At 42.1% G+C, this 72089-nt stretch overlaps 1 annotated feature.

Annotated features, from left to right (window-relative positions):
* Positions 40891 to 42090: an enhancer, noted in NCBI's record as "MED14-independent group 3 enhancer chr5:4019241-4020440 (GRCh37/hg19 assembly coordinates)". NCBI's record gives its function as "activates an origin of replication core promoter dependent on BRD2, BRD4, P300/CBP and CDK7 cofactors, and independent of MED14, by STARR-seq in HCT116 cells {active_cell/tissue: HCT116}" and the evidence as "EXISTENCE:reporter gene assay evidence [ECO:0000049][PMID:35650434]".

Here is a 72089-nt window from a genome sequence, read left to right on the forward strand (position 1 = left end):
CAATGCATGTATACGTTGCAGAATAATCAAATCAAGCTAATTAACGTACTCATCAACTTAAATATTTATCATTTTGTTTTGTTGAAAACATTTAAAATCCTCTCTTTTAGCTATTTGGAAGTATTTGGAACATTATTATTAACTATAGTCTCCATTCCATGTGATAGATCACCAGAATGTATTCTTCCTGTGTACCTGAATCTTTGTACCCTTTGACCAAAGTCTCTCTTTTCCATGTCTACCTCACCTCCCTGCTGCCCACCACCCCATTACCAGACCTCCTGCCTTTGGTAGCCATCATCCTACCCTGTACTTCTAGTTTTCCTTTATTTTAGGTTTCATATAAGTGAGCTCATACGGTATCTGTCTTTCTGTAATGCCTGGCTTATTTTCAATAGAATAATGTCCTCTAGGTTCATCCATGTTGTCTTAAAAGACAAAATGTCCTACTTTTCAAGGGCTAAATAGTATCCTAATTTGTATATATTCCACATTTAAAAAATCTATTCCTTCACTGATTGGCACTTCAGCTGTTTTTATATATTTGCTTATTGTCAATACTGCTGCAATGAACAGGAGAGTGCAGACACCTCTTCAACATACCAATTTCAATTTCTTTGGATATCTACCCAGAAGTGGGATTGCTGGATTGCATGGTAATTCTATTTCTGTTTTTTTTGAGGAAACTTCATAGTGTTTTCCAAAATGGCTGTACTAATTTATAATACCACCAACAATGTATAATTGTTCCCTTTTTTTCCACATTCTCACCAACACTTACCTTTCATCTTTTTAATAATAACCAATCTAACACAATGGGATGGTATCACATTGTGGTTTAGATTTGCATTTCTCTGATGGCTAGATAAGTTGAGGATTTTTTCAAATATAGGTTGGCAATTTGTATGTCTTCTTTTAAAAAATGTCTATTCAGTTCATTTGCCCATATTTTAAGTAAGGTTATTTGTTTTCTTATTGAGTAGTTTGACTTCCTTGTATGTTTTGAATATTAGCCCCTTATCTAATAAAAGACATGCAAATATTTTCTCCCAATATATGGATTGTTTCTTCATTTTGTTCATTGTTTCCTTTGCTGGGCAGAAGCTTTTGTTTGATGCAATCCCATTTGACTATTTTTGCTTTTGTTGCCTGGGCTTCTGGGGTCATATTCAAGAAATCACTGCCCAGATCAACATCATGGAGTCTTTTTCTTATGTTTTCCTCTGGTAGTTTTAGAATTTTATGTCTTATGTTAAAGTCTTTAATCCACATTAAGTTGATTCTTGTATAAGAGATGAATTAAGGGTTCATTTTTATTCTTCTGCATGCAAATATCCAGTTTCTCCAGTACCATGTATTTAAAAAGCTGTCCTTTCTCTATTGTGTGTTCTTGGCACCTATGTCAAAAACCAATTAGGTATAGAAGAAATATTCCTCAACACAATAAAGACCATATATGACTATCCCACAGCAAACATCATACTCTACAGTACAAATTGAAACCTTTTTTTCTAAGATCAGAAAAAGAACAACTATTCCCACTCTCACCACTTCTGTTCAACATATACTGGAAGCCCTAGTCAGAACAATTACCGACTCTACATTTTTATTTTCATTATATTATGTCAAACTGAGTTGTTTCCATCAGTGTATTATTTTTTATATTGTTATATTCTTATCAAGCATTTCTTTGGTTTCTATGAATTATAATTTTGAATAGGAGACTCTTCTGTTGGAGAATTTGGAATCTAAACCTGTGTCTCTAAAACTGCAATTCTTAAAAAAAGTGATTAAATTTATAATATAAATGCTGTCAATCATGCCGTTAAACATCTAGGGAACTGGATCAATTTCTTAAATTTTATTACATTATCTTTGAATGTGATAAAGTGATTCAAATTGTATGTACATTTTATGTTACTTTTTAAGAAGAAAAAAGTCAGAAGTCAGCTATTTCCAAAAGAATAATGTTATTCAGAAATTCAGGCCAAACACCTGTTACACAGCAAAATGAAGGCAAGGAACAGGAAACTCGTGTACATGGGCTTAACTCATTCTTCTGATGTGCACTCAACTCAGACACTTTGCAAACCTACCGCTGTCACACTGCTGCAGCTAGAACGAACACCTACACTGCTGAAAGAAGCCTCCGACCTCAAGACGGTGGGTCTAACCACATGTTAAATAGTACACACTGTAGGAAAAGAGAGTGGGAATTTCAAAAACAAAAACAAATACCAAAAGAAAAACCCCAGAAATGTAACGCTATTTAAAAACAACTGTTGAAAATGAGCATCTCCTCTTCTTACTTAGGTTAATGGCTTCACCGAATCCTGATGCCTTTGCATGTCGTTATAACTGGATGCTCTAGTGTGCTAAGATCAGCACCTGTATACTCATAGTATTGAAATGTGCAGATGCATCCTAATTTGTGAAATAAATCTAAGGTAGTAGGCTGTTTTATGTTGAATACATAACACACACACACTGTTTAAAAAACTAAGTTGCGATTGATGGCTTTCTAAAATGTGACTAATGTGCACTACACATTTCTACCTTACTCATTCCTATCTGATTACTTACACATTGCTACCTTATTTTCCGTGATTTTTGGCTTGCAGATGGTGGTTGGTTTCCTACAACATTTTTCCTTGTTTCTTGGGTAGAGAAGCAATCTAATTGCATCATGATCTTTTGTCCTCCTCCTCTGTTGGGATAGAGGGGAGGAAAAGAGGTGGGTTCAGACTTTTCAGAAAAAAAAATACATGTAAATTTTATGTTTGCCAACAGAGCTAACATACTAAAAGTATTCATGTCTATGAATAAAGTAAATTACTAAGTCTATATCATTAATAAAGACACATGAAACCTTTCACATTATGTCAAATTATTAGAATTAAGAAGCTTGAGAGAGGGAGAGCAAGCCAATAAAGCCTGAATACGCTAAGTGATCATTAGAGCTGGGTGTGATAATTGAAATTTGCTTTGCAGTAATTTCATTAAAAATTCATAACTAGTCTAGCCTTTCTCTTTCTCTGTCTGAGCTGGTGAGGAATTAAATGATGTTGGTGTAGAGGCTTAGGATGTGTACACGTTGTTGACAACAGCTGAAAACAGGAGGTGAATGACAGACATGAGGGAAAGGCAAAATATAGATCAGCAAAAAGGCTTTCTTGGGGTCCTGAGCTTTGGTCTTTTCTCTAAATATGTGTCTGTTTCTAAATTAAGTTTTCACATTCTAGAGATTTTTTAAAAATTTCTAATCTCATGATGCCTTGTACGGTGTTTTGGCCAATATTGAATTCTTGGCAATTTTCCTGGACAGACAATGCTACAAACTATTTCATCTATTAGGATGACATTTTCCATCATCCATGAAATTATTTTTCTAAAAAATTACAGGTGGGATGAAAATCACTGGCATTAACGTTTTCTCCTCCAAAAATCTCTCTGAGAAATGTATTACGTATAAACACTCATTGTAGACCACCTGATACGAAAGGTTCTGGGACACATTCTTCCAGAAAGGAGCCTGATTTTATCTCATGATCTTCACCAATTCATGAATTTGTTTTATGAAGTCTTGGATGTTGAGTCTAAGAAACCAGTTACAGTTTGAATGCTTCAAAGTCTCATGCACATTCCAGTGTGAAGAGGGGTCTGTCAAATTTTAAATGCATTTTGCTAAATGTATTATCCTTTACAAAATAAGTCCTTTGTGTTTCAAGGACAATTTGACCATGTGTTTTTAATCCATTTTAAGTTAGCTTGCTAAAATGTTTATTTGTAAGAGGTCTTAGAAGCCCAAAAATCCTTAAAACATTGATTTGCCGGGCATTTGAAGCTTTTATCTCAAGAAAAGACATCTTCATTTGCTAAGACAAAACAACTAGAGTCTCCCATGTCTAGTTTTCCATAAATCTTAAATTTCAAAATGTTTTGATACATTCTAAAAAGTTAAATATTTATGGTTATTTTCATCTTAAAGCTTTAAAAGCTGGATTTCAGATTTTATAATCATTGAAGTATATAGATACAAATCTATTTCAATCATTTAAGGTATGTGTCCTAATGACACTGAGGTATTAAAGAAATAACCTCATAATTATGTATAATGGAAGAGAGAGTTGTACCCATTTACAAATTCCTTAAATGAGATTTGAAATATTAAAGTCTTGCCTTTGACAGGTTTTTGGTATAAAATAGCAACTCATACCCAAGATAACTCTATTTAGCAAAGACAAAACAATAACTTGTTTGGCTTGGATTTTTATCAATTTGCTTTTGTTTTGATAATATATAGTGGCAGAATGAGTTTGTAGAGCAGTTGATATCTAAGGGACAAATGAAATTTAAAAATAAAGAATTATTAAATTTTGTCACAGATTTTGCATCTTAAATAAATATCAATATATCATTATACCATCTTAGAAATTTTAAATAAGTTGGAGCCAAAAAAATCCAGTAATCATAAGCAAGACTTTCACAGGAATTCCTTACGTTATTTTTGGGGGCTTTTTTTTTGCCTCTAAAAATTTGGGGGAAAGTGCAGAATCCTGTTGGAAAATCACCATTCTAAAGGACACCTTCAGGAGCATCATGTAATGAGCTGTAATTAAATCTAATTACTCTCTATAGACCATAGATAATGTAATTTACAGGTCAAAACATGTTTTTAAAGGAGTCTGAAATGCACAGTCTGGACCTGGTCAACTCCCACGCAGTTGCCCTCTTGTTGTTTGAAAGGCCCCACCTTTGCTGAAGACGTAGGTACTTGAATTGCACTTTTTCCATCTATTATCCCTACTCAGCTTCACTGACCTCCATGTTTGAGAAAGCATTATTTTTCCTCCTCTCTAATCACCCATCATAGAATGGGCCTTCTGGCCATGAGTGTCATCTATGCTCAATATACACCACACTCTGAATTTAATTTTGTCCATGCAGTTTGTCTAGCAAAGCTGGAGGCAGTTCCTCAGCCAAAAAGGAGGCTCTATCCACACGTGGCAGTGGCCAGCTGGGGCCACTTGGAGCTTATCAGCTTTTTTTTTTTTTTTTTTCAGACGAAGTCTTACTCTGTCTCCAGGCTGCAGTGGCATGATCTCGGCTCACTGCAACCTCCGCCTCCCTGGTTCAAGCAATTCTCCTGGCTCAGCCTCCCAAGTAGCTGGTATTACAGGCACACGCCATTACACCCAGCTAATTTTTGTAGTTTTAGTAGAGACGGGGTTTCACCATGTTGTCCAGGATGGTCTTGATCTCCTGACCTCGTGATCCGCCCGCCTCAGACTCCCTAAGTGCTGGAATTAGAGGCGTGAGCCACCACGCCCGGCCTGAACTGATCAGCTTTTATAGCGTCCTTACACATTCTGTGTCTATGTCTCCTTCTGTCTCACTGGTGATATTTTCAAACATTCACATACTGTTCTCTAAGTAACACAACTGAGGCCACCTGGCAAGAGAGAGCTGCCTGTTCCTGGTCCCTTCCCACCACTAATCTGCATCCACACATGCTCTTCCTCCTAGTCCATAGCTTCCTTCCACAGCTTTTCTGCTCGGATAATTCTTCTGTTAGAAAGCCTCCCATCTTCACACCCCACTTTTGACCTGGGTAACCTCTATGTATCTGTCACTCAAGCCCCTTTCAGGAAGAGCTGTTCATGACCCTTGACTTGCGGGCTGCAGTGATGTGCTCCATTGAGTGCTTCGAAACAAAGCACTCATGCTTTCTGCTAACATTATCGGTACACAGAGCTTTCTCTTTGCAAAGGGCATACCACTCCACTCACTAAAAGAGATCACAAACCCTTAGACAATGAGGATTACTTCTTTCTCATCTGTGTGATCCTTCAGTGCCAAGCAAAGATGGTCCCGATGTTAATTTAATTATGCATCCTGAGGACAGAAGCTTATGTTTCCGGAATGAGTGAAGCATGGCGTGGTCCTCTTGAGGTGGAGGAAAATTGGAACTTTTGTAGTGCTTCGTTCTTGATTCCCCTTCTTCCTCAAGCTTAAGCTCTTTGTCTAATTTTTCTTCACCATTCAGAGCAAAGACCACATTCTCCAAAGAGTGTCTGATAGTCTCAACAAACACACACACACACACACACACACACACACACACACAATCTCTCTCTCTGTCTTTTACAAGAGCATCTAACTTGTCTTTCAGATTTATCTCACAATCAACTAAGGTGACTTCCTATATCGCTTTGCTCGGACATGAAACTTCCAGTGCTAAATTAGTCAAGTTTAAGGAAAACCAGGAGGACTGTGCACTCTCTAATTAACTAATTATTTTGTCTATAAAATTCTAAAATATTTAACAGATTTTCTTTTCACTGAAGTTGCCACTGTTGGATACTGAATTAATGTCATAAATTTGAGTGATTATTTTAATCTAATGCTTATATCTTCTAAATAAAACTGTGCCATTTGTGGCATTTAATGTTATTTTAATGTTTTATAATAGCCTCACAAATAGTTTTCAAAATATTTAATATGCACTGAGAAGACTGTATTTGGTTTTCCATGCCTTGATTCCATTTTGCTTGTATTTAGTGACTCCATGGCCACTTCAATATGGTGTTGCTTCTCCTGGTGAAGACAGCATGAGAATCTATTTGTTCTTACATAATCTATAGTTTATCAAGATGTGCTCAAAATGTGTTGGAGGTTAAATAAATAATTTCTGTAGAAGTAGTTTAATTTTGTGGAAAAGTTTCATTGTAAGATCAGCCCAAATTTACCTTTCCTCAAGAAGGGAGGGAGAAAAAACTGCACAGGACAAGCTGTGGCCCCAGGCAGTGAAGGACAAGGGGCACAGGAGGCTGGGGATTTGTTCTGGAGACCTTGGGATCTGAGTTCCTTAATGTCTCTAAGTCTGTTTCCTCATGCAAAAATGTGAATAATAAGGTTTTTCCTATGAACGGGAACTGTGCACATTCAGGTTAATGATCATGCAGGTTAATGATCTATCGGAACTCCTGCCCTATGAGAGAGGTGAGTGAATGGTGCTCCTTATTAAGTGTTCTCACCATCTGTCCTCTGATTTACTAGGACCTGGTGGGTGTAAAGGGCCTAGAAAAGGTTATTTTAATATCACAATTTAAAAAGTATACATTTGAATTGCTTTTGAGTTTTGGACACACTTAACTTGTAGCTCAAATCTTTAATTTTATATGCATTGAGAATACTATGACTATATTTTGCCAAGTTTATAAGAGTTATGAAGTCATTTTCAAATTGTTTATCTCTCTTTTAGTTTTTTATTCATGCTATCCATGCACATGAATTTTACAAAAAAAAAAAACTGGTTTGGGTAATACTTAGTTAACATCTTAAAACTCCAATAATTCTTCCTAAAGTAGTAAATACACAGTGTGCTTTATAAACAAGTTGAAAATTATTATGGTTCACTTTAGAAATAGGAATTTACAGACTGGCTGGGTTCAAATATTGACATAATGTGATCCTTTGCCCTTATTACCTGATTGAATTGAAGCAGATCCCAGGAGCTTCATGTAAGAAGAAGCCACAAGCCTCAAAAGAAGGATTGAGGCATTTGCTTTTGGGTTCTTGGTCACAACATCTTTGCCTAAGCCAATGTCTAGAAGGGTTTTTCTGATGTTACCTTCTAGGATTTTTATGGTTTCAGGTCTTTGATTTAAGTCTTTGATCCATCTTGAGTTGGTTTTTCATAAGCTGAGAAATGAGGATCCAGTTTCATTCTCCTACACGTGGCTTGCCAATTATCCCAGCACCATTTGTTGAATAGGGTGTCCTTTTCCCACTTTATTTATTTATTTTTTCCTGTGTTGAAGTTCAGTTGGCTGTTAGTATTCAGTTTTATTTTTGGGTTCTCTATTCTGCTCCATTGGTCTATGTACCTATTTGTATGCCAATTCCATACTGTTTTATTGACTATAGACTTGTAAAATTGTTAGAAGTCTAGTAATGTGATGCCTCCAGATTTGTTCTTGTCTTACTCCATGACTATTTTGCATGTGTGATTTAATTTTTACATACATCTTTATAATTTAATTAAATTTATTTAGGTGATGAGATGAATATCTAGTTTATTTTAAAAATATATATTTTCCATATATCACTCAAGTGAAAGGGCCATCATTGCTCGTTGAAAGTTAGAACTACTTCTATGTTAAGATTCATGCTCTGGTTAGCTAATACTAAATTGGGTTTTAGAAGTTTGTTATTCGTTGTTTACCTCAGTCATCATTTAAAAACCAACATGTTAGTTTGTTTCCTTAGGATTTATGAAGGTTAATACTGAGTGTCAACTTGATTGGATTGAAGGGTGCAAAGTATTGTTCCTGGGTGTGTCTGTGAGGGTGTTGCTAAGAAAATCAACATTTGAGTCAGTGGACTGGGGAGTCAGACCCACCCTCAATCTGGGTGGGTATCATTTGATCAGCTGCCAGGGTGGCTAGAATAAAGCAGGCAGAAGAAGGTGGAATGATCAGACTTGCTGAGTCTCCTGGCCTCCATCTTTCTCCCGTGCTAAGTATTTCCTGCCCTCGAACATCAGACTCCAATTTCTTCTGCTTTTGGACTCTTGGACTTACACCAGGGGTTTGCCAGGGGCTCTCAGGCCTTCAGCCACAGACTGAACGCTGCACTATCAGCTTGTCTACTTTTGAGGTTTTGGGTCTTGGAATGGCTTCTTTCTTCCTCACCTTGCAGACGGCCTATGTGGCACTTCACCTTGTGATCGTGTGAGTTAATTCTCCTTAATAAACTCCCTTCCACATATATCCTATTAGTTCTGTCACTCTAGAGAACCATGACTAACACAGGATTCCAATGTATTTATCATCAAATCACTCCTCAATTAAAATCCGTGAGTTATGACTTGGATCCAGAACACTGCTCCCACTGATCCTCCTAAGCCTGTTCCCTGTCATCCAGAAACATGCAGTAACATGTGGTCACTCAACAAAATGGACCTTCTCAGCATAGCAGTCCCATCAATAAGGTAATGGCATGAATCAATGGGAAAGACTTGGAAGAACTCTTAATTAAAGAAGCAACTGTTGATAAAAATTTCATTTCCAATGTATTGCCAGAACACCAGACATGCTGGTGGAGAGGGTGAGCAGTTCCCCAAATCCCAACCCCTTCATCAGGAACTGTGTTTCTCCAACTGCCTCCTGTTTCTTCTCAAACAGATACGGAGTCTTTCAGTGATCAGGTGAGCTCAAAACGCCTTACTGCAACTGCAGCACCTTCCATAAACTTAGAATCATTTTCCCCATTTCTTACCTATTAAAGTGTTAGTCAAAGACTAAAATTCTCCCTTCTTTTTTACACTATAATGTTCTTCTGACCTTTCTAATCTATCAAAATAACCAGATAATAAATTAGATCTACAATAAAATTCAAAAACAGTAACATTATTTTTCTTGTCATTATATGATAATGTTTTTACTTCATGAGCCAAACAAATATTGCATTAAGAAGACACTTTATCAACCTTTGCTCTTCATACAAGAGCCTGCTTCAAGCTGCATCCACAAATATCAAGGGAGAGTAATTCACCTATCTTACAGAAAAGAATATTTATAATTTGTCAGGATAAAAAATCTTGAGAAGGGATGAGTGGTTTGACAGAAGGTGAGGGGGAGGGACTGGACACATGGAAGGGCAGATGGAAGAAGGGAAGAGGTGATGGATCCCGAAAGCCCTCTCTCTTCCTTGGCAGGACTTCTCAAGCATCAGGAGTCAATAGCCGGATTCCCCCAGTGGCTGACTCTCAGACACAGTTTAAAGAGACATCAATCTGTGATGTCCGCAGTGTTCAGCAGAGAGGTAATGGACTTTCAAAGATCAATATTCAAATGTGCTTGCTGTCATGTGTGAACCCCTTATCCTCTCCAGCAACTTGTCCTGGCCAGGAGGAGCCTCTAATGTTAACTAGCCCATTTCTAACCACCACTCAGAGATGCTCAGATGCTAAGGTGCTAGGAGTATTTCTCTTTTCCTTGGTTCTTTTATTGCGGAGAAAGATGCTCTGTCCTAGGACACTCAAGGGGACTCCACAGTGCAGTTCGGCCGGTCACCCTGACATCTGTCTTATTTCCATGTCAGGTTTTAATGAAGTCACAAACATCCCCATCCCAGTGCCCCTGTCACCTGAAGCTGCACAGGCATGGGGGCCAGGTGACCAGGTCTGAAAGTAGGCTTTCCAAACCCATATGAAAGAGAAAACCTGCCACTGTGATTGTCACTAGTATTCATAGGATATGGACAGAGGAATTAGAAACCCTCCAACAAAAGCAAGGAATCAGAAAAAACTTTTTAGAGTAGTCTGAAACAAAGTCAGAGTCACTTAGAAGATGTCACTGAGAATATGGTCCTGATAATTAATTAAATCTTATTGACTTCACAGGAGAGACGAGCAGTAGACATTTAGGATTAATTTGAGCAATGTTAGTCTGATACCAAATGTGTGTGGTTAAGTACTTTATCACTTGTTCCTCCACCATGCCTAAGTGGCCTTTAAGGTAAAAATATTACAAATGAGTGGTCTATTACCAGGCCCACCGGTAAGGACAGAATGAGTATGAGAGCTTTCATTAAAGTCATATTTTACCCTCTCTTCTTCCTTGAGAAGTTATGAGAAAATGATTCTGAGGTTAAGAGGAGTCTAGCAATCTTTTATATATTTTGCTGTTAATTCAAAGATTGGCTAATAAAGCTTATTTTATTATTTTATAACAAACTGGGAGAGCCAGTGAGGATTTTGACCATGTCTTCCTCACTCTGCATTATGTTATTGGCTTACCTTGCAAATGAGACATGGAGTGTAAACAATGGCTGATTGCTACTTGCAAATCCATGCATACCCCAGGGCACCTCCCCATGTAGGCTTAGGCTTGGAGTGTAGGTTCCATTTGTGTGATGTGCTGAAGGGAGAAAACTATTTTTTTTTTTTTTTTCTGAGACAGAGTCACTGTTGCGCAGGCTGAAGTGCAGTGGCGTGATCTCGGCTCACTGCAACCTCTGCCTCCTGGGTTCAAGTGATTCGCCTGCCTCAGCCTCCCAAGTAGCTGGGACTACAGGCACCCACCACCACTCGTGGCTAATTTTTGTATTTTCGGTAGTATTGGGGTTTCACCATGTTGGCCAGGCTGGTCTCAAACTCCTGACCTCAAGTGATCCACCCACCTTGGCCTCCCAAAGTGCTGGGATTACAGACGTGAGCCACCACACCCAGCTGAGAAAACTCTTTTCCTAAGGAAAAACATACACTTATTTATGTATTTATTTATTTTGAGACAGAGTCTGGCTTTTCGCCCAGGCTAGAGTGCAGTGGCGCGATCTTGGCTCACTGCAACCTCCGCCTCCCGAGTTCAAGCAATTCTCCTGCCTCAGCTTCCTGAGTATCTGGGATTACAGCCATGCGCCACCACACCTGGCTAATTTTTTTGTATTTTTAATAGAGATGGAATTTCACCATATTGGCCAGGCTGGTCTCGAACTCCTGACTTTGTGATCCACCTGCCTCAGCCTCCCAAAGTGCTGGGATTGCAGGTGAACATCCACTTTTTATACGCATATCTAGCATGCATCATATACTAAGGAATCTCCTACACTCTGTGGGGCTCTGCTTCTCTGGAGATTCAGATCAAAGTCACATAGGAAGCTTAGCTGCTCCCAATGCAACGAAGATGAACATGCTGTTATAACCTGTTAAACGATATGAAAATGTGTGAAAATTCTGAGTCACAATCTAAAGTCATTGCCAGCAGACTTCCCCTTATGCATGCTCCAATGCCCTCTTATCTGAAGTGTATCAGTGGGAGGGATTGGTTAGATGTTTGAAAATGAGGGTTTGAGATGGTTTGGTCAACTCGAGTCTCCTGATCAGACCATTGCTTTCCATTATGGAAAATCACACTCTCTCCAAAATGACATTTGAATATACTAGTAACAAAATTCTAATGTGAATATATAAATTTTGATCTGTTAGTCTCAGAAGTGAGGCAGGATGACGAGTTTAATGAATATGTTATGTCTCCATGATAGTTCCCTATGCAATATTACGCCAATAAATCGTGAAGCTTGAAGGTCACAACATCTCAAAGCTCCCTGTGCAGTTACAGCACCTCTTTCCCCTTAACCTAGCCCATAACAAAGGTAGAAGCTAATGAAATACTCTGACTTAGTGGGGACATTCTCAGGACGGACTGGTGCCGAGTGCAGGTGCACCTGAGCAGTTGCTTCTGTTTCTTCCTTACTAGCACTGGAGCCTCCAAGGAGCTGGTATCTGGTCATCAGACCCACGGGCAGCACCCTGACTGCCCAGGGAAGGGGTGGCAAAGAGCAGGTGGTATTTGGGTCTCAATAGTTTAAAAGAACAATAGCTCCCTATTAACACCTGAACTTTATGCCTGGGTTTCAGGACTAGAAATGACACTTCATGGATAAACATTGTCAGCTAGAGGAGGCAGCTTTTGATACATTAGGCTTATTTCCATGGCTTTCAACATTCAGTATTTGTATGCACTGCAAAAGAGGGAAAATTAGTGGAAGAAATAAATGCTCATTGATCCTTAAAACAAATAACCGCCGAGGGTTTCAGTACTTGTAGAAGGAACTGGGCTCTACTGTTACTGAGAGATTCAGGGAGAGTGATGTGAACAGAGATAGGTGTGTGTTTTTCTCAAACCCACAACCATTGGGAGGCAGCTTGTCTGCTGGTGTGTGGATCAAACAGCCAAACTCCCTCAACTCAGAGTGTTTCCAGAGTTGAAAGCAACTAACGCTCCCAACAGTGAAACCCGAGTCCTATTTTCATTTCCAGTTGTACCAGGGAAATGGAATGTGGATTTAGGCAAATCATCTTATTTCTCAGGGTCCAAGAACCCCACCATTTAAAATGTGAATGATGGTAATAATCGCTGTCAGCATGTTCCATAAAGAAAATCTATTTTCTCTTATATTACAACAGTATTAATAGCTATAATTTGAGTGTGTGTGTGTCTGGTTGTGTGTGAGTAAATACATCCACAGCATGTTGAGCTCCTCATAAGAAACATATCATTTAAATGCAAATTGCTACTGCTGTTTTGCAAATAATTTGAGAATGAATAATGGTGGTCACAGGAAAAATATGTATCTCCCTTATGCATTTTGTAACTTGCAATAATTAAGATGTGCATATAGTTTGTGTTTACATTGGATGATATTTTTCTCATGATTTCTCTTATTAAATATCTACTACAATTTGGAATGGGTTAATTGGATAATAATTTATTTCAGACCACTTGAGTCACATAAGTGCTGCTAAGGAGACTGGCTGCAGGTTCTAGACAAGAATGGGTTTGTGGAGTGAGGCAGCAGTGGGGTGTGTGGAGAGCTGGGGTTGCATGCGACTTGCGATTTCTCTCATAGATGGGGCGGGGGCAGGGATCAATCCCGTTAGTGATTACTTTTGCTGGAAGGAATAATGAGTGTGTTTTCCAAAACCTGGCCCTGATGTTATCCTGCTTGGAATGAGTTGTCTATGGTTTTGTCGTCAGTGAGAAGGACATTCAAGTTTGGGGGTTTGTGATTTGTCTACACTATTGCACCGCAGGAAACCTTACTAGGATTATAGCTGCCACAGTCCCACCATCAATCAATCAATCAACACACAAATAAATACATGCAAGAGTGACTCAGCATCAGATTTATTTATTTAAATCCATATAACTAGCTTGACTGCTCATTCATGGAAGAAATAAATAAATTGAACTCAAGTTAAATGGCTGTATTGACAGGATGACTTCACCCGTATGACCATCCATCTGAAAACCTATTTAGGGTGTGATGGAACTGGTTCATGATAGTCACAGCTTTTTGTTTTATAAACAGTTTGATGCACATTGATTGGTGTACTCTGCTTTCAGAGGTAGGCCATGGTGCAGCCACAGAGCGAAGGCCCTCCTGGTTTTCTGTGCAATAGTACGTATTTTGTACCTTCATCCTTCTGTCCATAAGAAGGTGACATTTTTGGGCAGGGTCCTCAGAAACAGAGCAAGCCCACTATTGGGAAAGTGTCAGCATTTCTGAGGGACCAGAGGAGTATTATTTTATTTTGTTTTATTTTATTTTAGAGATGGAGCCTTGGTCTGTCACCCAGGCTGGAGTGCAGTGGCATGATCTCAGCTCACTGCAACCTCCGCCTCCCGGATTCTATCAATTTTCCTGCCTCAGCCTCCTGATTTGCTGGGACTGCAGGTGCATGCCACCATGCCCAGCTAATTTGTTTGTATTTTAGTGGAGATGGGGTTTCACTGTATTACCCAGGCTGGTCTCAAACTCCTGAGCTCAGACAATTCACCTGCCTCGGCCTCCCAAAATGCTAGGATTCCAGGAACGAGCCACCATGCCCAGCCCAGAGGAGTATTCTTTAAGTGTCACATGCATCCCTCAGAGACACAGACACGCCCTCAGGACACCCCCACCCAGCCTCTCTAGTACCCAGTTACTAGAGGTGGTCTCACTTGCATCCACTGCCCTGGGTGAAGCACTAATATGCAGCCCCAGCCTGAGAACCACCTCTCTTGGTGGCTGCCAGCCCAACGTCCTCCTTCGACCCAGCTCTGTGCCGAAGGTGTGGTCACACGCTGTGGACAGCAAATGAAAGCACTGCCTGGCATGAGTGCAATGGTCTGGGCCTTCACTTTTGAATTCTTTCTTTGTAACTCCTGGTGGGGGAGACTGAAGATTGTCACCCCAATTTCAGGTGCAGAAGCCGACACTGAGGTTACAAGACGTGGTCAAGCTCCCTGAAGACAGGCTGCACCAGGCACTGGCTCCCACCACAGTTGTTTTAAAGGGCCTGTGCATTCAGTAGGTTTATCATTGTTTTAAAGAAATCTGCAAAAACACTACATCATATTTTTACAGTACGTTAACTCAGATAAAGCATACACTTGCACATAAACATGCCTACCACACACACATATACACAAAATCTCCCCAGTAAAATAGTAAATTGGTTAGGAGTCCTCTTTTGCTGTATTTTGCCTCAGTTTCAATTCATAAAAATAAATTATGAGAATATTTGTGCCTATTGATGTTTAAAAATGTATTTCTATGCTTTGAATGTTTTCTAAGCCACTGAAAAGAGAGTTTGTGTGCCTTGAATGCTTTTATTATGTAAATACATGGTGGAGTCACATGCTATGAATGAGATCAATGAAGATATTTTTAATACCAGTGAATTATCTGCCTATTGGCGAGGAGGGGGTGCAGTGAGAGACATTTCCAGAAAAAATGTCACTCCTGCCCCACTATGAAGAAAGCTGGTCCTTATTAAAGAAAGTGAGTGGGGCTGGGCTGTGGGATACTGGGCAGCACAGAATTTGGGTGTCCTGGATGCGATGAGAAGTGCAACCTGAGGACAGGGAGGTGTACAAGTCACTGGGCCTCAAGGACTCACTCCTCAGAGTGCAGCCAGGCATTCCAGGGCCACAAGCCTTTCACAGAGTTAGACACACCCCTTCCTCACAGTGTCTGAGGAAGCACACAGGTAGGGTTAGGGCTGTGCAGCCAGGCACAGCCAGGTGGTCAGAGTTTTATTTTGTTTCAAATCTTCTAAAAGAACTCTGCTCTTCTTTGCCACCTTTGGGACGTTTATGTGGGCTCTGCCTGAAAGCAAAGTAGTGCACCCCCAGGGCTCCAAGGGTAGAAGAGAAGAGGATTCTGTATTTCAGTCTCTGCTGCTTGACCCCTGGTACATCTTTGCCAGATGCCTACTATGGGCTTCTCTGTCAGGGTGCAGGCGACAGCGGAGAGGACGGGAGCAGAGCCAGGAAACCGCGGTGCTCCAGTAGGAACTGGATGTTCAGTCTGCTGTTCCTTTCCTTTCATTCTGTCCACCAAGTCAGCAACACCAGGAGGAGAATCTTCTACTCCGAGATAATCTGTTTCTTCTTCCAGGAAATCCCCACAGAGGATGGGGAGGTGTCCAGCCAACGCCACAGGCAGTGTCTGTGCTTCAGGAGGGAGAGTGGCTTCATGGCTATGCCCTGCCCACTGTCACAGCTGGGCCAGCTGCATCTGCAAGATTATTAAACAAGCGACTGAAGAAATCAAGGGGAAGATGGCGAAAGGCCTCCACCACATCTGTTGGGAAAAAGCGGAACGCGTGGCGACTTGACTTTATTTAGCATTTCATGAGATATTTTCTGTGTATTGTCTTCATGAGTAGCCATTCAGCATTTTTCACCAGTGAAAATCCATTTATGTTTTTTGAATGATTATAACATGACCAGTGAAGGCTGAAGCTATTTAACACTATTGGCAAAACCTACTCACCCTTGAAAAGACTATGAATATAAAGATTTAAAGAACATTTTTGCTCCTTTGAATAAACTCTCTAGAGAGAGAGAGAAAAAAAAAAGATCTCCAAATATGTCCCACATCTTCTTATCACAAACTAGTAACATTTTGCCAACTCAAACATCAAACCCAGACTTGCTTCTTTCACAAAAGCCACTAGAACTTCCTCAGGAAATAGTTCTCATAGAAGACTCATTGTGCAATGAGCTATGGAAAACTCCTCAGTCTTGCAAGCAGAAAGAGTCCTTTGGTTTTGTGGGGACAAGGATGAGGCTGATTGCAGGACAAAAGCAAAAGAGAGAAAGAAGCAAGGTAGTAACTGCTCACCTGCAGCCCTCAGCCTGCCTGGGCACCTTCCCTCCAGAGTTCATGAACTCCACCAGCTGCAGGCAAGGATCAGGCTGACCCTGGATGTATGTGCCCAGCAATGGCTTTTCCACTTATAAAACTCCAGCCAGGTCATGAGTGCCGCCTCACCTAGAAAACGACAGAAATCCACTGCACACATGGTTCCAGAAAACAACAGAAATCCACTGCACACACGGTCCCAGAAGTGTGGGTTGAGGGTGGGTTTGTAATGAGCTCTTTGTTTCCTGTGGGTCACCCTGCCAGGCCCGGTCAGGATGGGGTCTTTCACCTTCAGCTCAACCTTGGACCTTCATCCGGCTCCTTGGTGTCCCCTTCCCCAGGGAAGTGCCTGGCTGACCACGTGCCCTCGGATGAGGCCCACAGGTTTGTTATGGACCCATTCTATTCTAACCACATCAGCAGCAACCGAGCCTTAGCAATCTCATTTCCAATTTGGGATGACAGAGAGATCTAAGTTCTTGAGCAGCATGGAATCAGCCAGGGACACTGACCTACACACGTTTATCAGCACACTGTGTGCAGAGGGGGTGTGGACCCAGCAACATGCTTTGTCACTCACCTGTCAGGAGGAAACAGCACCTGATGCTCTCTTGGATAGCTTCCTGCGATAAAACGATCTGACATCCCTTCCACAAAGCTGCCACGCTGTCATGGGCCTCCACATAGAAAAGGCTGCTGATACACTTCAGATTGTCCGAAGTCAATGGTTTTTAAAGTGATGTTAGAAATAAGCCTTCAGCGCAGATTCCTGGGGAGCCGTGTTTCCGTGTCCCCGACCTCCATCAGGACCAGAGCATCTGCCTCTGACACACAGGGTGTCATCAAGCATCTGGTATATCATACTGATAAAATACCAGGGATGAAACTCTGGGCAAGGTCTGGGTGGAATTTTTTTATTTTTTATTTTAAGACAGCCAGACGATTCAAAATTATGGCAATCAGACATTGGTGAGGGAGAAACATGGTGATACACTGAACAGAAGCCACTTAAATGCCACACATCCTGATAATGTAATATCTCCACAACTGTTTCTGTTTAAAGCTAATAAAAGTACACAGAAGACATTCCAGTCCTTTCCTATCAAATTTATTACTTTGAGCGACAAAATGACAAAATGATTAGCAGTTAATAAGGCCTTGGCTTAAAAGATTGACTGACATTGCATTACTCATTTAATTTCCGCTTCTCTGAGTTTTTTTTCCTCTTCCTTCCAGCACGGAGGGAATTAATATTATCACATCAAAAGCTTTCCTTTAAATGGGGAGAAAAATCATTTAAAAGGACACAGCCTGTGATTATTCAAACTAGGTTATTTGCACCTTGTATATATAACAATATCACAGTACAACTTCATTTCACTCAAATTGCTGTCAGTCACTAATAGAAGGAATTTGCTTCCATTTTATCAGCAGCATTGTGCAGCGTCAGATGGGGGAGGGGAGTTCGATGTGGAATCTGATAAGACACGCAGGACGGCAGAGCAAGGCAATGGCCACGTGACCCCAGGCTGCCTTCTAGACTAATGCTCAGTATGTAAATTCTTCTTCTCCCCTCTTATTTCTTTTGCTTCTTTCTAGTCTTTGGTTTTGTTCCATTTAAAAAACAAAATTTTAAAGCACCATACACCTAGAGAGATAAGTACCAACCTCCATGGAATCCAGGGCATAATTACAGGATGCTGATTGAGTATTTTATTTCCATTCATTCTCAGCATTGGCAGAAAAATGATTATACCAAGGGTGATTTAACACCTAAAGAAGTATGTCCTATTCCCGTAGAATAGTTGTATCTGTGGGTGAAATTTTGAGTGTCCCAGTGCTTGGCCCGAACATCAGCCAATGATCTATCCACATTTAGGGCCTGACAGATTGAATGACTGCCCCCTGGAACGGACTGTGTTAGAGCTTCCATGACAAAGAGTTCACTTGTCAAAGGTTTATTCTTCCTTCTTAAAAAAAAAGAGGGGGGTAGGTTGGCCAGTAGGCAGAGGGGTGTCATGTGAGCAGGGAAACACCCGCTCCAGCATGAAATATGAAACATCAGTCACAAAGGTCGGGAGGGCACAGCTTGGTTACCAAGGCTCCAGGTGGATTAAATCACGTGCGTCCCAAGGGAGGACAGGGAGGCAGACAATAAAATAATATCGGAACAGAGCACCCCATGTCCCAAGGTTTGAAGACAAGCCTTGTTAATTCGGGAAACTGCAGGGTTAAATTAGTCCATGCCCTGGTGACAAGCAACACTACATATTGTGCCAGCGAGATAAATTTCCCCTCGCCTGCTCTGATACACTGGCCACTGACAGGACACTGCTGTGAGTAGTTCATTAAAGTGTCCAACTCCTAGGAAATTTTAAAAATTTATACTGCTTCCTATGGATGGCGGGGTCAAGTTCAATGGGCAGGAAAAAGCAGTAGCTCCAAGAATTATTCATGGATGACTATTTCAACAAGTTAGCATTTGTAACAAAAATTAAGAGAGCTGTATTGTCTTCACAGTTATATTCATAGATCACAAAAATAGACCAAAAATATTGCCTTCCTGGTTCAGATCTCCAAGCTCCACAAGCAGCACCTTGAGAGGATGCTAGTGTTGTGCTGGCATCACACTTCTAATGAGGTTGTATTTAGATAACACCTGAGCATGCATACAATAGCGTGCATTGCAACCAGGATGGCAGAGTGTGCCTCCTGCTTGGTCCTAGAGTTTCAGAGTAAAAGTAGATGCAGTTGTGGCTTAGCTACATTTTCATGTGGTAACAGGATTTCCCTGGTTTCTTCTGATCACTCTTGCCTGGGCAGTCTGTGGGAGCCCACCTTTCCTTGATGGATTGACCTTCTTTGCCTGTGTGAAGGCTTTCCCAGGACGGAGGCACGCTAAGCAGTCATGCTCCTGTTAGTGGCGCTGCACCTTGCTGGAAGGTTCAACCACAAGGCCTGTGTGTTGCTGTGGGGTCTTCTGTTTATTGTGAAACAGTTGTACTTCACAAGCCCTCAGAGTCCCTCTAGCTGGAGAGTTCTGTCAACACATTTGTAGGAACTGAGGAGTCACTGGGAGGCTGAAGAAAGAAGACTCAGGCCCCACAACAGTCTCCCCATGAAGACGCCCCCTCTGTTCACTGTAGCCAAGGTAATTACAGTGATGCTTGAAGCTACCACATCTCTATGTCAAAGTCACTTGTTTTTGGAAATGTAATGAGACACAATTTTAATCATAATAACTTAAGTAAAACTGAGCTTAGTCTTCATTGAAAATATGATTTTCAAACAGAGTTCTACAGATAAAATATCTTTTAAAAATATTACTGAATCTCTTGATAAACCATCTGCTTAGCTTTCATTTCTTAAGAATTAAGACATGTGTATTCACACTTGTTTACTCTAATATGAATCTTTCATTGTCTAAATAATTGGAATAAGCACTGTGATATTGAATCAAGAGCTGACTTGAGATGAGAGCTCACACCCTGGTCTGATGGAACCATCGGAGCTGAGTCTCTGGGAGCCCTCAGAGAGAAAGGAGGGGCTTGTCTACTCCACTCAGCCATCATCAGGCACTGACTGGCACAGTGACATAGCCCTGCTCTAGGTTGCCCTGGTGGCATAGAGGAAGTGTGGAGAGTAGCCTGTCCTCCCCAAGGACTCACAGCAACCAGAAGGGGCACTGATGGACCCTCAGTGTTCTCTAACACTGTTACCCCTGAAACTAAGAATCATCCTTAGGTTGAGAACTACCATTGCCAAAATTTAACGAGAGTGATTTCAAAAATGAAGATTTATCTAGCTACGAAAATGTTTAAAATGACTTAAGACATATGTTTCACTTAGGCCAGGCACAGTGGCTCACTCTTATAATCCCAGCATTTTGGGAGGCTGAGGCAGGTGGATCACCTGAGGTTAGGAGTTCGAGATGATCCTGGCCAACATGGTGAAATCTCGTCTCTACTAAAAATACAAAAAATTAGCCGGGGGTGGTGGTGTTCGTCTGTAATCCCAGCTACTCAGGAGGCTGAGGCAGGAGACTTGCTTGAGTCCAGGAGGTGGAAGTTGCAGTGAGCTGAGATCATGCCATTGCACTCCAGCCTGGGCAACAGAGGCAGACTTCCTCTCAAAAAAAGAGAGAGAAGTATGTTTCGTTTGTTTTTGTTTATTATATGGGGAAGCTTCTTAATTATCCAGTGTAGGTACTGAAAGGAATACTTATCTCAAAATGAGAATACCATTTCACAACTGCTCTGATGCCAGGGTGGGGTGAATCCTGAAGTCAGGAATTTCTCTGATGGTGGTTGTATCATCTTGGGTCTTCTCTCTGGAGTAGAAAGTTACCTCTAAACTGCTAAATTCAACAATAATGATGACACTTCTCACTTATAGTATGCTTTAACGCACATTTTCTTAACCAAGACTGCCTTCCTTTTACTAAGTTGTATTTGGCAACTTTTTTAAGGATATGTGGGAAAAGGCTTTTTTCCAGAGAAACAAGAAACTCATTTAAAAAATTGGAGATATCTGAGGTACATCTCACAATAGCCTTTAAAGAAGTAAGTACTATGAACACCTCAGTGTTTATGGTTTGTCCTGTGAGATTAAAAATTGCATTTGTCTGGGATTCCTGGGCCCAGGATTGATTTGGGAGATGCTTGGGGATTCAGAGTTCCGGGAAGGGAGGAGGAGCTCGATTCTGGAGCATCCAGGTGTTGTCTTGGAAACCCAAGCACCAGAGGGGCTCAAGGTGGAAGCGCTGAGCAACAATGTGCACACCTCTATGAACCTGGATGAAATGGGAAGCCTGGAGCTCACTCTCCGAAGCTGGGAAACATGAATGGACTTGGAGACTCTTATAGTGCAGATCCACCGAAACCACAGAGCCCGACAGGTGGGGCTGAGATGAAGTGTCCATGAAAGGAGCGAGGAACATGGCAGGAGCTCACCCAGGACAGGCAGGGGCAGAAGCACAGAAGCAGTTGCCGAGGCTCTTTGGTGATTTGTTCTGTGTTAAGATGGGAGCTACTTGAGCACCTTGGATTGCTGGTGGAAATGATCTAGCAACTGTGGCCAGGAGAGTGATGCTATGGACGGGGAGGGGACGCCAGAAAGGGAGGAAGTGCAGGTGACACTTGAGATTGATTCCCAGGGCAGCAACCTACTTAGGCATGTGAGGGCCTGTCTCACCGCACTCCGCCAGGCTCAGGAAGACAAATGTCACCACAGAGCAGAGCAGTGGGTTCTATTAAGGTTGTGGTTGCCAAAGGAGGACCACCAAGAAAGAGAGAGTTGCAAGAGCATGCTTTGGTCACTGTGCCTTAGACTCCACATTGTAAAGGATGAAAATGAGGGGAGGAAGAGGCTGATGGAGAGAGAATACTAGGTCTAAACAGTGGCCATCTTCAAAGCAGTCAAGTCAACCATGGCACAACTAGTGGACTCTGCTGGAGGACAAAACATTGTGGTCAGAGAGTGGAGGCTGGAAATTCTGATGGGAGAGGTTGTCATGAAATAACACACTACCAAAGGTGACAAATACTACACTGCTAATCCGTTGTTTAGTGTGTAAAATGTTGCTGAAATGAATCATTCTTGCGGCAGGCATGTTGAATCTCTTCCAAAAAATAGGTGGCAGCAAATTAAAAAACAAACAAACAAAAAAGACTTATAAAGATGGTAAATGATGAGGGAGAGAATTAATAAATCAGGAACATCTCAACTTTCCAGACATTTCAAAGTTTTTACAAAGTCAAACCTACTGACCATGAATATCACCATCAGTTTACTGCTTTTAGTCATGAGAGTGGGGGCTCTAGACACCAGACAACAGTGGCTGAGTGGCTGAAAAAATACCTAAAGAAATGCTTTGTGTCCATTTTAATGTAGCTTATATTGTAGGGGTCACCAGAAATTTTGCTGAAAACCATGGAGGGTTATGGTGGCATGGATCTACGTATTGGTAGTCAATGCAACACTGTGGATCAAGAATCTTTCACACTATAGTGAATTCCACTGGCTCTGCTTCCCCCTCTTCCATTAGCTAATTTGTTCTTGCCTGTCTTCCCACGAATGCAAATCAGTCTCCTGAGCCACGAAGAGCAGGCTGCTTTCTCCTGCAGCCCCGAGTTTTCCCACTGGACCCACCGGGCATTTCTCGGTCTTTTAAGATGTCATTTGTGGTCCCTAGGTGTCCGATCTGTTAAATGAATTAGCCATCTATTGTTCTGACTTTGAGCTGCATGACCTGCCCATTCCGGGCTTGGCATTTTCTACCACGGGGCCCCATCTATTACTGCAGTGCAGCCCGGGTCCTCAAGCTGTAAATCATCCTAGGGAGACGTTTTGCCCTTTCTCCCTTCCCCGGTGCTGGTGGCCCCCACCACTTTGCTTCCCATGCATTTATGTCAGCTCATCACAGCCTTCTGAGAGCGCCAGGGAGTACAGCTGGGGGAAGGGTCCATGCAGGCTTGTTTGGGGGTCCACGTTGTGTTAGGCTTTAATTGAATTAACCATCCGTTTTCTGTTCTCCGAGTCTATCATACACACAGAAACAGTTTTAAGCCCTAAATACCAAATATTTTAAATAAAAGTTAGAAGCTTATCGAGGCCTAATGATGACATCTCAGATTAGTCAGGAATACATGTATCCTCATTATACAGAAGTGAGGTAGGCGAAAGTTAAAGAAGACAAATAAAAACAGGATGGAAGTGGTGAGATTCCCGAATTCTGCTGCCTGACCATCCTGTGCACGGCACTGACCTCCAGCTCCATTCCCTTCCAAGACTCTACACAGTTGCTCTCATTCCTGGTATTTCATGTTTAACCTCCTTGTGCCTTTAGAGAATCACATTTCTAAACTCCTCCCATAGGTGTAGGCTGAGAGATCCTAAAGTAAGAGCCCCTTCTGAGGGCTCATTCTGAGCCAGTCCCTGCTCCAGGAACTTATGCTGTCAATTGCTGAATGCTCATAACAGCCCTATGTGCCAGGTGATGTCATTATGCATGTTGTGCAGATGACAATACTGAGGCTGGGGGAATCAGAGGCTTCCCTGAACCACATAACTGAGCCACAGTTTATATGGATCTGCTTCTGGAAAAAATGTCAGAATGGGTCACTCACAGAGACGACAGCAGCTCCACTCATTCTGGACACCAGCCCAGAAGGTGGGCTTTGTGCTTCAGTATTATTGAACTCTCCCTTACCTGGTACTTGATTTAGTCACCGAACACTTTGATTTTAATTTAGTACTTCAAATTTCATTTCATAGTGATTCATCCCATTATTTATTAATTGCCAGCCATATGTCAGTTGGGACACAGAACGGAAATAAAACATGTTACCAATGCATGATTACCACCCAATCAATAATGGAATAGGGTCTGATGCAACGTAATGTGCTTTCTGCAGGACGGCTTCTGTGCTGGAGCCCACGTGGGGACCATGCGGCACTAGCATGGCTGAAGAACTCTTGCCCGGAGCAGCCGGTGGAAGGATGATTCTGGAATAGGGCCGTGCCTGTACAGCCAGAAACAATATGGTAAAGTTGGTGAAACAAGGCCATTTGCCACAGCTGAGCTCTGGATACAGAATTGAGAAGCACAGTGCTTCTGTAATCTTTGAGAAAACACATGGCGTCATGAGGTCAAAGAGCTGAAACGCCCAGCCCATAGTCAGTCAACTCTCACTTCATTGCAGTCAAGAGTGGTGGCTGCTGCTCACAGAGCAATGGATGCACAGTGGGTCTGTTTGCTGTGACAAGGAGTGAGGACTTCATGCTGGCAGTGATGGGGTCACTGGAGCTGTCCTAATGGGGTTTGACATGATTAGATTTGCTTTCTAGAAAGATTTCTCTGGGAGCTCTGTAGAGAAGCACAGCTCTGTAGTGGAGCACAGCTAAGGTGGAGGCAAGACACAAACATGCACATAAGTACACACCACAGGCATGCACATGGATACACGTATGGGCACACATGTGTGTGTACACCCATCCACATGTGTGCACTGGTACAAGCCATACATGTGCACACATGAGCTCACATGCATGCACCACACATGTGTGTACTTACATGCACAAACTCCTGTCCACAGAACATGCACATGCACACAAGGTCTTCCATGCACACACATTACACATGTGCACATGCATGATCACATGCACAAACCCCTGCACACACACTGCACATGCACACATGGGCTTCCATGCACACACATTACACATGTGCACACGCATGATCACATGCACAAACCCCTGCACGCACACTGCACATGCACACAAGGTCTTCCATGCACACACATTACACATGTGCACATGCATGATCACATGCACAAACCCCTGCACACACACTGCACATGCACACATGGGCTTCCATGCACACACATTACACATGTGCACACGCATGATCACATGCACAAACACCTGCACGCACACTGCACATGCACACATGGGCTTCCGTGCACACACATTACACATGTGTACACGCATGATCACATGCACAACCCCTGCACACACACTGCACATGCACACATGGGCTTCCATGCACACACATTACACATGTGTACACACATGATCACATGCACAACCCCTGCACACACACTGCACATGCACACATGGGCTTCCGTGCACACGCATTACACATGGGTACCCACATGATCACATGCACAACCCCTGCACACACACTGCACATGCACACATGGGCTTCCGTGCACACACATTACACATGGGTACACACATGAACACATGCACAGACCCCTGCACACATGCACCTGCACACATACCATGCTCATGCATGCACGGGCTCACATGCTAACACACAGCACTGGGCACAATAATGTATGACGAAAATCAGAACGACCACATAGTTGCTGTGATTTTCGAGTCAGGGAATTTCAAAATTTCTTCACCGACAGGAGTCCACGAGAAGGCGTTTTTAGAAATAGGGGGGATAAGAAGAAAAAGGGCAGGTACCTCCTCCCCACGGGCCCGCTCCCTGGGGTTTCATGTTTTGCTCCATGCATGAGGAACATGCTCATTTTTGTTGCTGATTTGCAAGCCTAGAAACATCAGTCTGTGCTTCAAAACACTGCAACTGGTTTCTTTTTTGTCCACATGAAATTACCATCCAGCTTAAGATATTCAGAGTATATAAGCCCTAAAGTAATTTTTTTTTGCAAAAGTAATAAACTCCTATAAATCGAAAGAAGGGATGCCATCTTAAACTCACTCCTGGAATTGCTTGTGTAATGCTGTGGTTCCATAATTGTACCTTGTTTTAAATTCATATGTATTCATTTCATCAAAATAGTCTATATTTTATACTGATAAATTTATCAATAGAAAAAAGATTCCACAGAAAGATATAAAAAATTACCTGCCAAAATAATGATTTATGCTGGTTTTGAAGCTTCCTCTCTATTATTCATGTGCACAAGACTTTTTTTTTTTCATTTTGACATTTACTTCACATTATAAAAACGTGTTCCTCTAAACCAATGTCTTCATTTGAATAGCAGGTAGGGAGGAATGGGCCCGAGTGGCAGCTTCTGTGTCCGAAAGGCTCCGTTTGTGCGGAGCCCCTGCAGGTCTCTGTTTGCCAACAGGGATGGACCAAGGGTTGGGTGGGCTTGTCCACCATGAAGTGAGAGGACAGATCCCACAGAATCTCAAAGCCTTGTGGGGAGAAAGCAGGAAGCGAATGCCTTCACCAGTGGCTGATTAGAAATAGGGTTGGTTTTTGGTGACGTTTACTTGAAAGGTCAAAGGCAACATGTTGCCAGTAACATTACAAATTAGAAGAATAAATAATCTGTGCATTGGAAAGCAAGCTGGGAAGAGGGTTGCAAGCCCAGTCAAACTTTCAGGAGGTCACTTTCACTCCTTCTGTTTCCCTACAAGAAGTTTCCAGCAGCAGCTCTAAGTCCAAAGAGTCAGAAAACTGCACAGAGCGTTGAGAATGCTGCCTTGGGTGAGGAGGGGGTAAGACACTCAGATAAAGGTCAGGTCGGTCACTCTTGGAGCAGGAGAGGGATGGGGAGGAGAGAGGGAAGAGGTGGGAATCACTAGTGAGAAAATGAGCCTGAATCTTGAGCCCAGGTGGCACCTTTCCCCTCTCCAGGGGGACAGGCTCATGATCAAAGAGCTGCTTGGGGGATTTCTGGGGACCAACTACTCCCTCCATTTGACCTTAGATGGCGTGGTCTTACCAAAGCTCCAACAGGGCTGAAGCTCCTCTTCAAGCACCCAATCCCTAAAGGAATCTCCAACACTAACGTGCATGTGTTGGTCCGTGTAGCTGGTCTGTATAGCAGGGACAAACGGCAATCCATGGGCTCAAGTCCATGACAGAATTGAACTTTCTCCAGAAGTTTGTAGTCCCTCTAATATCTATCTTGAATCTTCTTCCCCCTGGAGTGGCAGAAACTTAAAATTGCATCAGATGGCAACAATCCCTCTTTCTGTCTGTTTTGGGTGTTTACATAGACCAAAGGCTCGGGGTGAAACAGTCTTGTCGTCTCGTCTCTCGGCCTAGGATGATGTCACGGAAAGGAGACCTGGCTCCGTGCAGAGTGGTGTCGTCCCACTGGCCCCCTCTTCAGGAGACTCTCTGTGGCCTGGTGTTAGAGGTGACGTGCCTTGCAGCCTGAGTCTACAGAAGTCTCCATCCCTCCACCGCGAAGTGCTGTCATGGAAACACCTGCATCCTATTTAGAGCACCGTGCTGCCTCCCACCCTTCAGGATAAAGGCTCTCTCAGTGTTTTAGCAATTGTCCTCTTGACACACATCCCAAGTCCATCCTCCCTGACTGTGTTCTGATCTGCCCACATCTAATTTCAATGGCGACGTCTCGAATGAATATGAATCCAAACCCACTTTACTTAAAGCCCCGAGAACAAAGGGAAAATGCTATGTGACATGTCTTAACCTGGGGTGGCATGTGTCCAAATGCAGCCATCAGAGGTGTTGCTGGGTTTTGCTGGTTTGTTTGTCTGTTTGCACAAACACCTCTTTGCTCTCTCATGCTGAGCACAGTCCCCACCCCCACCTTTCTCCTTGCTGAGGGAGCAAGGAGTTGGAGCATTGAGTTGGAGGCAACTCAATGTTCACATCCTAAAGTATTTTATCTTTGCAGCGTTGTCCACGGACTGCATGGGTTTCTTGTTGGCAACACATGAGCATTGTAATGAAACAATTTTTGTTCAACAGTTTACTGTCTCTATCCCCACCTATGATATTACCTGCAAGATAGCTGGGGCCTTGCGGTCTTGCTCACGATCCCATTTCCAGGGGCAAACACATGCTCTGCACATGACTGGTAAATGCCAAATATTCAGTGAAATTAAAATATAGGAACAGTGTAGCTCGCTCCACTTGTAAATTTTCATTTAGTGCTGTTAGTTCGTCTCCACTCTGTGTTTCCAGATTGGCCTTTAGAGCCCAAATTACATTTGATCCATAAGTCCCCAAACTCCAGGCCCAAGCTAGAGGAACAGAGTTTCCCATATTCCCCTAAGTCATTGATGCAAGTTTGCAAATCTCCCCAAGGTGACATCACTTGACACTTGACACCTTAGATAGAGTTATCCCTCCAGGGAAGGGTGGGACTGAAAGTATGGCCAGCCTATTCTGGGACTCGGAGACTGTTTTTAAATAAAGTCTTCAGGATGCGTTGTTCTTGAGTGTTTTGATCAGAGATGCGAGGTCATGGTGAGAGATGGAAAGATTATTAGAGAATACTAATTACCAATATAGTTGTATGAATCCACAAATCAGGATGAAACCCCCGATGTCTCTAGAATTACGGCTAACAACAGTAGAACTTACTGAATTTTGGAGATTTTCATCAACACACAGAAATTGTAGATTAGGTGTAGGCCCAAACGCTCCCCTCTTTACACACTCATGGAAAACTTTTAATTCCTTTTTTTCACTCTATGAACAAAATGGCCATTTGCTTCAAATGCTTTCCCACATCTCTTCTGGCCATGGACTTGCACTGCAGCACACACCTGAGAACCTGGATATTGTACCCATCCTTGTCAATCGTGATGGGCTAATGTATATCGGCCTATTGGAAATCCCAGGGTAGCTGGGTTCTGTGTTAGGGGTTTGCGATAATTAAATGTTTAAATTTTGTGTCAACCTGGTTGGGCTATAGTAAAGAGTTATTTAATCAAACACTAGTGTATATGGAGTCAGAAGGTATTTTGAAGACTGGTTAACATCTACAATCAATGGACTTGAAGGAAAGGAGGTTACTCTTATTATGTGGGTGGGCCTTACCCAATCAGCTGAAGGCCTTAAAAGGAGAATTGATTTTCCCTGGAGAGGAAGGAATTTTTCTTCAAGGCTGTAATATAGAAACCCTACCTGAGTTTCCACCTTGCTGACCCGCTGTACAGATTTTAGACTTGCCAGGTCCTACAAATTGTATGAGCCAATTTTTTTTAAGTCTCTCTCTCTGTCTCTCTGCCTTAAGAAAGAGAAAAAAGATCTATATTTATATCCATACCTATGTATACATATAAGCATTTCCTAGAGGTTTTATTTCTCTGGAGAACGCTGATTGGTACAAGGCCTATTACTTAGAATTGCTAAAGATCTATCTCAAATATTTCTCACTTTTTCCATGGAGATTATCATCAGAAACCTCTTACCTTCTTTGTCTCTGGACTTAGAGTGGATATCTCTGTCATGTTGCTCTGATTTTATTCACACTACTTACTTCTACCAGGCACTATAATACTTTAGATTAGATTAGCTATAATGTTGTATTAATGTGACACTTTATATATACTATAGTACAGTATATCTCATCACATTAACTTACACACACACACACACGTATTTGTTTGAAGACCTTCTCTGCCCACAATGAGACTACAAGTTGCAAGAAGGGGGGAAATGTCATCTGTTCTCTCTTCTGCCATGTCTTCATCACCTAAATCTGTTCTTGGCACATTATAGTTGCTCGTTAAATAACTGTTGAAAGCATACAGAATGACATTAATAAACATCATTCATACAATTCCTTCAATGTGTGTATCACATTAAACGCAAAACATTTGAAGGAAAACTGCACAGGGCTTTTTGTCATATTGTAGGCAGCTCCAGCAGTAAAGCGCATCAGTGTGTTAGAGAACTGAAAGACAAACCTCAGAATGAGGCAAGGATGAAGGTGGCTGTGGCTGCTTCGGGGTCTGCAGGGGACCAGTGAGGTGAGCAAGTGGCTTCCCTCCCCAGAGCCACCAGTCCTTTGCAGAGCAGGGCAGGAGGGCAGGCCCCGGTCCCAGGGCCTCTGGTGACTCCGGATCTGCCAGGTACCGGCTAGCTGCAGGGATTTTTCTCTTCACCCCTCAGATTCTTCATCCTAAAAGAGAGTTATGGCTTATTAACATCAGAGGAACGCAAGAGGGCTTTAGGAGCTAGTGTCTGGCTGATGCTCAGAGCACTCCTGAGACTGGGGCCTCTCTGTGCTGTTGGCTTTTTCTACAGAATGGGGACTGTAAAGGAAGATGCCTCAACTTTGCCCTCCTTGCAGTTCAGGCACCTCCCATCACTTTCACACACACTCCTCCCTCTCCATCTCCTGAACTCCACATACACCTTCCACGGGGTCTGAAGTCTGGCCTGGAAAAAAGGTGTGATTATCTAGTAGCTGTTAAACCTGATAATAATTCTTTGATTTTTGAATAATTACTATTCATGTTAGTCAGATATCATCGGAGACTAAGGTATTAGTCAATGTTATTCAAATTCTCCCCCTCAGTGGGTAAATGGAATCTACGCTTGAATTTCATGAGGTTCCTGACTTCAACCTTCTCATCTGCAATCCCAGGCTACACCATGGTCTTCAAAGAGAATTTGTGTTTTATGTTCAGCACATAGAGAGGTGCAATAGGTGGTTTTGTGTCACTCAGTTAAAAAATACATGATAAATAAAGTAGATGATAGATAAATAGATGATAGGCAGAAATGATGGACAGATAGGTAGTAGATAAGGGATGAATGGATATAGAGGTAGATAGGTAGATGATAGATAGATTGATAGATAATAGAGACAGAGAGATGGATGCATGGATATACAGGTAGGTCAATAGATGATACATAGTTAGGTAGGTAAGTAGAGAGAGAAAGAGAGAGAGAGATGGATAATAGAGACAGAGATGGATGCATGGATATATCAGGTAGGTAGATAGATAGATAAGAGACAGGGAGATGGATGCATGGATATACAGGTAGGTCGATAGATGATACATAGGTAGGTAGGTAAGTAGAGAGAGAGAGAGAGGGAGGTGGATAATAGAGACAGAGATGGATGCATGGATATACACAGGTAGGTAGATACATGATAGATAGATAGATAGATAGATAGATAGATAGATAGATAGATAGATACATAGATACATAGATACATAGATAGATAGGAGACAGAGAGATGGATGCATGGATATACAGGTAGGTAGAAAGATAGATAGATAGATAGATAGATAGAAAAAGAGAGAGATAATAGAGACAGAGAGGTTGATGCATGGTATGTAGATAGGTAGACAGATGATACATAGGTAGGTAGATAGATAGATAGATAGATAGATAGATAGATAGATACATAGATAGATAGATAGGGATAGAGTTATACAAAGAAGACTGCAGAGCCAGCATTACTTTTCTGTACTGTTTGAATCATATGTTTCTATGGAGCTCTTTACTCTAATATGCATGTATCTAATATGATTGTATCAACACAGAATTGCTTTGACTTTAATTTTTTAATGACCAGATAAATTTCTTTGAAAAAATAATTAGTTATTGTGGTATACATTTAAGTCCATTGCGAAGTCATCACGGGCCCTTGTTTCAAAATCGTCTGAAGTCTGAACCACCCCATGCTACATTTTCCCTCCCACAGCTCTAGGCAGTCTAAGAAGAATAGTCTTAGCCTGTACATTTCTTAAAACTTTGAAAAAAGGATATATAAATGCATAATACTATAATATTCAAATACTCTCTCAGCACAAGTTTGCTAATCTGTTTTCAGTGTGATCTGATATCTGACTTCTTGAAGGAACTGTATAAATAACAGATTGACTAGGGATAGGTATTTATCTTTTGTCTTGACAATATGCAAAGCAATATGTGTTTTTTATAAGTAATGAAAGGCCAGACTCAAAGTTGAGCCACAAAGAAAAGAAGTGACATTTGAGGAAAGATGCCAAAATACTAGGAGGCCAGAAAACAATGAGCTGTTTCTCAAACTCTGGAGGGTTGGCTTGGGCAACTGCAGATGCTCCCTGTATGTGGCTGTGGGTTGCCCCATGGTTATCTTCACTTGGTGAAGTTGGACCTTGTAATCACGGTCCCCTGTGTAGCTGATCGCAGTCCGTGTTGGTCCCTGAACGCTCTCACATTTCCCGTCAACCCTGTGGCAAGCTGTGGCTTTCCCTGTCTGCACAGAGGTATACGGCACCCTAGTGTCTCCCAGATTTGGAGGGCTTCCTTCTGTCTTGTCCACAGGAAATCTGTGCCAGAAAAAAGAAACGGATCTCCTCCAGATAACTCAGAACCAGAGTGTGAAGGTGAGATGTCAGTACAGCACCTTGGGGGAGAGTAGCGTTCCCTTCACCCTGCGCTCTGCCTCCAGGCTGGCCTTGAACCCCACAGCACAGGGCTGTGAGAGGTCCCCAGAAGCAGGAACCCTAAACCATTCGAGGTGACACCCTATGTCAGGGGAGAGCCAGGGCATCAGGTCCTGCGTGGGCCCCTCCCAGGCGACAGTGGGTCCCCTTGGTCTCCATAATGGGCTTTTTTTTTCGGGCGAGGGATAGCGTCTCGCTCTGTCACCAGGCTGGAGTGCAGTGGGGTGATCTTGGCTCATTGCAACCTCCGCCTCCTGGGTTCAGGTGATTCTCCTGCCTCAGTCTTCCAGGTAGCTGAGATTACAGGTGCATACCACCATGCCTGGGAAATTTTTTTTTTTTTTTTTTGTATTTAGTAGAAACAGGGTTTTACCATGTTGGCCAGGCTGGTCTCAAATTCCTAACCTCAAGTGATCTGCCCGCCTTGGCCTCCCAAAGTGCTGGGATTACAGGCGTGAGCCACTGCGCCCCGTCTGTAATAGACTTTTGAGGGAAAGTGGAGTTCAGCATGAACGGGGACGCAGGGAGGAGGTGAACTGAGGCTTCGGGGCTCTCGGTGCAGCCACTCAGGCACCCTCCCTGTTCCCCACTGGCAGAGGCTGAAGTTAACTGCTGGGACCGAGGCCCATCTGAGGGAAGCCTGCCCTGGAATGCAGAGTGGGTGGCTTTCAGATCCAGCCCTGCGTTTGGGGGCGGGGAGCCGGCGGGGAAGCCGGGGGTTGTTTTGGCAAACCCAATTTGTTTTAGTTTTATAAGGACTTGTATTGTCAAAGATCATTTACATCCCTTCCTATTAACCTGACTGGGTGTCAATACTCCTGTGGGTTTTACCCTCTCGCTTTCAGGAGCTTGGGAGCCGAGGTCAGCAGAGCAGGGCTATTGCCCACGGGCCGGCCTGGCATCGGAGGCCCCTCCATGGCCTCAGGAGCTGCCACCTGCACCGCTACATCCCATAGCCTCTTAATATGTAGAGCAGGGCCTTTCAGCCACCAGTCCACCTCTCCTTGACAGCTTGACAGAGGTTCATATTTATTTTAAATATTTTGGTAAAGATGAGGCACAAAACAATTGTTTCAATCTTTTCAATGGCTCTGCTGGCAATCAGCCTCCCAGGATCCTTTTGGTTTTTTCCTACTTTTCCAGCAACCCTCATTTAATGTAGAGATTAAGTGCATGGCAGAAGTATCTGTAAAATATTTGTGAATATTTTAAGATTAAATAATACTTCTAATGTTTTATTGGAAAGAAAATTGCCACTTCAGTAGGCCAACTTACGATTTTGGAGGTTTTACTTCTCCCAAGGCTGTGCTTCCTAGGTGGAGTGAAATGAAGATTTGCTGTGGAGAAGCTGCACATGGCTCTGTCTCCTCACCATGGATACCTGGGTCAATCATGGAAGGAGTAGGTTCTTCTGTCCCCTCGGTACTTTCTACGGAGACTGAAAGCCACATGGTTCTCCTTGGATCGCTCTTTGCTCTGTTCAGGAGGGTCAGAGGCTACAGAGTGCTGAGACCTCCTGTCCTAGGCCCAGGTGTCACATGCCAGCTGGCCACCTGCCCAGGAGAACTGGGATGTGCAGGAGCATGGTTGACGGCTGGCTGAGTCTGGTTCCTAGCTGGTGCAGAGGTCAGTCCCTTGGAAAACAGAACAGGTGTGTTCAGACACCGTGGGTCAGGCCCAGGCACAGGTGAGAGCCAGGCGGTGAGCAGAGTCAGCTGGTCCAGGTATGGTGAGGAGGAGCAGGACTCCAGGTGTCCTGGAGACAGAAGGCTCCCCTCTGCTGAGTCGAAGCACAATTGCCTTGAGGCAGAGGGTTCTGGAGGAGGAATACTCTGTAACCTTCTGGCTCAATTTTACACAGTCCTAGAGAGTTTTGTTAAGGGGGTTTTCAGCAGTTAGCAAATAGATTGCAATTCCTTAGGAGGAGTAAGTCCACCTGGTTGGGAGTAGAAGTCCCCGTGGAACTCAGCAGAAACCTCCTCTGGATTGTTCCGTATTGCGGCGTCACCAAGGCAATTTCAAGAGGATGCGTCAAGGAAATCCAATGGGTGAGGTTAAATTAAATTCAACATCCAAGCAGCCATTTCATTACCATTTTATATCATCATGTGCCCACCAAATACCAGGCAATGGGCCACAGGGAGCAACCCACTGAACCCCACTCTTCAGAACTGATTCGCAGAAGAGAAATACGTCATAAAATTTAGGAAAATTTCCATGAAAATTCCTAGAAGTTAAAAGAAAAAAAAAGGTAATATACTACACAATATTGACAAACTTCCACTAATCTGAAATAATTTGTTTCCAAATTATGCCAAAGAAAGGGGATGGTTCTGTGTGACTGTCATAGAGATTTCCAGTTTCACATTTTCCTAGAAAGGTCTTCTTGCTTTTCTTCAGTTTCTTGCTTTTATTCTGGAAAGGTAAAAAGGCAGGGAAGGAAGGATATTTTTTCAATGAATCCAAACATGTTTTCCCTACTGATTCATTTTCCAAATTGAATGCTACCAATTTAAACCAGAGCAGCAGAAGGAAAGGAAAAAAAGCCTGATGCTCTGCCGTGAGCACACACATTTGGTGGCCTTTTCGGTGGCAGGCAGTGGACGCAGACAGAGCCCGGGATCCCGCTCATCTCCTCATCCTCTCTCCCACCCGATGGTCAGTACTGTGTGACAGAGACAAAGACAGCAGCCCCCTCCCTCCCTCCAGGTCCCCGTCCTGGCTCAGCTGGGGCAGCGCTCCCACTCCTGCGGTCCCTGGGGCCCGTCCTATCACTTCCCCGCCACCAACGGGGTCACCTCTCTGCCACGCTCTCTCCTGAGCCCTGATGTTCAGGGTGAAGAAGAAATTCAAAGCTGTTGAATGATGATAGGGGTAGTGAATAAAAAAAAATATTAAGTTCCGGCAACAACAACAAAATAAAAGGTGGGGTGGGTGTAGGAGAGAAGGGCTCCTGAAGAATGTGAGAAAGATAAATCGGGCCGGCACTTTGTTTCATTGTCAGGAGCACTCTGGGGTTATTTGAAGCTCTTATTTATGCTCTGTAAGCAGAACAATACTGGAGAAGAAATGATTAAATACCAGCTCTGTGAGCAGCAGACATCTCATTGTGGCGGTGGGCCCACCACTGGGTGGTTTTGATAAAGGCAATATGAGTTGATAACTGATAGAGTTGGCAGGGAGTCATCTGGGGCTGCTGACAGCTCCAGCACTTTAATAAAATCATTAGAATGTAAATGTTTTTATTGCGGAATAAAGAGCCTCCAGCGAAGTTGACACTGCTCTCCCTCCACTGAATGGGAATGCCGATTAGCATTCAAATGATATCATGATAGGCTGGTTATCTTTATTAAAATTTTTCAAATCGAGTCTTCATTTTGCATGATTGAGTTTTAAACAAATGCGATATCCAGTCGGCTGGCGAGCTGGCCTGAACACTCCTGAAATAATTAAAGTGTTCCTTTTATTTTTTTTAAACATGTGTTTCATAAGAAATGAATTGGATTTGCTATTTTAATATGACAATATCTAGTTAGCTTTGCATAAAAACAGGGATGTTATAGCATAATTATTGAAAGTGTACAGCTTTTAAACATATGTTTCATAAAGCTGAATTCAATTTTCTGAAATATGACAATACCAGTCACTTGGTGAAGTGTAAAATCAAGAGATAGCTTGATTATTTAGATCAATTCTGCATAAGTCTTGATAATTGATGGCAGCCCATGCTACTCATACGTGGTATTTCCAGAGGAAGGAAGTCTCTGTTTTCTGAAGGTTTTACACTCCCCTGACTCTGATGGTAGACAAGGACTCAAAATCTTCTTTCAACTCAGGCACTAAGCCATGGTGGCTAACCAGAACAAACTAAACCCTCATTAAATGCTAAGAGAGACTTGGGCAGATCTGGACAATACTGCACTTTCTCGGAGTAGAATCAGTTTATCAATAGACGACTGATAGGGTCCGTTTGACTTTAAATCTCTTCATTTTTCCTTGGTCTGGCATCGTTTCTGCATACTAACCATCCTTAAAAGTCCTATTGTGTTACAGACTCAGCAAACCATTGTTAGCAAGACTTCCACAGATGGTTCTCAGTTATGAGGAGTTGAGACAATCAATAAAATAAATGTGCCTTAAAAATATGTCCCTGGAATAACTGGGGTATTGATTCTAAAAGGGAGGCAGCTGCAGAGCTGGTTTTCTTTGAGGGGTAACATTTGAAGAACTGGCAAAGCATTGTGAATTTGCTTCCCAAAGGGGGGAAGCGCTCCTGGAGAGCTGCTTTCTCTGTCTGTTTATTTTGCGGAGGTAAGATTTTAAGAAAGATGATAATGTCTGTGTTGCCAACCTATATTACCATATCAGCAGAATCTGGATTTTATATATCTTTCTAACCAGGATATGAACTATCAATCAGATGAGTTTAATTGATAGGTAAATTTATATTAATTTGTCTGACTAATAGAGGTAAGGCCAATCTGTGTATAACAAGTTAGGAGTTTAGAAAATGTGATACTAGATTCTGATTTGGCATATATATATCTCATATATATATCTCATATATATATATCTCTCTCAGATATGCATATATACATATCTCAGATATATATATCTGAGATATATATATATATCTGAGATATATATATATATCTGAGATATATATACATACCTGAGATATATATATATATGAGAGAGAGATATATATATACCTGATATATACACATATATATACATACACACACACACACACACACACACACACACATATATATATGTGTATAACCTATGTTCCTAAGTCATAATTTTGGTTTCAATCTCTAGGATCACATTTTAATCACCTCTATACTTAAGGCAGAATGTTGAATACTCAGGATAAATCAAATCATATATTTTTCTACAAATCAATATAATAGAGACGCAGGGTTGGTGGTCAACACAGAAATAGAATTCTTCTATAAGGTACTCAGAATGATGGTACGCATTTTGAGGTTGGAGTTGTTCGGGAAGTCTTTTGAATCATTGCCAGCAACACCTCCCTGTGCTCACAAAAACAATCCCAGATCCTGCCTGAAGAACAACTGACCTGACCGGGTACCCTTGGCGTTTCCAACGTGGACAGATCAAACTAGGGCCACAGGGAGATATAGATTCACGGGGGAGTGCGAATTTAGAAGCACTTTGTGGCAGTCCTCTCTGAGAGGGTACTGTGACCTATTAGCAACTCAAATTTATAGTGAGAAACAAAAATCTGATGTGACGAAGTGAAAAATAGCCCTACTGCTGAAAGTTTGACTGTGAAGGGAGAGCTGGAAATTGAAACAGAAACTGCAACCTTTCAAAATAGCACTGTTAGTTTGAAAATAGATCCATAAAACCAATTACAGACAATCTGAGCTCAAGCTCCTTAACACCTGTATATCCTGACCCAGTGTTCTGTGATAAGACCACAGACAGGCTCACCTACAAATAACTCTGTATAGACTTAAGTTTTCTTAAAACAAGACCAGCGACAGCTCCAGCAGCAGCCTGCTTCCAGATTCTGCCCATTTTTCTGCCAAGATGTCCTTTGAGTAACTCTAGCTCTCAAGCCTTATGTGTAGTTTTCCCTAACTCCCTCCCTGGAACACTCCACAAGTTTCCTGCAGTTTGTGGTTTCTGTGGCTGCAATAAGTGATGTACATAATGAGATGGATGGTAGGTGGTCTCTGATGACCATTGGTGCAAATCCTATTTCAAGAATCTTAATTCTGGCCGGGTGCAGTGGCTCTAATCCCAACACTTTGGGAGGCTGAGGCGGGCGGATCACTTGAGGTCAAGAGTTTGAGAGCAGCCTGACTAACATGGTGAAACCCTACTTCTACTAAAAATACAAAATTAGCTGGGTGTAGTGGCATATGCCTCTAATCCCAGCTACTTGGGAGGCTGAGGCAGGAGAATTGCTTGAACCCAGGAGGCAGAGGTTGCAGTGAGCAGAGATCACACCCTTGCACTATAACCTGGGCAACAAGAGTGAAACTCCGTCTCAAAAGAAAAGAAAAATCTTAATTCCTCCCATTTCCTGGGTGTTTTGAGAGAAGAAAGATTAACAAATAAACTGGACTTTTAAAAGTCTCTGTAGTCACATGAGCCAAGAGAATTACCCTTATCCCTTACCTTGCACCACTGTGGCCATGTAGTCCCATGGCTATGACAGCCACTCAACCCTAGTGCAGGCCAGGTGGGCAGAGGGGTTGGCTGTCCCCCTTAACTGTGGGTAGGAGTCATTTCTCCATAAGTGCCCTCAGCCCCAGCAGAACACTGTTGTTTCTTGATTGAGCCTGCCCTGGGAGTTGAATACTGATATGGTTTGACTGTGTCCCCACCCAAATCTCATCTTGAATTGTAGCTCCCATAATTCCCACATGTCATAGGAGGAACCAGGGGGGAAGGAATTGAATTACGGGCATGGATTCTTTCCCATGCTGTTCTCTTGATAGTGAATAAGTCTCACAAGATCTTATGGTTTTATGAAGGGCAGTTCCCTTGCACATGCTCTCTTGCCTGCTGCCATGTGAGATGTGACTGCTCCTCCTTCACTTCCACCGTGATTGTGAGGCCTCCCCACCGCTGTGAAACTATGAGTCAATTAAACCTCTTTCCTTTATAAATTACCCAGTCTTGGGTATATCTTTATTAGCATCCTGAGAGCAGACTAATACAAATACTGAACCGGATGTGGTGGAAGATGCTGAAGATATGTGTGAAGAGGCCCCTGCCATCCAGGAACACCAGGGAAACAAATAGAGGCCCTCCCTAAGTATGGCCACTGAGCATAGGTACAGCAGAGAGCAGAGAGGAGCAGAGCAGGGGAGCCTGCATTTTCACCTAGAGGCCATAAAATCAACCAAACCAGGCAATCAGTGAGTACAATGGGGGAAACAAAGAATGGCTTTATGGTGTGAAATGGAATGATTTAAAGATTGGTAATTTCCTAAATAGTCTATAGAACCAAGTATAGCATTTGAAGGGTTCTGCCTGATTGGTAAGATAGTAACCATACCACCGAATTTGCAAAATTATGCTTTCAAATATTTACTTTCAGTTCCTAGTTCTGCTAGTAGTTTCTTCTTTTCTTGATTTGTACTTGTTTTAATCAACTGACTTCTATCTAGCCGTATTGCAGGAGCTGGGTTTTATGACCCATTTGATTGACATTAACACCTCTTGAATTAATAATAATTCATATTTAAATTAGGGGGGTTTAATTACAAATGTTATGGTTTGATTTACTTTAGAACTATGGTTATTTTATTCTTTTTCAATCTTTAAATAAGAAAATTTATATTTTAGGTACAACAAAGAAGTGAACAAAAACATCAAGACAGACGTTTCTCACCTGCATCAGTTCTGTGTTTTCTGCATTTGGAATTTCCCAAACTGTTACTGTTTGTTAATTGGATAGTCTTTACTTATTCAAGTTTTATCAGTTTTTTTTAATTGTACTCCCTTAAATTGTTTGCTCTCAGACTAGAGCTAAATCTAGATGAAAATGTGTTGTCACCAAACAGTGAAATAAAATAAAACACAAAAAGCTCTTTATGGCCCACAGCTGGCCATGCTTAAAATCTGGGTTGTGTGATTGCATCAACTCCATTCATCTGAAATAAACAGAGAAGGGGGAAGACAAAGAGGGAAAAAAACCAAGAAACTCTCCTCTCACAGAAACAGTGGCTCCTTTCCCTTCAGACGATTGTATTTATGTAGAGGCCCAGTTATCTTAAAAGTATTCCCTGTGTTTGACAGGAAGACCAGAGTTGGATTACCCACTGATTGTGACCTTTTCTCGTACAGCAGCATGGTTACAGGACACCATCACAAGAAAGGCAGCCCCTATGCTGGCGAGGAGCTCAGAGCATGAGCTACCCATTCACCCAGGAGGTGCTGGAAAAATTGGTGGCCACATCAGTGGGTGGGCCAGAAAAAACACTAAGCTTCCCTCCATCACCTCTTAGAGTTCGTTAGGATTTTAAATGCAAACTCCAAAGGCCGTTCATTGCATGTTGTGTTTTAGTGAATGCTGGTGATCGCGGGCGCCTATTTTAGCCTAAGAAAAGAAGAGGTCAGAAGCCATATGGACATGCACTTGGCCCTGGCAGGTGGAATTGGAAGGCAGAACTTCATGTTCTTCCCTATCTTAAAGAAAGATTATTTGTAGCTCATTGTAATGTCTCATTGTTCTCATTTGTTTTGCTAACACATCTCATTACCATACATTTGAATCTAAAGTCAGAAAGGATACTGATATGCCCAATGCCAGGTCTCACCTGATTTCTAGGTCCTGCCAGTCACACCCTACTAGGAAAAGCCCATTTCTCCTATTAGAGTCCTGTGCCTTCTCTAAACAAATATTCAATTTTCCATATTAGTATTAACAAACATTGGCCCTCTCAGTGGTGACAACACCAAACAAATTGTCAGGAGAAGGAGGAAGGTTTTTGTTTCTTCTCCAGCAGCTGGATTTAGAAAAGAAGACAGGCGTGAAATGTGTGGGTAGATCTGTTTCAACAATGGCAAGAACTACCAATTGTGTAATCCAGTTTCAGCAGGGGATTTCTCTTTATCTTAATAACTAGTGAAATGGGTGGACCTCAAATTTCATTTCAGTTTGGAAACAGGCCCAACATTTTGGAGATGTTTATTCCAAATTCAGCCAACTTTATAAACCTCTTCAGGCTCTAAAATCTTTCTGGGAATTGCACCAAAGCAGATTTTTTGGTGAGATCTAATCCTTCCGGCTTCTGGAACAGCCTCCCTCTGAATCCTTCAATAATTCAATCTTTAATCCAGACCAGAAGAAAGAACATGGGCAATTCTGGAAAGAAAAAAATTAAAAATTACCTGTAAGACCTTAGGCCTACATTTTAGATAAAGTTTCCAGGAAGTTCTGACTGTAGACCAATTGCACATCCATGTCTAACAACTTGAGTCAGTCCCTTCCGTGGAGTTTGTGTGATTTGCTCTTGAGGCGTAAGGAGAAGGACATGCCCCAACATGCCCCGATGCTTCCAAACAAGGAATGTTATGAATCGGTACGCATTTTAACATTCAGGTTACTGTTTTTGCAAAGCATCTCCTCAACTTTCGCAGTCTTTACTAACTTTGGAGATAAGCAAAGTCTTTTTGTGCCCCAAGGTTCACTTTGTCCCGTGGAAAGCACATTAAGAATGTACCCTGCATGCCAGTCACCCCCACGACAGCTTCAGTTCAGGCTGGTTTGCCATATCTGTGCTTAATTTTGAGGTGCCTTCTAGTTTTTCTTGAATTAATTATGTCCAAAGATGTAGGAAAGTTGAAAGTGCAAAGCTGTACGAGCGCAAATAAATATCTAGTTTAGTAACTGGAAGTAGCAGAGAAACCAACATGTTGCACAAAAACAGTGATCAATCACTCGGTAATGAAACAAATCTGAAAGGCTAGACTGGATCTTGCCTGTAGCACTTGGACAACGTGAGGCTGTGTCATCCATGGGGATCAGCAGGAGAGGAAAAGCAAAGAGTCCATGGAACAAAGGATGGGCAATCACTGCAGATGTTAGGAGCTGCATGTCAATGCAGGGGTCCCCAGACTCCTGGGGGACTCAGGCGAAGGGCTCTAAGGGTTGTTCCGAACATGGTGCCTCTGGGAGATCAAGGCCCAGCCCTTTCTGCCCAGCATCGAAGTGGGCAGGATGGAGAGGAGATTAGAAGGCTCACTCTTGGAGCTGCCCGGGAAAATGAACAGGTTCTCCTGGCTTCTGAAGCAGCTCCATTCTGGAAAAGGGCATCCAAGAGCCTGCCCATGTACAGTAGGAGAAGAGAAGGCTTTGCTTCAGTATGCCCTGAGCCCACCGGCTCTGTATTTGATCATAAATCCACCCAGGAAGTAGCTTGGAAACGTCCTTGTCACTTGGGACTTGCAAGAACAAAACAAAACAAATTGAAAACAAAAGCACAGACTGGAAAAGCCTGTGATTCATCGGTTTCTAAGAAGGGGTTTTTGTCCATTGTGAGAGGCCAGAATTTGAGTTTAGATAATAGAATAGAATTATTCATTGACTGATTAACTAGTCAGTCTATGGGCTTTTCTGAGAGCCCTTTCTGTGTACAGGCAGCAGGCTAAGGACATAAAGGGACATCAGGATGAACAAAGCAACACTGCTGTTCTTGATGGGGAAAGAGGAGACCCACAGACAGGTCATTGCCACCGGACGGAGTGACAGGGAACTGGGTAGCCCTGAGAGCATTCTCAGTGGGACCCAGGCCAGGGAGGAGCTGGCATTTGGTTGAGATAACCACCGGCTTTGTAGGGAAGGATCTGAATTTTTTTCTGAGTTCTCATCACGTGTGAATTCTGTTTCTTCCCTTCCAACGTGGGATAAATTATAGAAACTAATAGGACATTTGTGACACCCCATGTATCATAGATGGTAACGATCTGAAATATTTGATTAGTTCATTCTATTTTTGATTGCGGTAAAATACATACAACATTTACCATCTTAGAGATTTAAATGTACACTTCTGTGGTGTCAAGTTCCATTCGTATTGTGTGCAGCCATCCCCACCATCTATCTCCAGAACGTTTTTCATTTTGCAAAACTGAAATTCTGCACCCATCTCCCCTCAGTGCCTGCAACCACTTTCTCTGAACTTGACTATTCTAAGTACCTCATGAGTAACATCCTATGGCGTCTGCCCTTTTGTGACGGACTTGTTTCACTCGAGGCAATGTCCTCAAGCTACGGCCGTGATGTATCATGCATCAGAATTCCCTCCTTTTCTAAGGCCGAATAGTATCTCACCATAAGTGTATTCCACGTTTTCTATGTCCGTTCATCTATCTGTAAGTCACTGGATTGCTTCCACCTTTTGGTTATTGTGAATAATGCTGCTGTGGACATTTTTTATTTTTAGACATCAAAGTTTAAACCCACGTTTTGCCTGGCATGGTGTTGCCAGCCTATAGTCCAAGCTACTTGAGAGACTGAGATGGGAGGATCCCTTGAGCCCCGGAGTTCAAGGTCGGCCTTAGCAACAGAGTGAGTTCTTGTCTCTGAAAAGAAAAAGAAGTTTAAACCCTCACTTCACGTTCGTACTTGGCTCCATATGCAAGCCCCCTACCTTTCTCCTCTGATGACACACCATCCTGAGGTTGGTGGTTCTCCTCCTCAGATATGTTATTCAAATTGTCAGCTTGTCTGTGTGCTTCCAAGCTATACACATTGTTTTGTGTCTTTTTAAATTGATACAAAACTGATATTGTATAGTTCTGCAATAGATTAAGCATATTTTCTATTTTGAAAGATGAGAGACAAGGATAAAAGAAAATCAAACTTTTAACAAAATTTAGTTGAGAGTAGAAGTATAAATTCTGCTAATTTGGTCAATAATTTTTATAGCTTTTATTTTCCTTTGGTTACCTTACTTAGTACCAGAGACACAATTAACTTAAAATGAATTATCAAAAGAAGTCTTCAAAATACCATTGCTTTTTCATAAATGAGAGCTCCCTGGGGACATATCTATGGGAAGGAAGCACATCAGGCTACCCCGTGTTAATTACGGTAACGCTAGCCGCCATGACAGATCGGAGGCTCAGCTGTGTGAGGCTTCATTTCTCACACACATAAACCCCATCTGGGGCTAGGTGCGGAGGCAGTTGTCGCTGCAGTCTCTGGAGACCAAGTTAGCAGCCCCGCCACCTCCACCATGTGGCTTCCAGGGTGTCCTGGGTGTGGCCATCCAGCAGGTGGACAGGAGAGAAACCAGCTGAGAAGTTGATGCAGGAAACATCTGGGGCCAGGTTCAGAGGGACCAGCGCTGCCCTTGTGGGCCTGCAGACAGCCAAGACGCAGCCACCAGCACAGCTAATCCCGGGGCCTGGGCAGAGTGGGGTGGGCGACGTGGCCGTGCGGGAGTACAGTTGTGCACGTGGGGAAGAGGAAGGGGGTTTGTGGGCAGCAGGGTGCCCTTTTCCATATTAATTTCACTGCTAATCCTCCGTGCCGCACCCCACCCGTGGGGAAGCACCTGTCTCACACAGCAGGAAAGCCTCCACTCATCAGTCACTTAGGGGAAGTGTGACACTGCAAGCCTCTGGTCCTTTGGGGTTCCTGGTTTTTTCCATAGCATCTGAGCAGCAAGCATCAATTTCTCTGAATAGGCCTCACCCCCCGCAGGGCAACCAACACCCTTCTGAGCTTCCTTCTCCCTGCTGGACTCCCTGATTTCCATCTTCCCTATTTTCTTTCTGCTCTTCTATTTCTTTTCCCTTCTTAAAGGCTCCCCCTGGTTTTGTAAGGTCTAGAAGTAACCTATGGACAAGGTAGGAAGGCTGGTGAGGGGCCGGGGTCGTCGCTGAGGCCCCGTTTTTGCTGCTATCAGGCTGAATTCCACAAGAAATGTCCTCGGCGTCACTGTCACTGCTCCCAGGATTGCTCGCCCCACGGAAGACACTGGTGGCCAAGAGCCACACTGGCTTCTGGTCCAGAGTTCACCAGACAGAGCAAGCCCAGATGGTCCCAGTTGCATAAGTGTGGTGCAGGCTCCCCGGGGCCCTGCAAGCTGGGATCACTCCTCCTGGCCCTCACGTGAAGGACCCTTGCGGGTCCAAGATATCCCCATTCCCAGAAGGCGGTTTGGCCGCTCACCCCGCCTGGCTGCCCACGTAAGCCACAGCAACACATGAGCGAGAAGAAAAAAGTCTTCTGTTTCATGTTAAAAAGTACAAATATGATATTATTGATTCAGAAAGGAAATGTGCTGAGCGAGGACTCAAAGTACAGCTGAATCGAACCCCGGGGACAGCTTATGGGATGGAATATGAGTACAGCTTTAGAATGAAAACAGATGTTGCTCTTCACGAAACTAAAAAAAAGTTTTTAAAATTTGCATTTTTGGTCAAAGCGGCAGCAGGCTAACACCTGGACAATGGATTTCACAAAGAAAATGTCCAATTGTCTTGAGAATGCTGCAGAGAGAGGAAAAAGGTAGCTCAGATCTTGCAGAGGAGCAGGACGCGCGTGGAGGCTCCCGCTACTCCGAGAGGAAGAAAGGGCTCCGCGCCACGCTCACATCATACGATGACTAGAAGACAAATGGAAATGGAAGGCCCATCAGAGGGGCAGCTGGAACACGCATCTCATTTCTATGCATGGAGTTTCTGCAGGCTCAGAAGCACAACCTGGCCCCTTTTTCTTGCAAAGTTAAACTCTCCCATGCTTATGTCAAATCAACCAGGCATTTTTTTTTTAGGTCTGAAAGATTCTTTGCCTTCACTCATCTGTCACTGCTGTCATCAGTACTTACAGTATTTCACCTGCAACTTGCAATGTGCTTACTAAGGTCTTTTATCCTATCCATGTCAAAATAGTTTGATACTCAGTGTAATATCACAAAGAAAAGATTCTCAGGGGAAAGCTTTAGGAGATGCCTCTGTTTTTAACCCTGTTTCCAGAAATAGTTAGATACAAACATTTTCACTTAGTTATTTTGCTTTCCAAGTGAGAGAATGACTTCTGATACTTGGACATGATTTTGTGAAGCACTTTGGACACAAATTTGAGAATCAGCACTTGGCTATCAGAGACTTGTACTGTATTGACCATGTGGTGACCAGATTTTAGCAATCTTAGAGCCTCTTGGTCAATGGCTATGTTTCCTGTGTGTATTTACTGCCCATTAACAAATAGAATTTACACTGGGCCAGTGATTGCCACTTGGGAGCCATTGGCAACTTTTCCCAGGATCCCGTTGAGCCTGTGGAAGGAGACTTTGTCTCCAAAGTCAGGCTCTGGGGTTGCAGTTGCTGCCTTTGTCTTGCTGGTGTGGGCATGACTTGCTATCTATAAAATATGTGAAGAGGAGCAAAAGAGGGAGAAACCAGGCTTCTTTCTTGGTCTTCCCTGTCTTCCCAAAGAGAGGAAACTTAAAGAGGTCATCCCTCAGATACAAGAAAAAATATCATTCTTTTCCATCTCCTCTCTGCCCCTTGTCTTTTTTCAGCCACTCCTGTGTTATGTACTGTCACTGTGCAAAGGAAGAACACAGTAACCTCCTACATCACGTAGGCCATCCTCTCACAACACCAACAGCTTGTGCGTGTCTGCACACCCCAATCTCCCCCTGCAACCGGGACTTGCATCAGAGACCCAGGAAGGGAGTTCAAGAGTGAAACAAGGATCCCAGGAGCTTCCTAAAGGGCCATCAGCTTGACAACATCCTCCACTATAATTTATACAAAAAACAATCCTAGCAAATAAATAATTGTTTTTAAATATTGATGGGGATTATGAGAGGAAATCTAACACTAAGTCAAGTGTGGACTCTTCCAAATTATCCTGGAATTATCAGTCATCATGCTTACAGGTGCTCGTGGGTAAATCATATGAAGTATCCCAATAATCTGAGTGATAGGAAAGTCCAGAGTGCAATGGGGTGAAAGAGACCCCAGAATAAAGAGATGACTCCACAGGAATAACAAGGACAGCTGCACATGCGAGCTGCGCACTTACTGTGGGGCAGGCCTGCATCCCGGGCTTCCCAGGCACCATCCCCCTGAGCCACTGATGACCGGTGGCTGCGGATGCTGTTGTCCAAGATTCAAGCCCAGGCCTGTCAGGCCCCACAGGAGAGCCAGCCTCCAGGCTTTCCTAGCATCTCCCTGACATCTACCTCATTGGTGGACAAAAGTCCAGAATGAAATTTAGTTACATTTGTTGCTGTAAACCATTGCGTTTGGTCTAAATATCAGGTATCGGAAGTGTGCACCAGGATCACCTGCAGGAAGGAAACCCAGGTGTGAACCGTTCCTGCAGTGCCACGTGGCCTTGGCAGGAAACGTGCTAAGAGAAGCCTCAGTCCTGGAGAGCCTGGCCTGGCCTTCGGGGTCTCAGGAGCCAGTGCCATGTCTGCAGGCTGCCGAGGTGCCTCTCAGCCCCTTTTTTTCCTTCTATGCCCCAGGAGGCTGAGACCTCCTGGTATCCCCAAAAGCCATAAGGATCAAGCCCCAGTATTACAGCTATCAGACCAAGAGTGGTAAAAACACATTTTGGGACAAATACAATAAAATGATGTAAGATACTTAGACTCAAAGTTTTCATTTCTTTAGCTCTTGCAAATCCTAAGTTGTAATACAGTCGTGTGTTTCTTAATGAAAGGGCTACATTCTTAGAACTTTGTTTATAGAGGACCTCATTTGCGTATAAGCATCACAGAGAGTATTTACACAAACCTAGACGGAGTAGCCTACTGCCCACCTTGGCTATGTGTGTGGCCTCTTGCTCCCAGGTTACAAACCTGTACAGCATGCGGCTCTATGGAACACTGCGAGCAATTGTAACTCAGTGGTGAGTATTTGTACATCTAAACATAGAAAAGATACAGTAAAATATGATACAAAAGATAAAAATATGGGACGCCTGAATAGGGTACTTACCAGGAATGAAGCTTTCAGGACTGCAAGAAGCTCTGGGTGAGTCAGTGAGTGGTGACTGAATGTGAAGGCCCAGGACACGATTACACTACAGTGGACTTCAGAAACACCGGACACTTAGGCTACATTCTGTTTATTTAATTGTTTTATTCAATAATAAATTAACCTTAGCTGACTGGATTTTTTTTCCTACTTTATAACCTTCTTAGTTGTTTTTTTTTTTTAACTTTTCAACTCTTGGTAGTAACCCTTAGCTTAAAGCACAAACACATTGTAGGGCTGTACAAAAATATTTTCTTTCTCTGTATCATTATTATATGAGCTTTTTTCTATTTTTATTTTTTAATTGATTAATTAATTGTTTTGTTGTTAAAATTGAGATACATACACAAACCTTGACCTAGGCCTGCACTGGTCAGGATCATGAATGTCACTTCCTTACACCTCCACATCTTGTCCCACTGGAAGACCGTCAGGGGAAGTCACAGCTCCATCATCATCAGGGGATCAGGATCATCCATGGGGGTCCATTGTTGACTGAAACGTGGCTATGTGGTACAAGACTGTCTATGCATGGCTTTCAAATAGGAATCTGTTTGATGCCATGCCTTTCTGTTTGATGGCTTTGCTAACACAGTCGCCTGTTATTTATCCTTCTCAGCTCCCTTTCCCTCTGCCCCCTAAAAGAAAAATCCTCACTAGTGGCAGGCTGCTGTGGTGGGGTTCTTTTTGCTTTACCAGGAGGAAACAGTGACAGTGAACATTCAAGGAGGCCACTACAGAAGTTTCCCGAAGATGAACACGTCTCAGCTCACTTGCTACTCCCAGTGCACATCATGGGGTCCCTGGATTTCCTTGTGAGTTTGTGGGTCACAGGCAGTGGGAACGGCCATAGTTGGCCACAAGGGGCCTGTGGGGGAAGTGTTCGGTTGACCCAACTTCAGAGGTGACCACAATAACCTAACACAAAGAGGAACGTAAATTGGCAGAAAAACACAGTGTAATAGACCTGCCCAAACTGCGCTCAAGGGGCCCCCAGGGACCCGCCAATCCATGCAAGAAGAATGGTACCCGCTGGAAGGGGCGCAGCAAGATGAATCACCACCGCCATGCAGATTTAGCGCGTTCGGGGGAAAGATAAATGTGTAAAACGCTGTGTCAAACCCATGGTGTGGCCCACACGGCAATTCAGGGTCAGAAATTGAACTCCACTCTAATTATCCTGGGGAGATAATATTAACTTACAGTCGGGAGTGAGAGGGAGAGTCCATAACTCATCACTCCATGGGCTGCTCCTCGCATTGTGTTATTGAAATATGAGGGCTCCATTTTTATCCTGTCATAATGACAACTGATGTGCTTATTTTCTTTCTGCGCCCCTCTAGGGGATGATGAAATAGTAAGCAAACATTCTTTCTGGTGAAAGAGCAGCACTTTATCACGCTGGCTTCGGCTCTGAAACAGCACTTGCAAACTCAGAAACAATTCCGGGAGCAGAGCTGTCCCCTGGCCCTTCAGCCGTGGGCCATGGACCTGCCACCCTTGCTTTGCTCCATGATGATTCTAGCCCCATCTTGACTCAAAAACACGATTCTGTGACTCACTTCTCAGGAATTGTAAGCATCCAGGCCTCTTTAATTTGCTCCCGTCTCAGGGTGGAGTGTTCAGGAAGGGATAGAGATTTATTAAAAACTTAACTCTCATTTGATTGCTGTGTTTACTGATCCGACTTCAGAACACCGCATTTCTCACTTCTTGTAATGGACTGTCAGAGCAGCTGTGCCTGTGGGTTTGGAGTCCTAGGCAGCAGGATTATTTTCCACCTTTTTGACATTGTTCCACGCAGTCACATTTTATTCTTTTTATTTATTATTTTTTTGTCAAAAATCTGTCTTTGCATCCTGTGAAGCATTCTTAATAAACTATGCACCAATGCAGGAATAAAAGTCACTGCCTCAAAACTTAAAGATTAAGTCCCATGCAATTCAAAATAAACACTTTTTCTCTGATTATTTGAAATAAGGTTGAAGCCTGTCTTCCAGTGAGTGGGAAGGAAAGGGGGTATTCTAGTATCCGGAAGAAGGAGCAAGAAGGGGCATGGAGGAGCTGGAAGCCCCTTTCAAGACAGCGGGACCCTGAGCCTTGACCCCAAGAGAAGAAATGTGAAAACAAACTCATCTTCAATTAAGAGAATAAGCAATTGGGTCACAAGTGTCTGATTGTAAAGGCTGCTGAGAGCCTGAGAACCAGGATGGAAGAAGAATAGATGGCAGCCCCCCCACCCCCTCCCTGGAGCCTCTCAGGACCAGCAAATTAATGGGGATTTTAGTTCTCAGGGAGATGGTGAAGCCCTCCACCCTCCCTCTGGGGAAGTTTATACAAAATTCGACAGCTTGCTATTTTAATTGAGAACAGAAAGCTAGTGCAGAATCCAAGATCTCAGGGAAACAAGGAAGTTTGTCTAAAATAATTGTCACTTGGTACTTGACCTCTTAGTGCTGAAGCATGCTAGGAGGGCAGAAGTGTTTGCTCTGTTATTGGCTAAGCAGGAGTTGGATTCCTTCCTCCAGGGCAGCTTCTCCCAGGTACATATCAGCTTTCATTGGTTGGTCTTAACAGGCTCCCAAGACAGGATTAGGCCTGAGAGGATAATATAGTTTCACACCAATTGCAGGACCCAGGAACGAGGTACCACATCATCCTTTTTCTGCTCTTATAGCCTCAGCCAGTGAAGTCAATGAAATAAAGAGTGATGCTGCATTTTTAAGACAACTTGAGGGACAGGTGTAGCCTAACAGCATATGTGTGTATTTGGAGTTACTGAGAAGGCAGTGTGCACACACCCACATAAACCTATTAAAATCTGCTTGCACTCCTGAAGTCACTGATCACATTTCAGGGTCACCGTGGCAAGGTAGTGTCTGTGCCCTCAATTATTCTGATTCCTGGACTAGATAATCAGAAGGACATTGCTTATTCACAATCAACAGGGTCAGGTTTTCCAGTGGGGGGAGTAAAGGACATTCCTATCTAAATATTTGGGTTTTATGGTCAGTTGTAACCTTGACACAGGAATAAATACACAAAGCAAAGCACCTGGGGGCTAAAATAATAGCTTAGTCAGAGACCTAAGCTACAGTGCAGTGAATGAATTAAAATTCTAGTAGTCATAGAGACAACTGATTCCAATCAGCAAGGTTCATGTTGATGCCAAAGATGTCGGCCCTTCTGCACAGGAGTCAGTGGACTGGGAGTGAGAAGGCATTTGTTACACCAGGTTCCCCATACCCCTGGCTGCAGTGCTATCCTGGACATCAAATTTACTCATGCCAATGGCTATTTCCCTATAGATAGCCAGGCATCATTCTCACAAGTCTGTTGACTCAAAGTTGCTTTCGGTTTCCTAAACACAATTTTAAAACATTGACTTTCTTTAGAGATGTCCCAGTCAGCTGGGAAGACAAAATAGCACTTTAAAAAGACATTAAGTTCATATTTACATGAGCCATCATGACAGCCTGGCAAGGCATGACTGTCTGTAAAGTATTATATATTTTTAAGAGTGCTCATAATTTACGTTTTAAAATTTTCTTTCTACACATTTACAGTATATAATGGAAGCTTCCAACATTTATAACAGAACAGCCGTGACCTGCTAGCTAAATGGTATGCAAGATTCTATAAATTACAGTCTGAAATTTGTCCTAATGTTCAAGTATTTCTGTGACAGATTTTCCTCCAAGAAAAATTGGAAAGAAATGGGAAAACGTATAATCTGTTATAACTGTGTTAAGGGCAGGACTAGAACATTACTCTCAAGGTACTTCAGGTGGCAAATGGGAGGATATTTATTTGGTGGTTTATTCTACTAAGCTTAGACTTTTCTTATTTTTATAGACTCAAGTCAACAACTACAGGCATCTCAATAGACATATCAGGCAGTGCTCTGAAAATGTTGTTCAAGATAACATAAGCTCACTCCCCAACATCCCTGCCTAACACCATGTGTTTGCCTCTTCTGGTTCTAGTCTCTCTGGGGTCAGACTCACCTGGGGTAAGGGAATTTCTCAGCTCCCTTAAAGTTAGATGTGATGATGTAAATAAGTTTTAGAGACGACTGTAATTGCAAATTCTCTGTGCTATCTCTTGGGAAATGTCCTTTTAAAGAGGTGGCCCCTGCACCTTCTTGCCACTGGCTTCCAGCTTTTCTTTTGAGATGTGATTCTTGGCTGGGTGTGGTGGCTCACGCCTGTAATCCTAGCACTTTGGGAGGCTGAGGTGGGAGGATCATCTGAGTTTGGGAGTTTGAGACCAGCCTGGGTAACATGATAAAACTCCATCTCTATTAAAAATACAAAAATACAAAAATTAGGTATGGTGGCACGTGCCTGTAATCCAAGCTACTTGGGAGGCTGAGGCAGGAGAATCACTTAAACTCAGGAAATGGAGGTTGCAGTGAGCTGAGAGTGCCACTGCACTCCAGCCTAGGTGGCAGAGTGAGAATCCATCTCAGAAAAAGGAAAAGAAAAGAAAGGAAAAGAAAAGGAAAGGAAAAGAAAAGGAAAAAGAAAAAGAAAAAAGAGAAAGAGAAAAAAAGAGAAAAAGAAAAAGAAAGAAAAAGAAAACAACTGTGATTCTGGTGAGGAAAAGACCTATGGAACATGCGGAGGGCCCACCCCTGGGGCATGAAAGAGCAGAATAGCTTGAGTTCATGATACTTGCTGTGGGTTTCTACCATCCAAATTTTGGTGTAAAGCAGAGATCGGCAAAGTATTTCTGCAAAGGGCCAGAGAGCAGATATTTTGGCTTGCAGACTGGGATGTCTCCTTCACAATTACCTGATGCAACTGCAGTAATGAAAAAGCATCCATGGATAATATGTAAATAAATGGGTGAAGCTGGAATCCAGTAAAACTTTATTTTCAAAAACAGGCTGGAGGCTGGATTTGAGTGGGCACAGTTTGCTCACTCCACCTGTAAGGAATCTTAAAATATTGGTTTTGCTTGAGTTTTTATGGGTCTCTGTTACTCATAGTCAAAGCTAATCCTAACTGCTGGGAGTCCTCATCACATGGTTATTTATAGTCTAGACCTTTTCCTTTTCTTTCTCTCCTTACCCTTCTGGAGTCTCCCTGCCTCTCTCTTTCTAACACACCTACTTTCTTTTTCTCTCATCTCTTTTCATTTTTATTGCCTTTAGCATATTTATTTCTTCCTTATAACCCCTGTGCTTTATCAGCAGTAGCCCTGGTCATACCTTGATTGCAGGAGTCTAAGGAGATTGTGGAATGAAAAATGTATTAAGTGTGGCAAGTCTCCCTGAACTTAGACCTCTCACACATATGTAACTTTTTCCTTAAGTGCTTTGTTTCCAAAAGGCTACGTATTGCCATTCAGAAGGTAAGAACTCAAAAGAAAAGCAAACTCTTTCATAGAGAAAATGAGCATGGAACTATCTAAGCACAATGTGTCACCCTTGGTCTGAATGTGACTTTTTGAGATATAGTGCAATCCTTAGCTCCTGACTGTACTAAATAAAACATTCAAAACACACAAAATAAGGCACCCAGAAATCCCATCCATCTCCAATCAAAATAATACTCTCCTGTTCTAAGATAATTTTGACCCCGGTAAACTGAGATTTTTTCCCCATTCTGTATTGTTTGTACAGAAAGAACATTTCACTGGGAAAAGGCAATCAGCTTTTTATTCACTGGCTAGAGAACTGAGACGATTTTTCATTCTAAGTTTACCTTTCTTCTGACTAATGGAAGGCATGGGGTTTTTAAGGACTAGATGCAGAGTGGGAGAGGAATGTTAGCCTGTGTAGGGTGGGACTCTAGACCACAGGCTCAACTTATAAACATTTGTCTTTATATATCACATACACAAAATGGTAGAGATTTTCCTTCAGGGTAGGGAATTTTAGCATTATAATTATATGTTAATGATGTGAAGGCAAGTAGGGGTCTCCTTTTCCCATGTTTGCCAGTTTTTTGGGGTCTTAACATCCTGTAGCATATGGTCAGGGTTTAACAAGCTCTGGTACCATCTCAGATCATCTGGTTCCTCTAAGCAGTCATGTCTATAAATAAAAAGATTAAAGAAAAAGACAGTAAAAACGAAGAACCCTCCCCAGTTATGCCATCAGGGCTGCCCTGATACCATTTCATTCATATATCTAGTGCAGTCTCAAGCTGGCTTCTCTTCCTCTCTTGTTTCTCTTATCAGATGGGAACATAGATGTAGACCTCACCATGGTAAACTGATGATTGCTCTGCTTCTGACTTATTAACAAATGTTATTTGAACAAGAGATGGGGGATACGGAGACTTGAACATTTGCTTTTGTTGATAATTATGCAATTTTCTTATATTTTCTTTTCAATTCTTCCATCATCAAAATTGGACTAAAGTATTTGTCATAAAAATCCAAGGTAAAATCCTATGTTTTGGACAGACTCAGGAGTGGAGGACCCCAAATGTAGGCTCTGTGAGGACAAGAGCTGGGTTTCCTCCATTCACTACTGTGTGTACATCATCAGACCCCTGGGAGTCTGGAGTTCATTCCTGATAGATCTGTGCCCAATGAATAAACCAATTGGTGAAATAATTCAATTTGCAGGCCTTGTCATTACTTTTTCATGCCCAATATTAGGAGAAAAAAACTATTCTAAAAATATTATAATAATTATTTCAAAACCACAATGAAAGCAGCATATGATATGACAGGTCAGTGAAGAAAATATATCGAGAGATTTGGCATTTAACAATGAAAAATATTTTTTAGTAAGATTAATTTTATTAAAACATAATGTCTTATATGTTAATTATATGCTCCATTAAAATTTTCTCAAAGATAAAGAGTCTCAGGTCTTATGAATATCTCAAAACGAGTTAGAAAAATAAAATACAAGGAAAAAAACAAATGGAGAATTGATGACACATCTTTCAAATATGTTCACAGATCTTAAGTATGGACCAACCTCTCAGTATAAAGAGGTTATGCAAAAGAGTTGTAGGTGTGTTATTTGCTTTAGTTTCGTGTATTATTGAATACAGATGATGATACATGAAGAAGATTTTTTTAAATGGTAAATTATGTCAAATTTAATGAAGAATTAATACTTTTTTTTTTAAAGTTCTGGGTACATTTTCAAGATGTGCAGTTTGTATGCCACAGTGGTTTGCTGCACCTATCAACCCATCACCGAGGTATTGAGACCAGCATGAATTAGCTATTTTTTTCTAATACTCTCCTTTCCCCCACCCCATCCCCTGACAGGTACCAGTGTGTGTTGTTCCTCTCCCTGCGTCCATGTGATCTCGTTGTTCAACTCTCACTTACAAGTGAGAACACGCAGTGTTTGATTTCCTGTTCCTGCTTTAGTTTGCTGAGTATAACGGCTTCCAGCTTCATCCATGTCCCTGCAATGGACATCCTTTTTATATCTGCATAGTATTCCATGATATATATGTACCACATTTTCTTTATCTAGTCTATCATTGATGGGTATTTGGATTGATTCCATGTCCTTGCTATTGTGAATAGTGCTTCAATGAACATATGTGTGCATGTATCTTTGTAATAGAATGATTTATATTCCTTTAGGTATATATCCAGTAATGGGATTGCTGAGTCAGATGGTATTTGTGGTTCTAGATTTTTGAGGACTCGCCACACCATCTTCCACAATGATTGAAGTGATTTACATTCCAACCAACAGTGTAAAAGCATTCCTATTTCTGCACAATCTTGCCAGCATCTGATGTTTCTTGACTTTTTAATAAGGGCCATTCTGACTGATGTGATGTATCTCATTGTGGTTTTGATTTGCATTTCTCTAATGATCAATGATGTTGAGCTTTTCCTTCATATGTTTGGTGGTTGTATAAATGTCTTATTTTGAGAAGTGTCTGTTCATATTTTTGACCACTTTTTAATGGTTTTTTTTCTTGTAAATTTGTTTGAGTTCCTTGTAGATTCTGGATATTAGACCTTTGTCAGATGGATAGATGGAAAAACAATTGAAAAGGAGGGACTCCTCCCTAATTCATTTTATGAGTCCAGCATCATCCTGATACCAAAACCTGGAGAGATACAACAAAAAAAGAAAACTTCAGGCCAATATCTCTTATGAACATCAATAAAGATGAATTTTAAAGAGAAATGCTAATGTCAACAGAGAGTTACAGATAGACTGTCAGGATGATTTTGATGAGCACAAGTTAAGTTTGTCAGGATTGTCACATGTTTTTGAGTTATAATGAAAATTTAATGAATAAATCAGCATTTGACTTAAATCTTTAAAGCATGTGAATGATTTAGACAGGAGAGGTGTGGATGAGGAGAAGACTAAACAAAGCCACAAGGATCCTTGACTATCATCTGAGGTTGGCTCCTCCCAAGGCTGAGTGAGAGACAATGGCCTGGGTGGTGCTTCCAGGATGCACTGGGAGGAGGAGTGAGGAGAAGGACCCAACTCCACCAGGGCTTCTGGGAGACTGGGAAGTACAGGTTCCAGAAGAATCTGGGGGTTTATCCCCCAACTCTCTTTTATTTTTGGAGAGAGCTGCTCCTACAAATGTTAATTCCGTGGTAATTTCAGCCTGCCCTAGGACCTGCAGAGAAAACCCTCAGGCAGGGAATGTCCAAGGTTAGAACAAGCTTCATTTACAAGACCTCTGAGTGAAGAGGTTTAATGAGTAGAAAGTCGATAGTGTTTGCTGTTATTGTAAGCAATCTTCCAAAAGCATTGGAAGATTGCTATTATTGCAGTTTTCCAATGTTTTTAGAATATTTAAATTTTGTTTGTTTTTGTTTTTGTTTTTTGAGATGGAATCTTGCTCTGTTGCCCAGGCTGTAGTGCAGTGACACAACCTTGGCTCACTGCAACCTCCACCTCCCAGGTTCAAGTGATTCTACTGCCTTAGCCTCCCAAGTAGCTGAGACCACCATGCCCAGCTAATTTTTTGTATTTTTAGTAGAGATGGGGTTTCACCATGTTAGCCAGGATGGTTTTGATTTCCTGACCTTTTGACCTGCCTGCCTTGGCCTCCCAAAATGCTGGGATTACAGGCGTGAGCCACTGTGTCCAGCCAAAAGATTTAATTTTTAAAGGAATATAGGAATTTTCTTATATTCCTATATCCTTACTTTTAAAAAGCAAAAGGCATTGATTGTTGTTGTTGTTAATTGAAGAAAGACACACATTCTAGGGATGTTCACTCTTAATTCTTTATGGATAACCTAAAGCTCAGGTTCCACATGATCAATGTTATTTCCCAGAAATGTAACTGTATAAAAAAATTCAACAAAATTCATAAGAAGTTTACAGAATTCAAACTCTTTACATGATAGAATATAAAATATATTTAAAAATACTAAGCATGCAAAAGCTTAGGGAAATTGACCAATAAGAAGAAGAAAAACATTCAATAGCACACACACAGAAGATATAGATGTGGGATTTAGCAAGCATAGATACTAAAAGAGCCATAGTTATGTTGAGGCATTCATGGAAAAGCTGCACAGAATGGGTGAGCAGAGGGGGAATCCCAGCAGTGGCATGTTAACTATCCTGTCAAGGAAGGGAATGCTTTATGGGGACCTAAAAGTCAACACTGTCCAACCCAGAATTAATCATTCATTCACCCAACACACATTTTCCCAGGGGCTAGTCTCTGCTAGCCAATCTTCTAGGCTATGGAGACCCAGGAACCCTGAATAGTTCACATTCAGGTAATATCTAATTAAATAGAAAATATGTCAGTCAATAATTTCATATGCTGTAGGAAAAATAAATAAATAAGTAATAAAGATAGAGATTTGCGAGGGATGCTATTTCAGATAGCAATTTCTTGGAGGCAGAAAAAGCTCTTTCACCACTGAGGACCAGCAGACAGGTATGGAAGACCATTGAGTGAATGGTGGGAGATTAAGCCAAGCAAGAGTTGGGGACAGAAGGTCATTTTTGTTCACTCGTACCTCTGAGAAGGATGCTTCTGCATTGCCAAGGTAATGTCTTCACTTATACCTAGAACTGACTGAAAATGCACAGAACGGGTGAGGAGTTGTGATTCCTCCATTCACTCTTGTGTCTACAGCACCAGATCCCTGGGAGGGGGTCTACTCTCTCAACTTCTCTGGGACAGGTGTATATATTATAAGTTACAGGTAGATTCTTGGATCCAATATAAACGCAAGGAGGATGCAGGGGTTGGGGTTTGGGGGAGGAAATCTCCTGTCCTCACTTCTCCATCCAAGCCAGGAAACCTTAGGGATCAAGCAAGCAGTGAGTGGGGCATATTTCTCTTCAATGTCAGTTAAAGTGAAAATAGACAATGATAAACGTAAAAAAAAGTCTTACTGGGACCCAGGACAAGGAGAATCGATTTTTTTTTTAAATCAAAGTACAGGTTTATTAGTTTACACAAAAAAAATGGTCAAAGTCATTAACTTTTGAGTTATTTTTGAAAATTTTCATACAAAACAGATGTAGTTCTTTGGAGGAAAATTCATGCTTCTGGTAAAAATGAAGCATGTTTAATTTCAAACATTCTGGGGTAAAGTTGCCTAAGTTAAGAATGACTGCATCTTTTGTATTTTCAGGAGACCTTGCTTTTTATCTCAGTTTCCTCCTGTTAACTCCTCTCCCTTGGGTGCCCACTCACCAACACACAATCCCATGCTGCCTCCAGGTACTAAAACCACCCACGTTCAACCAACACAGGCAGCTGAAAGTTTGCAAGAGATAAGAGGAGGAGCAAGCGAAATGAGCATCCCCTCCAAGAAAAGCACACTCTGAAAGTGAAAGAGAAAAGTGAATGGAACTCACGGCTTTCAGTTAATTACCCTCTCCTTTCCTCATCCATTTCCCTCACCAGTTATACCAATTTTGAGAACAAATATCTGAATCTGACAGCAAGGTATAGTCAATGTTTTCTCAGAGCCAAAAATAATTGGTTCAGGGAAAGGAAGGTGGGACGTTATTCAGAACAAGTAAAGGGCGTGGTTTCCGCTTAATTCCAACCTCCGCACCATCTTGCACAGATTCTCTGGGAGACACATTAAGGTTAGACTTTCCAGACATCATCCTCAGAGAACAAAGCAGGAGACACACTTGTGGCATAGAAAATAAAAAGTGTCTGTCACAAAGATTATGCAAGAGTTATTTCATAAAGTGGAATATACAGAAATACATACTTGTAGTTATCTCACAAATCTGTATCTTGGCTCTCGGTGATCCTACTGAAGCACAGTTATGATTTGTTCATGTTTATTTTGTGCTTTCTTCAGGCCAGAGTCTGTATCACATTATGGAGAGCTCTGCAAATGGTACTAAAAATTCTCAACAAGCTGGCCATTTTGTTTGTAGAAAGAGGAGAGTCTCCCAACAGAAGTCCATTCTCTGGAGAAGGTTGGTCGTCTTGGTTCTGATGAGGCCACTGTGCTAAAAGAAGCATTTCAGTTACACTGGATAGATTATAACATTTTTAATTTGCTCTTGGGGAAGTTTATTCTCAAAGTTCAGTCTCAGAGGCATCCTATCCTTGCAAAAGTTCCATGTGTTCTAAATCCTCAACTGTTCCTTGGCACTGTAAGAACTTTTTAGATGCCCTCTTCTAGAGGCAAGCTGCCATGGCAAGTTGTAGATTATATGTGAATATTAGACAAGTTAAAAGTGAAAAAAGATAAAGCAAATAGAAATCTCAACTGATTATTCGAAAATTTAATTAGTTATCTCCTCTGCCTCTCTCTCCAGCTGTGTGACAGGACAATTCCTTTAACCTCTCCCAGTCTATTGCTACTTGATGAAAGCAAGTGGTCTGTGATTCTAAATCCCCCAGAGTATTCTCGGCCATAAAATTGGAACTTAGAACTCCATGTGCACAGGGTTCTTGCTAACACCAACCTCTGATGGCTTTCTATTTTCTCAAACTGTAGAGAAATTTCCCATAACTCTCAACTGTCTTACAGCTGTTTAACACTAGACAAGCCCTCTGGTCATTTTTCCTTTGTCATCACTCAAGACTACCCAATGAAAGCAGAGCCTCACCTCTGGATGCCCAAGGAGATAGTTGCAACCCTGAACAAGGACACATGCCTTCTGGTGTTTACCAGAGATCTTGTGTGTAGATTCTGCCTCTCTGGTCCTTGAAGTGTTGTAAAATATAACCTAGGATCTGTCTTTTCTGTTTTGTCCCAATCTTGTATCTATGAAAGTAAAGCCTGTGACCTTTACAGAACCCTAGAGAAATGGAAAAGTGAAATGGCATCCCTTCCATGGTCCAGATCATACATTTGTCCCTCTTTATAGGGATAAACTTATACTTTACATATTTCTAAAATTACAACATTCTCTGGATTTTTATTCTATGCAGAGATTTTATAGCTTTCAAACATTACCTTTTCTACTCTACATATTCATTGTTGTATAAATTCTAATTTCTCAGGACTTGCTTGAATCTTTTCTGATGTATTTCCTGAACCATCAAGAGCTTATGGTCAAACATTGCAAAATGAAAACAGATTATTATAGGTTTTCGAAGTGACAAGTTATTTTTAGAGATATGATTCATTTCATACATCTAAATGAATATGACAAAGAAAACAACATGGACCAGGAAATAAAAACAGAAAACCTAGTGCATAACAGGTAATGCTAATGGAAGTTTGGCAAGCATGTGGACAGACAGTTGAACAGAGTAGATGCAATCGAATTGATCATGTCTTTACCACCTAATTATTTTAGCCTATTTATGATATGAAATATAGTACTCATGATTTAAAGTAAAATGACATATTATGCATGTTAAATTTTGTGTATAGCACTGACATAGTCAGTGTGTCAGCAATTATTGGCCCTACAGACCCTTGTGGGAATAAAATGTAGGTGCACTTGCTACATCTTCGCTATTTGTGACTTTTCAAATCATTACACATTCATAACAGAAATTGCCCAAGTTCAGTAAATTGAGTATCATTTCCCTTCTCTCCTCACATGAGCTGAACCGGTTTTATCTCTTTGGGGGAAAGCAGTTCCATTTACATTTGCCGTCTCAAATGTATAAAAGCTTCATGTCAAGAAATCCATTTGCTCTTTAATAAAAGTTATCATAACGTCTGGAACGCTTGATTTATGGAGAGGCTGCCGTCACCTCGATGGCTTGACGCTTTTCTTTTGCCGCTGGAAACCCAAGACAGGTCATGACATTTACACTAGGTCAGAATAATAATGTCACTCCAATCACCTTCCTTGACAACAGCCCATTTGTCTCATTTAAATAATGAGCATGATTGGTGGAAATTGCAGGCTGTAACCCTAACACACTGAGGAAATGACAAACACAACTGCAGTGAGGAGTAAGCCAACCACTGATGGGGATCACGGCCTGCTTGCTGCAAATACTGGTCTTATAGTTACTTATTTAACCTTCACAAAGCAGATTTGATAACAGTCCAGATGGTTATGAGACAGAAAAACGAAAATGTTTTGCTAAACGTGTTCTGATAAGGGGCTGTGCTCCTCCATGGTGGTGCCCTTCTGATTGGGTGCTGCCCAATCAGACACAGCCCACCAAATGTCACCCCCATGAGGCACACAGAGGAACCACAGATTACCCCGAGGTCACCTTCATTTTGCAACTGGCAAAACTGCAGAAGAAACCAAACCACACTGCTCTGAGCAGAGGGCATCCCATCACCCTGACAAAAGCTTTCTGTAAAGGGTGCCACGGAGGTTGTCCCTGGGCCAGACATTGGGCAGGGCCTAGCTCCAGCGAGAAGCTGTTGAAGAGGCTCCCTGTGTGCCTTGGGATGGAGGGTGTGGGCAGAGGATGGCGCTGGTGAGAGGGAGAGAGGAGAATTCATGTAGGAGGAATGAAATGGGAACTCCTTTTTGGGTTAAAGGTATTGAGATACAAAACAGAAAACTTACCTTCAGTGGGCTTGGAAACAAAATAAAAGTTCTCCTGCAACTTTTTTTCTGGAGGGTGCAGTCAAAATGAGCATTGTTTTTGCAAAGGACCTGGGGGCATTGAGACTTAATAAGACAGACTGAGTAAGATGAATTCACTAAGTTCATTGAATTGATTTTTGTTTTTATGATTTTAGAATGGCTCACCTATCATCTATGAGCCAAGTGGCTCATCCTAACCATCAGAACCCCAGGTCTGCAGAGCTCATGCAGCAATGTGTGAGTCCAACTCAAGACTTCTCAGTCCTGGGATTAAGCAGGTGTTTTGTCCCTCTGATCCCCAACCTCCCTTTTGTGAAATGGACCCATTCAGGTTGGCAGGACAGAGCATCTGAGACAATCAAATCATCTTATGCGAGACTCCAGACAGAAGGGTTCGCAATTTTGGTTTTCTCTTCTCTCTTTTCTCTCTTTTTTTTTTTTTTTTTTTCTGTCTTGCTCTCTATTTGCATTGACAATTGGCATCTGCTCTGGAAATCTCTTCAAGTTCACTTTGTACAACTAGGCACAGCTTGGCTGACTTGGCAACTTTCTTAACATCTTGATAACGTTGACATCAACCATCTCTCTCTTCCTTTGAAACTGTGAAACTATCATGGCTTTGACAGTGTAAGTCACACCTTAGGCGACTCTCTGAACATCTCGGGGCCTTTTTTAATAATTTTAAAAACTCCAGAAACATTTGCTTATTGTGAATTGTTTTAAGGATTAAATCAAAGAATGGGCATTGGAGCAGACTGGGAGCAGGCACAGAGGCTGCTCAGTGGGTGGGTTAGATTCCTTCTCCTTCCTGGACTGCTCCCTTCTCCTCTGTTCTCTTCTCAGACAACCCAGTTTCTAGAGGTTTTGCTGATTCATGTTCACTCATCACAGGTATGTCCTTAATCTCTTTCTCCTCTGTGTACTGATTCTTCTTATAGACTTCATCTCTTTTCGGGTGTCCATTAGGAACTTGAGAAGTTCATCTGCAACTTGGAATATGTTTTCCTTGGTTTGACCATTCATTTCCTCCTGGCAGCTGCATGGATTTCTCAGATATTCTACTTATAGATACAGTTCAAAATATGTTAGACCATCTATATGCCACTATTTACAGACAGAAATTCCATCTCTGGAGTTTCCAATTTTGCTGATAGAATAAGCATCCTCTCAGCCATCTGGTCACCACCCACAGTAAAGTTTCTTTTTGCCCAAGTTCTCCTTCCCGGGGTCAGTTGTTCACTATGCCCACTCTATTAGCAGCCACAGTGGGCATGTGCTGGGGTCTGGCCTAACCTCAGAACATTTGAATCACAGCCTAAAGGCCTTTCTGGGGCCTCGTTCTTACCTCATGCCCACTGCCTCTGGAGTTAATGTCTGTTCTTGAACATGAGTACTATTTGGCCCAAAGCATTTCATAGATAGCCCCTCTCTTGGTGCTTGAGCTCAGAACCTTCACCTGCTTTTAAACCTTCTGGAATTGAACTCCGGTTGTACCCTTGCCTCATCTGCCATCCCTAGGTGAAATGCTTTAAACCTAAAGCGTTGGCCTCATTCAATTTTCTACAGTAATTTTTTTCATATGGTCTTTTGCCCCCATACTGGGGTCTTGGACATAGCTTTGAATCCTTTTTTGTGCTTAATAGGAGCCTAATATGTACCAACAGAAGGGAAGGAAGGAAGAGAGGAAGGGCAGAGGGAGGAAGAAAAAAATGAACCAAGTAATGCCATCTGCAGGAGTATTACCTGTGACGCAGGGTAGGGTCAGCACTGCTCACATCCTCAGCCCCTCAGCAGACCAATGGCAAAAACTGGACTCATTTGTGATGTCATCATTTGCCTACATGGGCATGGCAATGAGAAAATTATACGTGTATTTTAAAACTGAAATGGGCCTGGCGCGGTGGCTCATGCCTGTAATCCCAGCACTTTGGGAGGCCGAGGCGGGCAGATCACAAGGTCAGGAGATCGAGACCTCCTGGCTAACACAGTGAAACACCGTCTCCACTATAAAATACAAAATATTAGCCAGGCGTGGTGGCAGGAGACTGTAGTCTCAGCTACTCGGGAGGTTGAAGCAGGAGAATGGTGTGAACCCGGGAGGTGGAGCTTGCAGTAAGCTGAGATTGCACCACTGCACTCCAGCCTGGGCGACAGCTGGACTCCGTCTCAAAAAAAGAAAGAAAGAAAGAAATGAAGTCGCTGAGAATCTAGAAGTGTACAGGGGCTGATAGAACCCCTTTGCCCATTAGAGACTAGAAAGAATTTGAAGCTGCTTATACCTGCCAAGGAAAACTAAGCTTAAGTGACTGAAGAGAAAGAGAAAGATTAAAACAGAAAATAGAAAGGCACTTGTATCTTAAATAAAAGTGTTGCCATGCCTGCCTGGCATGAAAAGAAGAATCATTGCCACTAGAAATCTGAAAAAATTTTGGCATGGAGATTTCCAAGTCTCTATATGAGCGCCCTCGTCCACAGCAGCCAGTGCCATGGCAGGCAGTTCACACAACAGGAAAGCTATGTCATCATAAGGCCAGCCATTGGGTGTGGGTGTTTGCTTCCTGTAACTGGGTGTTTGCTTCCTGTAACTGGTTGTTTGCTTCCTGTAACTGGTTGTTTGCTTCCTGTAACTGGGTGTTTGCTTCCTGTAACTGGTTGTTGGCAAGCCCTTGATTTAGTGTTTATATCCCAGCTTCTTCTTCTAAGTAGTGACCTTTGACAGGAGTGTAAAATAATCCTACCTGCTTAGTGATTTCTGACTGATTCACTGTTAAATCATCCGGTCTCATTGAATGATTATAATATCCATGGGACTGAAGAGGATCCATTATATTCTTTATACACCTTATTTTGTGAATCTTGTGGAATTTGTGAACTGAGGTCACTCTGCCCCCTAACAGTAGACTTTAAAACAGAAAAATAACCGTGTTATAAGACATAATTAATTAGTATGTGGTTACCCAAATAAAGTCTGCATCTACTTGCAAAATAACAGCAAGCTGACCCAGCTTCCATGATGCATGATGATGCTGGCAACATGGCACAGATTTAAACGTGGGCCATGGGGGTGTTGCCTTGCTTAGGTGAGCAGCTTAGTTTGTCAAAATCTCAATGGACTCAACTAGATAATGACATGTTTTAAGGATTAAGACTAATAAAATAATATAATACACACAAAGCCTCCAGACATTACCTAAGATACACAGTGATGACCACTCAATGGCAGCTATTATTATTAGACATTGAGTACTACTCTTGTCCCTGACACACATAAGGAACAGTGGTGAAATCCAAAGCCATTAAATAATGCAAAGCAATTAAGGTGGCCAGCCAATGAAATGTGCTGACATCTGTAAAAATTGCATCCCACAGCCTTACTGGACACACATGCAAGATTCTTGAGGACATGGCTGACACTGTCTCCACAGTGCTGATGAGACTTGCTCCACAGTTCCAAAGGGCTGATGAGACTTGCATGCCAGCAGAAGGGGTGGAGCAAGATGGCAGAAAAGAAGACCCTACCAATCATTCTCCCACTCCAGGAATACCAAATGCAACAACTATACACACACAAAAAAAGCACCTTTATAAGAACCAAAAATCAGGTGAGCACTCACAATACCTGCTGTTAAGTTCATATCGCTGATAGAGGCACTGATGATGGTAGAAAAGACAGTGTTTACTTGCCCATGCCACCCCTTCCCTGTCCCTCAGCAGTAGTCCTGTGGCACAGAGAGAGACAGTCTGTGTGTTTGGGAAAGGGAGAGCACAGGGAATGTGAGAGTTTTCATTGAACTCAGTGCTGTGTTGTCACAGTGTGAAGCAAAACTGTGTTGAATTCAGCTGACACCCACCCATGGAGAGAACATTCTGGCCAGCCCTACCCAGAGGGAAATCACTCATCCCAGTGGTGGGAACTTGAGTCCAGCAAGCTTTACCAGTGTGGACTGAAGGGTTCTGGGGCCCTAAATAACCTTCAAAGGCAGTCTAAACCACAAGCAATGTAAGACCTAGCGCTGAGCTGGGCTCAGAGCCGGTGGACTTGTAGGCATAAAACTTACTGAGACACCAGCTGGGTCAGCTAAGAGAGTGCTTTTGCCACCGTTCCTTCAACTTCAGGCAACATAGCTCATGGTTCCAAAAGACTCCTTCCTTCCACTTGGGGAGAGGAAATGGAAGAGTAAAGAGGACTTTGTCTTGCCTCTTGGGTACCAGCTCAGCCACAATAGTATAAGGCACCAATCGGAGTTGGGAGGCCCCCATTCCAGGCCCTAGCTCCTGGGTGACATTTCTAGACACACCCTGGGCCAGAAGGGAACCTGCTCCTTTGAAGAGAAGGAACTTGTCCTGGCATAATTTATTACTTTGCTAACTAAAGAGACATTGGGCCCTGAATAACCAGCAGTGGTAACCAGGTACTACATGCTCTGGTTCTTGCATGAAACTCTGAGACTTCCTGGTTTCAGTGAGACCCAGAACATTCCCAGCTGTGGTGGTTACAGTGAAAGACTCCTTCTGCTTGATAAAAGTGGAGCGAAAAGTAAAAGGGATTTTGTCTCGCACCTTAGAGGCCAGCTTAGCCACAGTGGGGGTAGAGCACCAAGCAGGATCTTGGGGTCTAAAAATCCAGGCCTTAGCTATTGGATGGCATTACTAGACCTACCCTGGGCGAGAGAGGGGCCCATTGCCCTGAAGGATGAGTTCTAGGCCTGGTGGCATTCAACACAAGCTGACTAAAAAGTCCTTGGGCCTTAAGTAAATGTTGGCAGTGGCCTGGCAGTATTTTCATGGGCTTGTGGTACTGGTTGCCATGAGGTAAGTCTCCTCTGCCTATGGAAAGAAGAAGAAGGACTACGTCTTGTGATTTGAGGGTCAGCTCAGCCACAGTAGATTAAAACACTAGATAGATTTCTAAGGTTTTTGACTCCAGCCTCTATCTCCCAGACAGCATCTCTGCACCTGTCCAGGGCCTGGGGAAACTAGCTGTCCTGAAGGGAAGAACTCAAGCCTGGCTGGCCTCCCCACCTGCTCATTATAGAGCTCTAGGGCCTTCAGTGAATGTAGGCACTAGCCAGGCAGTGGTTACAGCAGGTGTTGGGTGAGATCCAATACTACTCTGGCTTCAGGTCTGAACCAGCGCAGTCCCAGTGGTGGCGGCCATAGGGTTACTTGTGTTACCACAGCCACAGCCCCAGGCAGCTCAGCACAGACAGAGAGACTCCATTTTTTTTAGACAATAAAGGAAGGGAACAAGAGTCTCTGCCTGGTGATCCAGGTAATTCTTCCAGATCTTATCCAAGACTGCTAAGGCAATATCTCTACAAGTCTGCAAGAACCACAGCGTTGCAGGAATTGGGTGCGTCCTAATGCGGATATGGCTTGGATCACAACACTGAAGTCCTTAAATTTACCTGAAAAGCTCTCTTGAGAAGGACAGGCTCAAAACAGCCCAGACTGTGAAGACTACAAAAAATACTTAACTCTTCATTGTCCAGAAACAATGTTCAAGATCAACAAAGTTCAAGATCATCCAAAAAAATATGCCCTCACCAAGCTAGCTAAATAAAGCACCAGGGAACAATTCTGGAAAATCAGAGATATGTGGCCTTTCAGACAGAGAATTTAAAATAGCTTTTTGAAGAAACTCAAAGAAATTCAGAATATCACAGAGAAGGAATTCAGAACTCTATCAGATAACCTTAACAAAATGATTAAAATAATTTAAAAGAATCAAACAAATTCTGGAGATGAAAAATGCAATTGACACACTGAAGAATGCATCGGAGTCTCTAAATAGCAGAACTGATCAAGCAAAAGAAAGAAATAGTGAGCTTGAAAACAGACTATTTGAAAATACACAGTCAGAGGAGACAAAATAAAAGAATAGAAAAGAATGAAGCATGCTTACAAGATTTGAAAATAGCTTCAAAAGTGCAAATCTAAGAGGTATTAGCCCTAAAGAGGAGGTAGAGAAAGAGATAGGGGTAGACATTTTATTCAAAGGGAGAATAACAGAACTTCCCAAACCTGGAGAAAGATATCAATAACCAAATACAAGAAGGTTATAGAACGCCAAGCAGATTTAACCAAGAGATGACTACTTCAAGGCATTCAAAAATCAAACTCCCAAAGGTCAAGGATAAAGATAGTGATATGGTTCCCATCTGTGTCCCCACCTAAATCTCACGTTGAAACGTAATACCCAGTACTGGAAGGGTGGCCTGGTGGGAGGTGATTGGATCATGGGGTTGGAGTTCTGATGAATGGTCTAGTACTATTCCCTTGGTACTATGTCACAACAGTGAGTAAGTTCTTGTGAGATCTGGTTGTTTAACAATGTGTAGCATCTTCCCCATCTCTCTCTTCCTTCTGATCCAGCCATGTGAAGTTCCCTATTCCCCAATTTGCCTTCTGCCATGACTGGAAGCTTCCTGAGGCCTCCCCAGAAGCAGAAGCTGCCATGCTGTCTGCGTCGCCTGCAGAACCATGAGCCAATTCATCATCTTTTCTTTATAAATTGTCCAGTCTCAGGTATTCCTTTATAATAGTGCAACAACAGACTAATATGGAAAGGATCCTAAAAGCAGTGAGAAAAAAATAAACAAATAATATCCAATGGAGCTTCAATATGTCTGGCAACAGACTTTTCAGTGGAAATCTTATAGGTGGGGAGAGAGTGGCACAACATTAATTTAAAGTGCTGAAGAAAAAAAAAAAAGCTTTTACCCTAGAATAGTATATCCTGTGAAAATATCCTTCAAACATGAAGTGGAAATGAAGACTTTCCTAGACAAACTAAAGCTGGGAGATTTCATCAACACCAGAACTGTCCTACAAGAAATGCTAAAGAGAGTACTTCAATCAGAAAGAAAAGGATGTTAAAGAGCAATGAGACATCGTCTGAAGGTACAAGCATCACTGGCAGTAGGAAGTACACAGAAAAAGACAAAATATTATAACACTGTAACTGTGCTCTGTAAAATACCCTTATCTAAAGTAGAAAAAAAACTAAAAGATAAACCAATAAAAAAAAACTACAGCAAATTTTCAAGACATAGACAGTACAATAAGTTATAAATAGAAAAAACAAAAAGTTAAGTTGTGGGGAGACAACAGTATGGTTTTTATTAGTTTTCTTCTTGCTTGTTAGTTTGTTTGTGCAAGTAGTGTTAACTTGTTATCAGCTTAAAATAATGGGTTATAAGACAGTAATTGCAAGCCTCATGTTAACTTCAAATTAAAAAAAATAAAATGGATACATGAAAAATAAAAAGCGGGAAATTAAATCATACCACCAGAGAAAATCACTTTCACTAAAAAGAAGACAAAGGAAGGAAAGAAGGAAGAGAAGCCCACAAAACAACCAGAAAACAAGCAACAAAATGACAGGAGTAAATCCTCACTTACCAATAATAATGTTGAATGTAAATAAACTAAACTCTGCAATAAGAAGACATAGAGAGGCTAAATTGACAAAAAAAAAAAAGATCTGATTATCTGTTGGCTACAGAAAACACACCTCACCTATAAAGACACACATAGAAAGGAAATAAAGGATGGAAAAAGATATCCCATATCAATGGAAACTAAAAAAGAGCCAAAACAGCTATACGTACATCAGACAAAATAAATTTCGAGACAAAAACCTATAAAAGATTTTTTAAAAAGTCATTATATAATAATAAAGGGGTCAACTTAATAAGAGGATATAACAAATGCAAATATATATGCACCCAACATTGGAGCACCCAGATGTATAAAGAAAATATTATGAAAGAGAGAGATTGACCCCAACACAATAACAGCTGAAGACTTCAACACCCCACTTTTAGCACTAGACAGATCTTTCAGACAGAAAATCAACAACACAAAAGGGTGACTATAGTAAAAATATAATTTAATTGTACTTTTAAAAATAACTAAGAGAGTATAATTGAATTGTCTTTAACACAAAGGATAAACGTTTGAGTGGCGGACACCACATTTATCGTGATGTGATTATTACTCATTGTATGCATGTATCAAATTATCTCATATAACCCATAAATATAGACATCTACTGTCTACCCACAAAAAATAAAAACAAAACGTTAATTTAAAAAGAAAGAGTTGCATGGTGGGTTCTGGTCAGAAATATAGTTATAATTAAGCTTTAAAGAGGCTACACTTTTACCCTCTTTCTTGTTGCTAAAAGTCACAAAGCACTAGATACCCACCATTTGGATCCCCTATAGAAAGGATCTCTGACGTTAGAATCATAAGGCTTTTGTTTAAGGATCATCTAAGCTGTGTTTCTGACCTGAAATTCCAGCAACCAGTTTGCAGAGCCCCCACCGAAGAATGGGATCAGAATGAGTAGGCAACTAAATTCTCTCCTTGTCCCACGATTTCGTCCTGCACTCTTCAACCAGTCAACATCTCTACACTCTGGCGCACTTCAAAACCCCTAAGCCCCCTAACTCCACATTCCTTGGGGAGATGAATTTGGAGTTTCCTCTCATTTCATCCTTTGGTGGCCCTATGATTAAACCTCTTTCTCTGCTGCAACCTGATGTCTCAGCGTACTGACTTGCTGTGTGTATGGGGCAAGCAATCTAACACAGTTACAGCGCCTTGATTTATTTTTAGTAAGTCTGTACTTAACTAAAGGTTAAACAAATCAGTGGACAGATATTGTTGCTCCATAGGTTCTGAATCTGTAACTTGGAGATAGACCATCAAAACATTTTAGAACTGGAATTTTCTCTCTCACCGTAACACTTTCTTTGCTGCACTGTTATAGAGTTTAGAAGATTAGTTCTATTGTTTTGGAGAATTATCCCCAGTTTCTTGAAATTTTTGTGTAGAATAGCATGATAGGAGTGAACACTTGAAGATACTCATGTCACACTATGTTGGTTACAGAGCACATTAGACTCCTTCTGAAATCAGAAAATGACTCAAAAAAAATTAATCTAAGCCTTTTTTTTTTTGCCAGTCCATTCTAAATTTTGAAAAGTGTCTGGCAGTATCCTTGAAAAATTTGCATAAATCCTGAATGCTTGTCTGCCTGATACTAGTAACTGAACGTGATCGTGAATGGCCACGATATTAAACGTCAAATATCAGGGTTAATTATGAGAAATCTGACAAAACCCTAAACTGTGTGTGGAGAGGGGAGGGAAGACACTGTCTTTTCTGACATTATAACGGTTCCAAAGCCTTTACACTGTCAATCAAAGGAGCTCCGAATGGCCTGGAATTCATTTGCTGTTAGCTGCTGTGCTGTGGGAAGCAGCTACAGGACACACTGTTTTCAAATGTAAATATCGCTGGCATTTCAAAGATGTCATAGTTTTGTTTTGTTTTTTCCTCCCATCTTAATATATTGAAAAGTACCAATATCTGCTGTTACAATGGGTTCTATCATCTAGTTTTGTTAAATACTGTGATCATGGTAAAATAATGAAGGGTGTGCTAAGGTATGGATTTCAGCTGTGGCCTATAAACCCAGGCCATTAGCATATGCCAAGTGTGTCATGTGCCATACTCGATGTCAAGGCACCTGGGCTCAGGTCTCCCTTAATGCAAGCCATGATGATACATATGGAGTTAGTCACTCTTCCACTATTTTTTGCTTCCAAAAATAGCCTCAGCATCGTACATCCTAGCTGTGAGACTTCTCAGGATTGTTTTGCAAAGAAAATGGCTATTTTTTGTATAGAAGTGCCAATCAAGGAGACAGCCTTCAACCTTATGTAACTAGCCAATGCACTCCAGAAATCAGACTTCCCTGGGATTGTTTCAGTAAACACAGGAAAGCTAGAAATTATGTCTACTTTTTAAAGCAGTTTAAAGCAAGTATGAGATGTCAAATACCACTCCTGGGATATGCAGCCTTATGTCCAACATACGTTCTTATGGCAATTAATTTATGTAATTTCAAGAGTGGATTATTCCTCTCTGATGATCCTACAACTTCAGTAAAAAGCTTCAAAATGGCCACTTTTAAAGCAGGATGGAGCATTCATTTTCTGGGCATCCTAGTGGTCTTTGTGCTAGCTGCAGGGTTGGCTTAACCTGCCACCCCTAGGAAAAGGTGAATCCAGAGAGAATCAAGAGGGGTTTTTAAAGCATTGCATGTGAATGTAATCATAAAGTAGTCACCTTCGAATGTGTGGAGAGTCCCTAAAATAAGAAAATCACAGTGCAACCAGACTACCATCTTACACATCTCAACAACCTCATGGATCCTCGGGTTTAGTTGGTGACCAAAAATTCACATCTCACACTTCTAAAGAGATGCCAGAGAGGAGACTGGGAGGAAGGCAGCCCTGCATTCCGGGGTGGCTGACATCCC

This window comes from Homo sapiens, chromosome 5, assembly GCF_000001405.40.
Source record: "Homo sapiens chromosome 5, GRCh38.p14 Primary Assembly".
In the NCBI taxonomy this organism is placed as follows: domain Eukaryota; kingdom Metazoa; phylum Chordata; class Mammalia; order Primates; family Hominidae; genus Homo; species Homo sapiens.